The 72,089-nt window shown below is 43.5% G+C and overlaps 1 protein-coding gene across 3 annotated transcripts; it reads right to left on the minus strand.

Moving 5' to 3' along the window:
• Nucleotides 1–850: 850 nt before the first annotated feature.
• On the minus strand, nucleotides 851–42,259 carry LOC118366583 (NGFI-A-binding protein 1-like). 3 transcript variants are annotated; one of them, XM_052492993.1, is made up of 10 exons: nucleotides 42,032–42,259; nucleotides 31,933–32,756; nucleotides 31,554–31,687; nucleotides 21,853–21,904; nucleotides 19,120–19,239; nucleotides 14,096–14,423; nucleotides 8,469–8,633; nucleotides 4,352–8,315; nucleotides 4,041–4,166; nucleotides 851–3,718 (listed from the first exon to the last, which is right to left on the minus strand). In XM_052492993.1, the coding sequence occupies exons 1-8, from the start codon at nucleotides 42,054–42,056 to the stop codon at nucleotides 8,245–8,247; spliced, it is 1,719 nt and encodes a 572-aa protein (XP_052348953.1). In that variant the 5' UTR covers nucleotides 42,057–42,259; the 3' UTR covers nucleotides 851–3,718; nucleotides 4,041–4,166; nucleotides 4,352–8,244. The 3 variants fall into 3 exon arrangements, with proteins under 3 accessions (XP_052348953.1, XP_052348952.1, XP_052348954.1); XM_052492992.1 differs by having other exon boundaries at nucleotides 4,290–8,315; XM_052492994.1 differs by lacking the exon at nucleotides 4,041–4,166 and having other exon boundaries at nucleotides 4,290–8,315.
• Nucleotides 42,260–72,089: the final 29,830 nt, after the last annotated feature.

The following is a 72,089-nucleotide window of genomic DNA, read 5'->3' on the forward strand; positions in this document are numbered from 1 at the left end:
GCTTATTTAAGATGGTGAGGAAGGCATTTAAAAAAAATAACCAGGCGTCCTCTACTGACGGGATGAGGTCAATGTCCTTCCAGGATACACCCGGCCAGGTCGATTAGAAAGGCCTGATCGCTGAGTGTTTCAAGGAGCGTTTGACAGTGATGTGTGGAGGTCGTTTGACTGCTGACCCATTACGGATGCAGGCAATGGGGCAGTGATCGCACTGATCTTGGTTGAATGACAAATAGACACAGACCTCCACCCCTTGTCTTACCGGAGGCAGCTTTTCTGTCTTGCCGATACACGGAAAACCCAGCCAACTGTATAGTATTCATGTCATCATTCAGTCACGACTTAGTGAAACATAAGATATTACAGTTGTTAATGTCCCGTTGGTAGGATAGTCTAGAACGGAGCTCATCCAGTTTATTCTCCAATGATTGCACCTTGGCCAATAGGATGGTTAGTAGAGGCGGGTTACCCACTCATTCACCGGGGAATTCTCACAAGGCACCCAGATCAGCGTTTCCTGTATCGGCGGCGTCTCTTCATGCGAATGACGGGGATTTGGGCCTGGTCTTGCAGCAGTAAATCCTTTGCGTCATTAAATAAAAAATTGTCCAGTTCGAGGTGAGTAATCTCTGTTCTGATATTCAGAAGTTATTTTAGGTCATAAGAGACAGAGGCAGAAACATTATGTACAAAATAAGTTACAAACAACACGAAAAACCGCCCACAAAATAGCACAATTGGTTAGGAGCCCATAAAACGGCAGCCATCTCCTCCGGCACCATTGTATTGATAGTGTGATTTGGTGTAAGGGTTTTCTTCTGGTGAAAGAGAGGCAGACCAAAATGCAGCGTGGTGGTTATTCATGTTTTTAATAAAGACGACTGTACATGAACAGACTATACAAAACAAGAAAAGTGAAAACCTAAACAGTCCTATCTGGTGCAAAAACAGAGACAGAAACAATCACCCACAAAACCCAACACAAAACAGGCTACCGAAATATGATTCCCAAACAGAGACAATGACTAACACCTGCCTCTGATTGAGAACCATATCAGGCCAAACATAGAAATAGACAAACCAGACACACAACATAGAATGCCCACCCAGCTCACGTCCTGACCAACACTAAAACAAGGAAAACGCATACGAACGATGGACAGAACGTGACATTAGGATTATTGTCTTGCTGCATGGCGCAGCTGCGCTTCAGGCTCAGCTCACAGACAGATGGCCTGACATTCTCCTGTAGAAATCTGATACAGAGCAGAGATCATGGTTCCTTCTACCTGGAAGATCTTCAAGACTCTTGGAAGAATGTTCTATGGACAGATGAATCAAAAGTATAACTTCATGGATGACATGGGTCCCATTATGCCAGGCAAAAACCCAACACTGCATTCTGATAACATTTAGTATCAGAAATATGCAAAAATAGAAAAAAAAAATCAGAAAGGGGTCTGAGACATTTTCACAGCACTGTATGTGTTGTACAATACCTTTTGTTTCCCAGAATATAGCAGAGTGTCGTGAAACTTTCCTCTTCTCTCAAGTTTTTCAAAAATGTTCAAAGGGTAACTGAGTTGAGATGGATACACATGAATAAGGACACTGAGATGTTTTTGAGAGTCGAAGGTTTGAGGAGTATGAACTGGAATATGCTGTCTGAATAACACGGTTCAGAAGCACTGCATGGGCAGAATGTCATTTTTAGGTAGTTATTTTTTTGCAAGGAGATGAAAAATAACTGTGTAGAGGCTGAATTGTCTTTTCACTACTACATTTTTACTGTTGTGTTGGAAGAACAAGACTTTGTTCTGTATCAACGATACAAGTTTATCCGCTATCACTCGAACATGCCCATTTTCCTGAGCTCGCATAACAACGTTTTGTCAAAGTACGGTGACCCTTCAGGATCACAATACGCTGAGTCATAAGACAACTCTATGGAGTTTTCTGAAAGCGAAACTAGAACAGTATTTCTGATGAACACAAAATGTTCACTAGAACTTATCTAGTCAGGTTGTTATCTTGATTCCGAGAGAGCATCTGCAGCCCTGTCACAGAGGACATTTACCTTTACCTAAACATAAATTCTCAGAAGTTGTTTTGGCTTGTCTAGCTAACCTTCTTACTATGTGCTATCCACCATTTAAAAAAAAAAAATTGAGTTCAACTAAAAAAATATATAAATAAAAAAGCACAAATTATTTTTGGGGAAACAGGACAGCCCCACGAAAGGTAATCCACCATCAGATAAAACCAAAAAAGAGTTTATTGTTCATGTGCTGTATAACACATTAAATGTAAGTGTTTACAAAACAATAGGGTGCATGACATCATCTAATGATGTTTTTACCAACAACAACTCTGACAAGAACAAATTCTACAGACAAACACAAACAGGTTCATCCCAAAGTTAGTAATGTATCATTCTACTGTATAGTATACAAAGCTGTTACGAGTCACAACACGGGGTCAGGTCAAAGGTCGCTGCTGCAGAGGAAACTTACAAGGAACTAAGGTAGTTCAGAAATCATCCTTCTTGTGAAGCTGGTTGTTGGTAGCCTGGGAACCAGTCTGTTTCTTACTGTATTTGGAGGTAGCTTTTTTTAAATACTGAAACAGTCAGGAAGTCAAGCTACATTTAGCTTTTAGGTATAGGTAGAATTCAGGTGAAGATTACTGAATCAATCATCCTGCCAACATTTTTCCATGACTTAAGGGGAAACAATTTAGACGTTCTAATAATTTTACAATACAGTTTTCATGATGAGGGTGGATGTAGATGCTCATTAGGCCATTACTTAATGAATCTCACTTATGAAAATGGTCAAAGATCTGCATGCAATAAATGATGTGTTCTGAACAAAAATACCTCCAATAAATTATACAAATGTATATTTTACACTCACATTTAGGTTAGTTCACTAAATATACAAATGCACACTATTTTCTCCTACTAGGGTAAGTCAACGCACAATACTACAGTTGTTAAGTGCTTATCCTGGCTACTGTGTATGTGTCAATATCCTCTGGCTAGCTTCTCCTGACTAAATCATCATTGAATACTGTGTTTTAACCCTTTACACTTGTGGGTGTTGGGCTAAATTGAAATGTTTCTTAATGAAGAAATATGAAATACATATGCATAAGCATGGTACAGTACAATTGTAAGGGAACAGTTGGGAGGTTATGTGGAAATTATCTGACCAAAAGGTAAGGACACAACAGTTCACCGGACACAATACTGAATGCAAACATCACACTGTTGATATTATGTGCCTTTGACATTTACTGTACTTTTCACAGCAATCTGAAAATATTCTGGATACATTCAGCAATATTATAAGAATATTTGTGGAAAATGTGGGGTAGGTGCAACACAAGACAAACAATGACAGGGGTTTGAGTGACAGAACTAACTCCAAAGTGTGCCCAGTTCCAAAGTAATTTCAATGAACTTTAAAAGAAGTCTAACTATAAGGTGCTTTTTTGAGCTCTCCTTATGTAGCTGTGCTGTTGAGGAACTTGTCGTTGTTTTGTTTGCCATCACACAATTACCGTTGTTCTTTATGCAATCCAGAAACGGTCCATTATAAATCACAATCTGTGTCAGCTTTTTATATTGCCAAGATGACTAACTTATACAATAACGACTGTACATCAAACAGACTCATTCTGTTCAGAACAACCCAGGGTATGACGGCCATGTCACCTTGTAGCTGAACATCAGACTCATTCTGTTCAGAACAACCCAGGGTATGACGGCCATGTCGCCTTGCAGCTGTACATCACAGACTCATTCTGTTCAGAACAACCCAGGGTATGACGGCCATCACCTTGTAGCTGTACATCAAACAGACTCATTCTGTTCAGAACAACCCAGGGTATGACGGCCATGTCACCTTGTAGCTGTACATCAAACAGACTCATTCTGTTCAGAACAACCCAGGGTATGACGGCCATGTCACCTTGTAGCTGAACATCAAACAGACTCATTCTGTTCAGAACAACCCAGGGTATGACGGCCATGTCACCTTGTAGCTGAACATCAGACTCATTCTGTTCAGAACAACCCAGGGTATGACGGCCATGTCACCTTGTAGCTGAACATCACAGACTCATTCTGTTCAGAACAACCCAGGGTATGACGGCCATGTCACCTTGTAGCTGAACATCACAGACTCATTCTGTTCAGAACAACCCAGGGTATGTGTCACCTTGTAGCTGAACATCAAACAGACTCATTCTGTTCAGAACAACCCAGGGTATGACGGCCATGTCACCTTGTAGCTGAACATCAGACTCATTCTGTTCAGAACAACCCAGGGTATGACGGCCATGTCACCTTGTAGCTGAACATCAGACTCATTCTGTTCAGAACAACCCAGGGTATGACGGCCATGTCGCCTTGCAGCTGTACATCAAACATAGAGATCATAAACATTGACACTGTATATGACATGAGTTGTGAAATGGAAATGTGAAGTGCACATTTGGACTCAAAGGTGTTTGACTTGCTTTTCTGACATCAAATAGATATTTATTAGAATCCTCGAAGTCTCATCTTTCATAGTACATCCAGTCATCTTAATTTACAGCACTTCCCTTAGACAACATAACATTTGCAAAAGTTTCCCACTGGCGGGAGGGATGGGGGCAACTTCTTGTTGCATGTGGTGCTCAAGTTCAGATCAGCTGAACCCATACAGAGCTGTGAAGCACAGAGCCTGAGCTCTGTCATTTATAGCATGTTACTTACTATACAGGCACTGAGCTCTGATGTCATTTATAGCATGTTACTGTACAGGCACTGAGCTCTGATGTCATTTATAGCATGTTACTGTACAGGCACTGAGCTCTGATGTCATTTATAGCATGTTACTGTACAGGCACTCCAATTTAGGCGAAGTGGAAAATAATTTAAACGTTTATTTTTTTGTGCACTGTCACTAACTATTGCATGAAAATGGATAACAGAATGTATGAATGTAACTGAAAGAAGAGGTAATCTTTCTAAACATCAATACAGTTAGTGAGACAGCTTAACTAGGTACAATACCGAATTATGAATTTGAGACAGAAACTTTTTTTGTTAAACTTCTTGATCTAAAAGTGACATTAAGATAGTATCCCAGGGACTCATGTAATTGAATACATTACTGAAGCGTTCTATAAAGTAACATGTACATCATAGTCATTCATGGGAGAATATGATAATAAAATAAATAAAAGTATAAAATAAATACTTTGGATGGAGAATCTAAAAACATGACGATGCATTTTTGTATCAAGCAGTACTACATACAGTTGAAGTGGGACGTTTACATACACCGTAGCCAACTACATTTCACAATTCCTGACATTTAATCCCAGTAAAAATTCCCTGTTTTAGGTCAGTCAGGATCCTCACTTTCTTTTAAGAATGTGAAATGTCAGAATAATAGTAGAGATAATGATTTATTTCAGCTTTTATTTCTTTCATCACAGAAGTTTACATACACTGAATTAAGATTTGGTAGCATTGCCTTTAAAATTGTTTAACTTTGGTCAAACGTTTCGGGTAGCCACCCACAAGCTTCCCACAATAAGTTGGGTGAATTTTGGCCCATTCTTCCTGACAGAGCTGGTGGAACTGAGTCAGGTTTGTAGGCCACCTTGCACTCACGTGCTTTTTCATTCCTGTCCACACATTTTCTGTTGAGGTCAGGGCATTGTGATGGCCACTCCAAGACCTTGACTTTGTTGTCCTTAAGCAATTTTGCCACAACTGTGGAAGTATGCTTGGGGTCAACGTCCATTTGGAAGACCCATTTGCGACCAAGCTTTAACTTCCTGACTGATGTCTTGAGATGTTGCTTCAATATATCTACATCCCTTCCTCATAATGCCATCTATTTTGTGAAGTGCACCAGTCCCTCCTGCAGAAAAGCACCTCCACAACATGATGCTGCCACCCCCGTGCTTCACGGTTGGAATGGTGTTCCTCAGCTTGCAAGTCTCCCCCTTTTTCCCCCAAACATAACAATGGTCATTATGGCCAAACAGTTCTATTTTTGTTCCATCAGCCCAACCAGAGGACATTTCTCCAAAAAGTATGATCTTTGTCCCCATGTGCAGTTGCAAATCGTAGTCTGGCTTTTTTATGCCGGTCTTGGAGCAGTTGCTTCTTCCTTGCTGAGCACCCTTTCAGGTTATGTCGATATAGGACTCGTTTTACTGTGGATATAGATACTTTTGTACCGGTTTTCTCCAGCATCTTCACAAGGTCCTTTGCTGTTGTTCTGGGATTGATTTGCACTTTTCGCACAAAAAGAACGTTCATCTCTAGGAGTCTCCTTCCTGAGCGGTATGACGGCTGCGTGGTTCCATGGTGTTTATACTTGCATACCGTTGTTTGTACAGATGAACGTGGTACCTTCAGGCATTTGGAAATTGCTCACAAGGATGAACCTGATGAGTGGAGGTCAACTATTTTTGGTTGGTTTGGCTGATTTCTTTTGATTTTCCCATGATGTCAAGCAAAGAGGCACTGAGTTTGAAGGTAGTCCTTGAAATATATCCACAGGTACACCTCCAATTGACTCAAATTAGCCTATCAGAAGCTTCTAAAGCCATCACATCATTTTCTGGAATTTTCCAAGCTGTTTAAAGGTACAGTCAACTTAGTGCATGTAAACTTCTGACCCACTGGAATTCTGATACAGTGAATTATAAGTGAAATAATCTGTCTGTAAACAATTGTTGGAAAAATTACTTGTGTCATGCACAAAGTAGAAGTCCTAACCGACTTGCCAAAACTATAGTTTGTTAACAAGAAATTTGTGGAGTGGTTGATAAACACGTTTTAATGACTCCAACCTAAGTGTATGTAAACTTCTGACTTCAACTGTATCTGTTCGAGGTCATCTTGAGGGGAACTAAGACTATGGCTAACGCTAGTCAACAGGAAATAGAACTACTGCACAGTGACCACGATCCCCACAACTGGGAAAACGAGACATTGACACTGGGTTTCTCAACAACACATTGTCGGTGTTGCTCTACTTATACACACTTGGTTTTGTACTAGTTAAAGTGAGAAGGTGGGATATAAAACCCTGTTATTACTGTTTTGTAGTTCAGACTCTACTACTTCTAGGATTTCCCTTCCGTTTAGTAAGACAGAGTACGTCAACGTCTCCATTTATATGGCCTCTGAGGCCCTTGTCATGAAAATCCCTACTTGTGCTTATTCTTGATGGCTATCATACACACCCGATGTTATCACAGAAAACTGTCTTGCAATAATATACAAATATGGTACTTTGTTGTCCCATAGGTTGTCATCCCATATGTTGTCGTCCAAATATTTTGCCATCCCATATGTTGTCCCCCCATATGTTGTTGTCGTCTCATATGTTGGGGTGGCAGGGTATCCTAGTGGTTAGAGCGTTGGACTAGTAACCGAAAAGTTGCAAGATCAAAACCCCGAGCTGACAAGGTAAAAATTTGTCGTTCTGCCCCTGAACAAGGCAGTTAACCCACTGTTCCTAGGCCATCATTGAACGTAAGAATTTGTTCTTAACTGACTTGCCAAGTTAAATAAAGGTAAAAATGTAAATGTTGTTGTCGTCCCATATGTAAATTCCAAATGAAGGCTCTCACTGAATTGTAATAAATATTTAAGTTGGTGTCATAAATGAAAGCCTCTAAGTTTTTTTTTAATCACCATTAGAACCTTGGATGAGTCAACTCATGGTAACACCATGGTAACACCATGGTAACCCGGCACTTTGTCAACATAAATAAGACTTTTCTGAGCCAAATCCTGGTTGACTCAAAGTCGGTGGAACTTCTAGTGTTGTCCTGGTAACTGACGTCCTAATTTTACACAGCACATATTTAAATGACATCAACGACAAATAAACACTTTTCAGTGTCAGAATTCTGTATGTACAAATACATCTACAGACCCCTCGCCGTCAGTCTTGAAAGCAAGAAAGGAGAACGGTAGAGTAGGGAAGGGAGGGGGAATCAACACAGTCAGTGAAAATACAAAACATGGGAGAAATAAAGGCTCTCTAGGTGCTTTGGCAAAAAATAAACTACATGTAAAATCCCTTATCTTGAGGCAACATTGGTTGTTAAGGCTCTAATGCAGCTGTGCTTGTTTAGTATTGCCCAACGACGACTGTGTTGTGAAAGAGGGATGCGCAAGGAGGAAGAGGAGGAGGAGAGGTGCTATCTGGAATCCTCCGGCTATGATTTGATGGTCTTCTTGTCAGAAAGGCTGAGAGCCCCTTGGGAGAAGTCAGCCCCGTTCCCATTTTCTGGAATGAGAGAGAAAATAAATAAATAGGAGTTGGATATCTCATGATTCAGCATGAGAGAACTATGACAAAGAATAAACAAACTAATTCAGTATCTCAGTAACAAATGATGAATTGTGAATGAACAATAAGAGAGCATCTCTAGGGGCAGACCTATGGTCAGAGTTTTGCACTTGACATTGCTATGGTGACTCGTGGTCGGGGTCTTTCCCTCCCTTTTGCCGTGATGCCTCTTCAGCTCATTGGCTAGTTGTTTCCCCAGGGGTGTGTCTCCATTCGACTTTTGACCATCCACCTGCAGGTTCAGTGGCCTCTCCCCTGCAGGAACACACAGCTAGGTAAGGATGAAGTTAGGATACAGACAGCTAGGTCAAATCAAATTTTATTTGTCACAAGCGCCGAATACAACAAGTGTAGACCTTACAGTGAAATGTTTACTAACAAGCCTTTAACCAACAATGCAGTTAAAAAAAACAAAAAAAAAAAAGAAATAAACTAACAAATAATTAAAGAGCAGCAGTAAAATAACAATAGCGAGGCTATATGGTGGGGGGGCAAAGCAAGTAGTCTGGGTTGCCATTTTGATTAGCTGTTCAGGAATCTTATGGCTTGGGGGTAGAAGCTGTTTAGAAGCCTCTTGGACCAAGACGTGGCGCTCCGGTACCCCTTGCCTTGTGGTAGCAGAAAGAACAGTCTACGACTGGGTTGTCTTTGACAATTTTCTTTGTCTTTCTCTAACACCGCCTGGTATAGAGGTCCTGGATGGCAGGAAGCTTGGCCCCAGTGATGTACTGGGACGTGCGCACTACCCTCTGTAGTGCCTTACGGTCGGAGGCCGAGCAGTTGCCATATACCAGGCACTGATGCAAGCAGTCTGGATACTCTTGTTGGTGCAGCTGTAGAAACTTTTGAGGATCTGAGGACCCATGCCAAATCTTTTCAGTCTCCGGAGGGGGAATAGGTTTTGTCGTGCCCTTTTCACGACTGTCTTGGTGTGCATGGACCATGTTCGTTTGTTCGTGATTTGGACACCAAGGAACTTGAAGCTCTCAACCTGCACCTCCACTAAAGCCCCATTGATGAGAATGGGGGCGTGCTCGGTCCTCCTCTTCCTGTAGTCCACAATCATCTCCTTAGTCTTGATCACGTTGAGGGAGAGGTTGTTGTCCTGGCACCACACAGCCAGGTCTCTGACTCCTCCCTATAGGCTGTCTCGTCGTTGTTGGAGATTAGGACTACCACTGTTGTGTCATCGGCAAACTTAATGATGGCGTTGGGAGACGTGCTTGGTCTTGCAGTCATGAGTGAACATGGAGTACAGGAGGGGAATGAATACACACCCTTGAGGGGCCCCCGTGTTGAGGATCAGCGTGGTGAATATGTTCCGATGGGGGAGGCCCATCGGAAGTCCAGGATCCAGATCCAGAGGGAGGTATTTAGTTTTGTAATGAGCTTTGAAGGTACTATGGTGTTGAATGCTGAGCTGTAGTCGTAGTCAATGAATAGCATTCTTACATAGGTGTTCCTTTTGTACAGGTGTGAAAGGGCAGTGTGGAGTTCAAAAGAGATTGCATAATTTGTGGATCTGTTGGGGCGGTATGCAAATTGGAGTGGGTCTAGGGTTTCTGGGATAATTTGTTGATGTGAGCCATGATCAGGCTTTCAAAGCACTTCATGGCTACAGACTTGAGTGCTACGGGTCGGTAGTAATTTAGTCAGATTACCTTAGTTTTCTTGGCCACAGGGACTATGGTGCTCTGCTTGAAACATGTTGGTATTACAGACTCAGTCAGGGACATGTTGAAAATGTCAGTGAAGACACTTGCCAGTTGGTCAGCGCATGCTCGGAGTACACGTCCTGGTAATCTGTCTGGCCATGCGGCCTTGTGAATGTTGACATGTTTAAAAGGTCTTACTCACATCAGTTGCGGAGAGCGTGATCACACAGTCGTCCGGAACAGCTGGTGCTTTCATGCATGTTTCAGTGTTAGTTGCCTCGAAAAGAGCATAGATGTAATTTAGCTCTTCTGGTAGGCTAGTGTCACTGGGCAGCTCTTGGCTGTGCTTCCCTTTGTAGTCTTTCATGTTTTGCAAGCCCTGCCACATCCGACGAGCGTCAGAGCCGTGTGTAGTATGATTCGAACTTTGTCCTGTATTGATGCTTTGCCTGTTTGATAGTTCGTCAGCGGGCATTGTGGGATTTCTTATAAGCTTCTGGGTTAGTGTCCCGCTCCTTGAAAGAGACACCTCTACCCTTTAGCTCAGTGCAGATGTTGCCTGACTGTACTGAGGCAGAGAGCTGTAATTTAACCTGTACTGAGGCAGAGAGCTGTAATTGAACCTGTACTGAGGCAGAGAGCTGTAATTTAACCTGTACTGAGGCAGAGAGCAGAGAGCTGTAATTGAACCTGTACTTAGGCAGAGAGCTGTAATTTAACCTGTACTGAGGCAGAGAGCTGTAATTGAACCTGTACTGAGGCAGAGAGCTGTAATTGAACCTGTACTGAGGCAGAGAGCTGTAATTTAACCTGTACTGAGGCAGAGAGCAGAGAGCTGTAATTGAACCTGTACTTAGGCAGAGAGCAGAGAGATGTAATTTAACCTGTACTGAGGCAGAGAGCAGAGAGATGTAATTTAACCTGTACTGAGGCAGAGAGCTGTAATTGAACCTGTACTGAGGCAGAGAGCATTAATTGAACCTGTACTGAGGCAGAGAGCTGTAATTGAACCTGTACTGAGGCAGAGAGCAGTAATTGAACCTGTACTGAGGCAGAGAGCTGTAATTGAACCTGTACTGAGGCAGAGAGCTGTAATTGAACCTGTACTGAGGCAGAGAGCTGTAATTCAACCTGTACTGAGGCAGAAAGCTGTAATTGAACCTGTACTGAGGCAGAGAGCTGTAATTGAACCTGTACTGAGGCAGAGAGCTGTAATTGCACCTGTACTGAGGCAGAGAGCTGTAATTGCACCTGTACTGAGGCAGAGAGCTGTAATTGAACCTGTACTGAGGCAGAGAGCTGTAATTGAACCTGTACTGAGGCAGAGAGCTGTAATTGAACCTGTACTGAGGCAGAGAGCTGTAATTGAAACTGTACTGAGGCAGAGAGCTGTAATTGAACCTGTACTGAGGCAGAGAGCTGTAATTGAACCTGTACTGAGGCAGAGAGCTGTAATTGAACCTGTACTGAGGCAGAGAGCTGTAATTGAACCTGTACTGAGGCAGAGAGCTGTAATTGAAACTGTACTGAGGCAGAGAGCTGTAATTGAACCTGTACTGAGGCAGAGAGCAGAGAGCTGTAATTGAAACTGTACTGAGGCAGAGAGCTGTAATTTAACCTGTACTGAGGCAGAGAGCTGTAATTTAATCTGTACTGAGGCAGAGAGCTGTAATTGAACCTGTACTGAGGCAGAGAGCTGTAATTTAACCTGTACTGAGGCAGAGAGCTGTAATTGAACCTGTACTGAGGCAGAGAGCTGTAATTTAACCTGTAATGGACAGACTGCTCTTTAATTACTTCTTACTTTAATTTCCTATTCTTATTCATATTTTTATTTTTTTAACTGCATAGTTGGTTAGGGGCTCGTAAGTAAGCATTTCACTGTAAGGTGAAATGTAAGGTCACTGTAAGGTGAATACACCTGTTGTATTCGGCGCATGTGACAAACAATTTGATTTGATTACGCTACTGCTACTCTCTGTTTATCATATATGCATCGTCACTTTAACCATATCTACATGTACATACTACCTCAATCAGCCTGACTAACTGTCTGTATGTAGCCTTGCTACTGTATATAGCCTCGCTACTGTTATTTTTCACTGTTGTTTATTATTTCATTACTAATCTATTGTTCACCTAATACATTTTAAGTTAAAAAAAAAGTTAAGCATGTCACTGTAAGGTGAGCATGACAGCGTAACACACAAGGGGTGGAACAGTGGCAAAGGTACCCACAGGACCAACAGAATAATATTATTCTGAGGAGAGATTAAATACTATTAATACAACCAGTTGTAATCAGCGTACATGACAAATAAACTTTGATTTAATTGAATTGTGCAGGAAGTCTCTCTTCTCAACAGAAGACACATTTCTGATATAACATAATGATAATAAAAGTACTGTAGTATTGTGCTGTGTATGAAAAGTGTTAGTCACGCCACATTGCTGTCAATGCTGTTTATGAAGACCCAGAGGTAGAGCACAAAGGAAGACAATTCAGTCTGTGTACATGTGTGTGTGTGTTTTATTGTGTTTAAGTGTGTGTGGTTACGCGCCGTGCGAGCATAAAAGGAAACAGAGGAAGCAGGTGAACGTGTTAACGTTGCGGTGTCATGCTGTTGACTGTGTGAGGTTGAGTTTGTGAAAGTAGAGAGGTCGTGTCATCCTTCATCCTCAGTGCTCACCACACACTCATCGTTGTCTCAAATGACGCACGTTTTCCGGTCGAAACCGTTTCCCGAAGAGTTTGTGCATATATTATGATGATGTTTTGTGGCGTTGTTTGTTTGTTTTGGACAACATTGAGGGTTTTTTCCGGCTGTTCGGGCGCACAAAATGTTTCCTGGATCCAAGCCGATGTTCAGAGCCGAAGTCTACGCCCCTTTGTGGGTGATTGATCAACAGTAGGGATTATTCAATAAAGTCTTTGTTGTCTTTCAATGAGAGACAATTTGTTTTCATGCGCGTTTTAATTGACAAATACTGCACTAAACATCTCAGTTAGATGTAAAATTGTACGAATAAGATCTCCTTGGCAAAAATGTCAAAATTCATGAAAGATTTCTTGAGATATCTTAAGATTTAATTTGGACGATTTGGACAAACTCAAAATGGACAAACAGTACTATTGCCACTCTGTTTTTCAAGCGAAGGTCGTTTCAAGCAAAGGTCTTTTAAGGGAGTATGCGAGCACACTTGTTTGTACTAGCTAGAGTTCGACTAGGCGCCAGCCAAACCGCAGCATTTTTATTGTCTCATGTGCGAAAAATGCTAATATCAGTCCCATGACTTGAATGGGATTTGTGCTACAAATGTTAAAACGTTTAGTATGTGCAAACAGTTTCAGGGAAACTACACCAAAGCATGGATTGCTGTCATACCTTGTCCACAGACTGCTTACAGGGTCAAGAAATCAATGTTTAATTTTGTAATTTGGTTGAATTATCCATTTAAGAGGGCTTCAGGGTAAATCAATAGCTGCCTCAAAGCAAACTTAAAAACAACTCAGAGCATTTATAACCTTTATATATACACACACACGTCTGCTTTCTGAGGACCTAGATAGTTGGTGTGTATATATTGATATGCTACATGTGCCATTTGTGTGGACCCCAGGAAGAGTAGCTGCTACGTCACAACAGCTAATGGGGATGTAATAAAACACACACACACACACACACACACACACACACACACACACACACACACACACACACACACACACACACACACACACACACACACACACACACACACACACACACACGCACGCACCTGGACCCATCCTGAAAGTCCCCAAAACCTCCCCCCAAAAACAAATGACAGAGAAATGAAAGTGTGACTAGGAAATGAAACAAAGGCAGTGTATATTTAACCAGCAGAAATAGAAGGGTGGCGAACAGTGGCACCACTGACCCAATGTTAACGTTTTATCCTCCTTACTCCAACCTTAACCCTGGTTCCTACACTTAACCTCAACACCTAATTCATTCAACTTTACGTTTTCGTTCTGCCGGTCCAATATACACTTCCTAACATGAATGTGGAATGACTGACCTGGCGGTAGACTGGTGCTATCAGTGGAGACTCTGTTGACATGGTGACGGTGTTCTGGGTTAGTGTTGTGATTCAACCTGAAGGCCCCCAGAGGGACCTTCCACTCCAGAGCCTGCAGTCTGTCCTGGGCCTGCAGTCTGTCCTGGGCCTGCAGTCTGTCCTGGGCCTGCAGTCTGTCCTGGGCCTGCAGTCTGTCCTGGGCCTGCAGTCTGTCCTGGGCCTGCAGTCTGTCCTGGGCCTGCAGTCTGTCCTGGGCCTGCAGTCTGTCCTGGGCCTGCGCTTCGTGATGGATCTCCATCTGTCTGGTCAGCAGACGCTCCAGCTGCAGCTAACACACCCGCATGAACAGACCACACACACACACACAGATGGACAGACGCAGACACACGGACAGACGAGACACACGGACAGACACAGATGGACAGATGCGGACAGACACACACAGATAGAGGCATGCAGAGTTAGAGATAAACAAAAATAAACAAAATATGTTCTCCTGTCTAGATACTGGTTGTTTACGCACCTATCTGTTCTCCTGTCTAGATACTGGTTGTTTACGCACCTATCTGTTCTCCTGTCTAGATACTGGTTGTTTACGCACGTATCTGTTCTCCTGTCTAGATACTGGTTGTTTACGCACCTATCTGTTCTCCTGTCTAGATACTGGTTGTTTACGCACCTATCTGTTCTCCTGTCTAGATACTGGTTGTTTACGCACGTATCTGTTCTCCTGTCTAGATACTGGTTGTTTACGCACGTATCTGTTCTCCTGTCTAGATACTGGTTGTTTACGCACGTATCTGTTCTCCTGTCTAGATACTGGTTGTTTACGCACGTATCTGTTCTCCTGTCTAGATACTGGTTGTTTACGCACCTATCTGTTCTCCTGTCTAGATACTGGTTGTTTTGCGTTCTCCTGCGCCGACAGAGATGTTCTCCTGCTAGATACTGGTTGTTTACCTATCTGTTCTCCTGTCTAGATACGTTCCTAGGAAACTATGCAGTTTTTTTTTTGTTCTCCTGTCGTGTTATTTCTCCTGTCTAGATACTGGTTGTTTACGCACGTTAGTACCCCAGTTCATCTCATCGTTCTCCCTGTCTATACTGGTTGTTTACGCACCTATATGTTTCATTACATACAGTTCTCCTGTCTAGAACTGAACTACTGAATATAAGATCAGTCTAGATACTGGTTGTTTAACTCACCATCTGTTCTCCTGTCTAGATACTGGTTGTTTACGCACCTATCTGTTCTCCTGTCTAGAATATGTTTTGTCTAGATACTGGTTGTTTACGCACGATCTGTTCTCCTGTGTTCTGCCTTTCAAACTCCTGTCTAGGACGCACGTATCTGTTCTCCTGAATGGTTGTTTATCTGTTCTCCTGTCTAGATACTGCAGCAGATACTGGTTGTTTACGCACGTATCTGTTCTCCTGTCTAGATACAAAAAGATACTGGTTGTTTACGACTCTGTTCTCCTGTCAAAACTGGTTGTTTACGCACGTAAGATACTGGTTGTTTACGCGGTCTTCTGGTCAGTTCTCCTGTCTAGATACTGGCCGCACCTATCTGTTCTCCTGTCTAGATACTGGTTGTTTACGGTTCTCCTGTCTAGATACTGGCTGTTTACGCACGTGTTCTCCTGTCTAGATACTGGTTGTTTACACTCTGTTCTCCTAGATACATTCTTCTTTCTCCTGCCAATGTTCTCAGTCTGGTTGTTTACTTGACACGCACAAGGTTGATGAAAGATACTGGTTGTTTACGCACGAGTTCTCCTGTCTAGAGGGTTGTTTTGCGCGCCGAGCATTCCAGAGGGACATCAGATCTGGACGAATGTTCTTTGCTTCACGGAAACATGGCTCACTGGAGAGACGCTATCTGAGGCGGTGCAGCCTTCTTGCCAACCAGTCTCTTGGTTTCTCCACGCATCTGTTCTCCTGTCTGGAGAAACAAACATCTTTCTGGTAAGAAGAGTGGCGGGGGCGTATGCCTTATGGCTAACGAGACATGGTGTGATGAAAGAAACATACAGGAACTCAAATCCTTCTGTTCACCTGATTTAGAATTCCTCACAATCAAATGTAGACCGCATTATCGACCAAGAGAATTCTCTTCGATTATAATCACAGCCGTATATATCCCCCCCAAGCAGACACATCGATGGCTCTGAACGAACTTTATTTAACTCTTTGCAAACTGGAAACCATTTATCCGGAGGCTGCATTCATTGTTGCTGAGGATTTTAACAAGGCTAATCTGAAAACAAGACTCCCTAAATTTTATCAGCATATCGATTGCGCAAACAGGGGTGGAAAAACCTTGGATCATTGTTACTCTAACTTCCGCGACGCATATAAGGCCCTGCCCCACCCCCCTTTCGGAAAAGCTGACCACGACTCCATTTTGTTGATCCCTGCCTACAGACAGAAACTAAAACAAGAGGCTCCCACGCTGAGGTCTGTCCAACGCTGGTCCGACCAAGCTGACTCCACACTCCAAGACTGCTTCCATCACGTGGACTGGGATATGTTTCCATCACGTATTGTTTCGTATTGCGTCAGATAACAATATTGCCGAATACGCTGATTCGGTGTGCGAGTTCATTAGAACGTGCGTTGAAGATGTCGTTCCCATAGCAACGATTAAAACATTCCCTAACCAGAAACCGTGGATTGATGGCAGCATTCGCGTGAAACTGGAAGCGCGAACCACTGCTTTTAATCAGGGCAAGGTGTCTGGTAACATGACCGAATACAAACAGTGCAGCTATTCCCTCCGCAAGGCTATCAAACAAGCTAAGCGTCAGTACAGAGACAAAATAGAATCTCAATTCAACGGCTCAGACACAAGAGGCATGTGGCAGGGTCTACAGTCAATCACGGACTACAAGAAGAAATCCAGCCCAGTCACGGACCAGGATGTCTTGCTCCCAGGCAGACTAAATACATTTTTTGCCCGCTTCGAGGACAATACAGTGCCACTGACACGGCCTGCAACGAAAACATGCGGTCTCTCCTTCACTGCAGCCGAGGAAGACATTTAAACGTGTTAACCCTCGCAAGGCTGCAGGCCGAGACGGCATCCCCAGCCGCGCCCTCAGAGCATGCGCAGACCAGCTGGCCGGTGTGTTTACAGACATATTCAATCAATCCCTATACCAGTCTGCTGTTCCCACATGCTTCAAGAGGGCCACCATTGTTCCTGTTCCCAAGAAAGCTAAGGTAACTGAGCTAAACGACTACCGCCCCGTAGCACTCACTTCCGTCATCATGAAGTGCTTTGAGAGACTAGTCAAGGACCATATCACCTCCACCCTACCTGACACCCTAGACCCACTCCAATTTGCTTATCGCCCAAATAGGTCCACAGACGATGCAATCTCAACCACACTGCAAACTGCCCTAACCCATCTGGACAAGAGGAATACCTATGTGAGAATGCTGTTCATCGACTACAGCTCGGCATTCAACACCATAGTACCCTCCAAGCTCGTCATCAAGCTCGAGACCCTGGGTCTCGACCCCGCCCTGTGCAACTGGGTACTGGACTTCCTGACGGGCCGCCCCCAGGTGGTGAGGGTAGGCAACAACATCTCCTCCCCACTGATCCGTAACACTGGGGCCCCACAAGGGTGCGTTCTGAGCCCTCTCCTGTACTCCCTGTTCACCAACGACTGCGTGGCCACGCACGCCTCCAACTCAATCATCAAGTTTGCGGACGACACAACAGTGGTAGGCTTGATTACCAACAACGACGAGACGGCCCACAGGGAGGAGGTGAGGGCCCTCGGAGTGTGGTGTCAGGAAAATAACCTCACACTCAACGTCAACAAAACTCAGGAGATGATTGTGGACTTCAGGAAACAGCAGAGGGAACACCCCCCTATCCACATCGATGGAACAGTAGTGGAGAGGGTAGCAAGTTTTAAGTTCCTCGGCATACACATCACAGACAAACTGAATTGGTCCACTCACACAGACAGCTTCGTGAAGAAGGTGCAGCAGCGCCTCTTCAACCTCAGGAGGCTGAAGAAATTCGGCTTGTCACCAAAAGCACTCACAAACTTCTACAGATGCACAATCGAGAGCATCCTGACGGGCTGTATCACCGCCTGGTACGGCAACTGCTCCGCCCTCAACCGTAAGGCTCTCCAGAGGGTAGTGAGGTCTGCACAACGCATCACCGGGGCAAACTACCTGCCCTCCAGGACACCTACACCACCCGATGTTACAGGAAGGCCATAAAGATCATCAAGGACATCAACCACCCGAGCCACTGCCTGTTCACCCCGCTATCATCCAGAAGACGAGGTCAGTACAGGTGCATCAAAGCTGGGACTGAGAGACTGAAAAACAGCTTCTATCTCAAGGCCATCAGACTGTTAAACAGCCACCACTAACATTGAGTAGCTGCTGCCAACACACTGACACTGACACTGACTGAGCCAGTCAGTCAGTGAGCCAGCCAGCCATCCATCCAGTCATCCAGTTCATCAGCCAGCCATCCATCCAGTTATCCAGCTCATCAGCCAGCCATCCATCCAGTTTTCCAGTCAGTCAGTCACACAGTCAGTCAGCGAGCCAGCCAATTCATCCATCAGTCCGTCAGACAGCCAGTCAGTCAGTCCATCCATCCAGTTATCCAGTCAGTCAGTCACACAGTCAGTCAGCAAGCCAGTTAGCCAAACAGTCATCCGGCAAGCCAGTCCGTCAAACACTCAGTCAGCAAGCCAGCCAGCCAGTCAGTTCATCCATCAGTCCGTCAGACAGCCAGCCAGTCAGTTCATCCATCAGTCCGTCAGACAGCCAGTCAGACAGCCAGTCAGTCCATCCATCAGTCCGTCAGACAGCCAGCCAGTCAGTTCATCCATCAGTCCGTCAGACAGCCAGTCAGACAGCCAGTCAGTCCATCCATCAGACAGCCAGCCAGTCAGTCAGTCCATCCATCAGACAGCCAGCCAGTCAGTCCATCCATCAGACAGCCAGCCAGTCAGTCAGCCCGTCAGTGGTAGTATCGTCACCTGGATGCAGCGCCCCATAGTCTCCTCTCCTTTAGACTTGGCTGTGGCCAGCTGCTCTCTCAGGGCCACCCTTCTCATGTGGATTGACTGCAGGGCTTCCTGGAGGTCGAAGAAGCCCTCCTGACACAATAAAGAGACAATGAGGAACATTGAGACCACAGTCCTGATGAGCCCCTCTTTTCTACTATAGGGGAGAGTGGGATAAATTGAGACACCCTTGTTTCTAGGAAACCATACGCAACATTTATCATTTGACCAAATTTGACCAATTCACAGAGTCTGTGAGGGAAGAAAACAACATGCAAAGTGGTAAGAAAGTTAGACAATACATTCATTCAACTTGGACCTAAGATTTACTGATGCTTGTATCTAAACCAAAGTTGATCACTTTAAGATTGTTCTATACATCAGTTGGGGTCTCTACTAGCTTCAATATGAGGTCCTAACAGAACGAGACAATCATTTGTGCCAGGTGTGATATTCCTCCTAAGCAGCTCGGGCTAATGTTCCTATAGACCCAGTTAGGCCAGCAGAATAATGTTCCTATAGACCCAGTAAGGCCAGCAGGCTAATGTTCCTATCGACTCAGTAAGGCCAGCAGGCTAATGTTCCTATCGACTCAGTAAGGCCAGCAGGCTAATGTTCCTATAGACCCAGTAAGGCCAGCAGGCTAATGTTCCTATTGACTCAGTAAGGCCAGCAGGCTAATGTTCCTATCGACTCAGTAAGGCCAGCAGGCTAAATGTTCCTATCGACTCAGTTAGGCCAGCAGGCTAATGTTCCTATCGACTCAGTAAAGCCAGCAGGCTAATGTTCCTATCGACTCAGTAAAGCCAGCAGGCTGGTATGTAACTTATGACACTTGTATTGTCAATGTAGTGTTGTATTCAAACGACACTTTAAACGTGTACATGACACTGCAACAACATTTCCCCATGGGGACAATAAAGTCAGTAAGTAAACCTACCACCTGAGGTGGATCCTTCCTGCTGTACTGGGGTGAGTGAAGGTTGGACGAGGAAGGTTAACGCATGTCTGCTGGTCGATCAACCCTGAGCTAACCCTACCCTATGATGTGTCACTCCTTTACAGAACCCACAGAAGATGTCCAGTCAGACTGTGTGTGTGTGTGTATATATATATATATATATATGTGGGAGAGACAGAAGGAGAATTAAAGACCATATGACGGTGTGAGTATGTGTGCAGACAACTCAACTGTGCAAGTGTATGGGTGTGGGTGATTCAGAGAGCGCCCACATGGTGATGTCATCAGGCATATGGGTAGGCGCGACTGCACTCATTTGGGCATTTGTGTTGTTATAGAGTCCACATGGGCGTGTGCCTGGCCCTTAATGGGAGGGTGGCAGCAGTGTGTATGTGTGGTGTGGAGAGGACTAAAACAGCAGCAGGAAGGCAGGTGAGTGGGGATTCATTTTAGAACTGTGTTGGTCGTTAACTCCTTTGTTGTGGTAAATATGTAAAACTTCTCAAGAAGGACACACAGTCATGTACAGTCAAAAGAAAACCACCAGGTCGTGAGAACAATTGTCCCTTTAGCAAGAGAAAAGTGGCTCAAAATGAAAACAACTCCAAAAGTTGTTTTAAGGAAAAATGTGTTTTAATGTATGTAACAAACTGGGTCTTCAGTAGACTCGAATAAGTTACAGAAAACATATTTTCTATGAAAAGAATCCACTCCAAAACATTCATTCATTCATTCATTCTGTTCCCCGTGCGGTGTTGGGTTACATGCAGGAAGACACATTTCAGTTAATTGCATTTAGTTGTACAACTGATTAGGTATTCCCCCTTTCCCTTCAAACAAATAACTCTGTATGTGTGTTCTACAAAGTTCTGCAATGTGACTGCCCCCAAAGGATTGAGAAACAGGAGGAAGGAGATGGGGGAGTGTGTCTGCTACCTCGCTGGTCCCACCCTGGCCCACCCCTGTACTGTGGAGGCGTGGAGTATGATCACTCACAGAGGTTTGGACCGTCATCAAACGAACCACTGGAGAGAGATGAATGAACAGCTGCCACAATCTCTACACAGCTCACTACACAAAGCCACTCTTTACTCAACAGCTCAGAACAATTCAGAGGAGTTTCTGGGGAAACTCTTTACTCAACAGCTGCACTACACTGTGAGGAATGGAAATAGAGGCATTGACACACTGACAGACAAGGCCCTACTACGCAGCGTCTGACGCACTTCTAAAGACAATGAGGGGATGCAAGGAGGTGTGTCAGTCGCTCAATGTGGATTCTTAGGGCGTGACTTAAGGTGCGGAGGAGGTGACCTGATTCGACAGAGAAAGTTTTTATTGCAGTGAACTTTGAGTGCTCACTTACATTATGACACCCAGTAGTCTTGAGGGACACACCCCCTCTCATTCGAGCCACGCCCACACAGCCAAGCTGGCTGACAGGCAGCTAAGTAAACATTAAGGCGCTGAACACACCCAGCCAGAACCATGCACTGTCTGTCTGCCTGCCTGCCTGCCTGCCTGCCTGCCTGCCTGTCTGTCTGCCTGCCTGTCTGTCTGTCTGTCTGTCTGCCTGTCTGCCTGCCTGTCTGTCTGCATCAGATTGTTAATGGATTAACCCTTTTTAATATACTAACACACAAGTTGTTAGGAAACTGAAGATATAGGAATGAGCTTTAACTTATATATAGACAAACGTGGTGCTCATCAGAACATGCGGTGTGAGAGGAAAGAGATGAGCTCACCTCTGTTTTGATCATCTTGTGAGAAGGATCATCTCTGTCACAACATCGAGACCTACAGGAGATTGAGAGAGAGAGAGACCAGAGAGTGTTTTAGTGGGAGACCAGAAAGAAAGAGAGAGAGAGGGAGAGTCCAGAGAGAGGGAGAGACCAGAAAGACAGAAACCAGAAATAAAGAAAGAAAGACCAGAGAGAGAGGGAGAGACCAGAGCGAGACCAGAGAGAGAGGGAGAGACCAGAGAGAGAGAGAGGGAGAGACCAGAGAGAGAGAGAGGGAGAGACCAGAGAGAGAGAGAGGGAGAGACCAGAGAGAGAGAGAGGGAGACCAGAGAGAGAGAGAGGGAGAGACCAGAGAGCGAGAGACCAGAGAGCGAGAGAGGGAGAGAGAGACAGAGACCAGAGAGAGAGAGAGGGAGAGACCAGAGAGAGAGAGAGGGAGAGACCAGGGAGAGAGAGGGAGAGACCAGAGAGAGCGAGAGACCAGAGAGAGCGAGAGGGAGAGACCAGAGAGAGAGAGAGGGAGAGAGGGAGAAACCAGAAAGAAAGAAAGAAAGAAAGAAAGAAAGACCAGAGAGAGAGAGAGGGAGAGACCAGAGAGAGAGAGGGAGAGACCAGAGAGAGAGAGACAGAAACCAGAAAGAAAGAAAGAAAGAAAGAAAGAAAGAAAGAAAGAAAGAAAGACCAGAGAGAGAGAGAGGGAGAGACCAGAGAGAGTGACCAGATAGAGAGAGACGGAGAGACCAGAGAGAGAGAGGGAGAGACCAGAGAGAGAGAGGGGGAGAAACCAGAGAGAGGGAGAGACCAGAGAGCGAGAGAGGGAGAGACCAGAGAGCGAGAGACCAGAGAGCGAGAGAGAGACAGAGACCAGAGAGAGACAGAGACCAGAGAGAGACAGAGACCAGAGAGAGACAGAGACCAGAGAGAGAGAGAGGGAGAGACCAGAGAGAGAGAGAGGGAGAGACCAGAGAGAGCGAGAGGGAGAGACCAGAGAGAGCGAGAGGGAGAGACCAGAGAGAGAGAGAGGGAGAGACCAGAGAGAGGGAGAGACCAGAGAGAGGGAGAGACCAGAGAGAGGGAGAGACCAGAGAGAGGGAGAGACCAGAGAGAGGGAGAGACCAGAGAGAGGGAGAGACCAGAGAGAGAGAGAGGGAGAGACCAGAGAGAGACCAGAGAGAGAGAGAGGGAGAGACCAGAGAGAGACCAGAGAGAGAGAGAGAGAGAGAGAGAGAGAGAGAGAGAGAGAGAGAGAGAGAGAGAGGAACATTTTAAATAGCGTAAACCTTCAAATAGTGAACAGGATAACATTATATTGATCTGTTAATCCCTAAAGGATCTATAATGCCTAAAGGATCTATAATGCCTAAAGGATCTATAATGCCTAAAGGATCTATAATGCCTAAAGGATCTATAATGCCTAAAGGATCTATAATGCCTAAATGATCTGTAATCCCTAAAGGATATATAATGCCTAAAGGATCTGTAATCCCCAAAGGATCTATAATCCCTAAAGGATCTATAATCCCTAAAGGATCTATAATCCCTAAAGGATCACATTATATTGATCTATAATGCCTAAAGGATCTATAATCCCTAAAGGATCTATAATCCCTAAAGGATCACATTATATTGATCTATAATGCCTAAAGGATCTATAATCCCTAAAGGATCACATTATATTGATCTATAATGCCCAAAGGATCTATAATCCCTAAAGGATCTATAATCCCTAAAGGATCACATTATATTGATCTATAATGCCTAAAGGATCTATAATCCCTAAAGGATCTATAATCCCCAAAGGATCTATAATGCCTAAAGGATCTATAATCCCCAAAGGATCTATAATCCCTAAAGGATCTATAATGCCTAAAGGATCTATAATCCCCAAAGGATCTATAATGCCTAAAGGATCTATAATGCCTAAAGGATCTATAATCCCCAAAGGATCTATAATGCCTAAAGGATCTATAATGCCTAAAGGATCTATAATGCCTAAAGGATCTGTAATCCCTAAAGGATCTATAATGCCTAAAGGATCTATAATGCCTAAAGGATCTATAATCCCCAAAGGATCTATAATGCCTAAAGGATCTATAATGCCTAAAGGATCTATAATCCCTAAAGGAAAAAAGGTACATATGAAAACTCCTGTAAAATATTGTCAAATGCTGATTTATTTATTTTTAATTTATGGTGCAACACCAATGACGCAATACCGGCAAGGTGGAAAAATGTGCCGTTCCGCCCTTGAGCAAGGCAGTTAACCCCCAACAACAACTGCTCCCCAGACGCCCATGACGTAGACATCAATTAAGGCAGCACCCCGCACCTCTCTGATTCAGAGGGGTTGGGTTAAATGCACGAAGACACATTTCAGTTGAATGCATTCAGTTGAACAACCGACTAGGTATCCCCCTTGCCCTTTCTTGCCATAAAGCCCACTTCAAAAACAAATGTACAGATTTCACTATACAAACATGCCCATTTAATCCGATTAACCGAAATGTCAGTTATTTTTTGTTTAACAATGAATTGACCAATGTTGGTTAAATTATTAGAATTCCATTTTATTTGAACAATTTTGCAAGCTCAATGCACATAATGCTCAGCTTTTCTAGAGATAAATCAGACCAAGCCCGAACTGTGCAATGTAGTAGGGAGTTGTAGTTTCCAACAGGTCAATATTCTATATACATACTGTAGTTTAGTGCATGACTAGTGATGCACCGATATGACATTTCTGGCCAATACCGATATCCGATATTTTCCTTGCCCCCCCAAAAAAACAATACTGATAACCGATATTCCAAATTTTAGCTGCCTTTTAAGCTTTCTAGTACAGATAAATAGTTAACACACACACATGGACACAGCGGTCTAAGGCACTGCACCTCAGTGCAAGAGGCATCACTACAGTCCCTGGTTCGAATCCTGGCTCTATCACATCCGGCAGTGATTGGGAGTCCCTTAGGGCAGTGCACAATTGGCCCAGCTTCGTCTGGGTTTGGCCGTTATTGTAAATAAAAATTTGTTCTTAACTGACTTGCCTAGTTAAATAAAAGGTTACACACACCAAAAAGTTATTTTGATGGCATTCACATATGTCCCCATTACCAGTAAAACATAATCAAAACCTATTTATTTCACTTACTTGCTGTGCTGTTTCGTTGTTCATTTCTTCAGTCATTTCATTCTCAACCAGGATTTCTACGGAACGCCGTTTGGGTCTCTGCTACGGAACGCCGTTTGGGTCTCTGCTACGGAACGCCGTTTGGGTCTCTGCTACGGAACGCCGTTTGGGTCTCTGCTACGGAACGCCGTTTGGGTCTCTGCTACGGACCGCCGTTTGGGTCTCTGCTACGGAACGCCGTTTGGGTCTCTGCTACGGAACGCCGTTTGGGTCTCTGCTACGGAACGCCGTTTGGGTCTCTGCTACGGAACGCTCTGCTTGGGTCTCTGCTACGGAACGCCGTTTGGGTCTCTGCTACGGAACGCCGTTTGGGTCTCTGCTACGGAACGCCGTTTGGGTCTCTGCTACGGAACGCCGTTTGGGTCTCTGCTACGGAACGCCGTTTGGGTCTCTGCTACGGAACGCCGTTTGGGTCTCTGCTACGGAACGCCGTTTGGGTCTCTGCTACGGAACGCCGTTTGGGTCTCTGCTACGGAACGCCGTTTGGGTCTCTGCTACGGAACGCCGTTTGGGTCTCTGCTACGGAACGCGGGGTCTCTGCTACGGAACGCCGTTTGGGTCTCTGCTACGGAACGCCGTTTGGCTACGGAACGCCGTTTGGGTCTCTGCTACGGAACGCCGTTTGGGTCTCTGCTACGGAACGCCGTTTGGGTCTCTGCTACGGGAACGCCGTTTGGGTCTCTGCTACGGAACGCCGTTTGGGTCTCTGCTACGGAACGCCGTTTGGGTCTCTGCTACGGAACGCCGTTTGGGTCTCTGCTACGGAACGCCGTTTGGGTCTCTGCTACGGAACGCCGTTTGGGTCTCTGCTACGGAACGCCGTTTGGGTCTCTGCTACGGAACGCCGTTTGGGTCTCTGCTACGGAACGCCGTTTGGGTCTCTGCTACGGAACGCCGTTTGGGTCTCTGCTACGGAACGCCGTTTGGGTCTCTGCTACGGAACTCTGCTACGGAACGCCGTTTGGGTCTCTGCTACGGAACGCCGTTCTCTGCTACGGAACGTCTCTCTGCTACGCCGGAACTGCTACGGAACGCCGTTTGGGTCTCTGCTACGGAACGCCGTTTGGGTCTCTGGGTCTCTGCTACGGAACGCCGTTTGGGTCTCTGCTACGGACGTTTGAACGCCGTTTGGGTCTCTGCTACGGAACGCCGTTTGGGTCTCTGCTACGGAACGCCGTTTGGGTCTCTGCTACGGAACGCCGTTTGGGTCTCTGCTACGGAACGCCGTTTGGGTCTCTGCTACGGAACGCCGTTTGGGTCTCTGCTACGGAACGCCGTTTGGGTCTCTGCTACGGAACGCCGTTTGGGTCTCTGCTACGGAACGCCGTTTGGGTCTCTGCTACGGAACGCCGTTTGGGTCTCTGCTACGGAACGCCGTTTGGGTCTCTGCTACGGAACGCCGTTTGGGTCTCTGCTACGGAAAGCTGTTGTGGTTTTGCGTGTCAAAAAAGATACATGTCAAATAACACTAAGAAGTGAGTGGAATTTTCCGTCGTCGTGGTTGCCACTCAATCAGGACCTGAATATGACTGCACGTCACACAATTTAACGCGTTTGTACAGTTTTTACACTATCACTAGTATTTCATATATGTTACAACAACTCATCAATACATATGCTATGATGCAGGTTAAGTTGTCTCGCGCACCTACAGTGCTGGTCATTAAAAAAAAGCTAGCTAGCTCATGGACACAAACAATGTTCTTCCCCTAAAATATAGCATAACAACATAATCTGTTTCAGTAGCTATAGTTAGCTATATAGTTAGCTAGCTAGGTGTTATCTAAAATAACCCTAATTTATAAGACAGTTCTTATTTGATTAATGGTGGTCGGACCCATCTATGTGAAGTTAGCCACAATAAGGATTAGTCACAATAGTGGACTTTGCAGTTAGCCTTCAAAATAAAAGTATGACATAATTATACTATTTGTATTCATTTGTGTCCCCTTTCAATGACATCATTTTATTTTGAAGGCAAACCAGAAATTCCACTATTGTGCCTAATTCTTATTGTGGCTAGCTTCACAACACATAACCCAGTCCGGTTGAGCCTCACTAGCCAGATGACCTTAGCTTTGGGCAACAGGGTTAAGTAGTTGGCTAGCTATTTACTTTCATGAACTGAAGTTCAATTTCAATAGGCGAACAACAAGTAGCAACCTAGTTAATACTTACTCACAAGGATTCCTAAATCATTGCTAAGAATAATGAAAATGACAGCAGTTTCTACTGGTCATTGTTTTCAGGCTGGTTGTATTGGTGCTAGCTAGGTACCAAGCTAAAGCTAGCTACCCCAGAAGTTGCGGTTGAACAAATGATGCTTTATTACCAACGGGGTATTGTAAACACATCGTTCGTGGCCGGTGTTTGCAGACTTTTTTTCTTCAGCTTTGACAGTGCTACTTTTTTTTGACACACAAAGACCCAAACAGCATTCCATAGTATGTATTTCGTGAAGCTAATAGCAGTGACGCTATTACCATTCAACTCAGGTAGGGCAACATTTGAATAATAGCGCACTTGGTAGTGTGTACGGGTGCTCGACCAGTCGGCGAAAGACAACATCACCCACGACAGAGAACGGTTCATTGTCAAGGGGAATGAATTCCATTATCTTGCCGTTAATGGATTTCGCCTTTGAGTTGTCTCTCTGAAAGGTTCTTACTCTTTCAAATGACTGCTCGACTTGTTGACTGCTCGATCCACACAGCAGACATTGTGGGCTAGGTGAGGAATGCTGTGTTGCAGGTGTAGCTCAAAATTTTACAAGGCGTCATGTAACTACATTATAGGCACGGCAGCTTTGACATCGGTTTATAACATCGGAGTTAAACTAGACGTCGGGCCAATACCGATGTTGGCATTTTTAGCTAATATCGTCCGATTCCGATATGTTCACCGATATATTGTGCATCCCTAACAATGACCATAATCCATTGCGCGCCTACTTGTCCAGTCTGTGTTTCTTTTCCACCTGCTACATTAAGTTAGTGTGGGGAAGATAGAGAGAGAGGGAGAATAATGTGCCATCGAGAGGCATAGAGAGCAGTTGCTTTGCGAGGTATCTCTAACTGAACATACATGATCTAATTGATTGACAGTTGGTATTCAGCAGTCATAATAGTATGCCTTATTTACTTTGAAGAACCACATAGTGATTTTTTCAGACAGCATAGACAACAGCTCTATGGAGATGAGATGTTGACTTGGAATGAAATAATAAAGTCATCAAATGTAATATACACAACTGAAATATTTGATTAAAGTAATTGTGAAAAGCCCTGTACATAGCCTCACTGTTGTTATTTTACTGTGTAACTTTATTTTATGATTATATTTTTTACATTTTAAACTTGAGTTTACTTAGTAAATATTTTCTTAACTCTTATTTTTCTTAAAACTGCATTGTTGGTTAAGGGCTTCACAGTAAGGTCCACACCTGTTGTATTCGGCGCATGTGACAAACAACATTTTATTTGGATAAATGATGGTTAATAAGTGATAAGCACTAATGGACAGTCACTACAATCATGGGACTTCTATTAATCGATTTATTCTGTTTTACCACAGCATTTAACCCACATTAATGCATAGTGCATTGTTATGAAAAACAAATTTAAAATCAGTGATTATTTTTTAATAATTGAAATAATAATAATAATTTTAATAATTGAAACATTCAGGTTACATCAACTAAGCCAAAAGGATGGTGGAAGCGGGGACAATGTCCGTCCCATAAAAATAATTATTTATGAATCAGCAACAACGTCACGACGCGAAGAAGTGAGAAAGACACAGGCGTCGGGTGGAATTTTCCGTCGTCGTGGTTGCCAGCCAGGAAGCACCTGCATGTCTGATTAAAACCTCTGTCATCAAGAAGGAGTAAAGAAGGAGTGGCTGGCACAAGCAGGCTGGCAACTTCCAAGATGGAACATGAGATTTTATACTCAAATAACTCATGTGGTATTTTCTATTTCAACTTTATTCTCAAGGACCAGTCATGAGAAGGCAATGCTGTCAAATAAAAGTATTTGATCAAGGATTGATCAGCTATGAAATTAGAATATAGAATTAGAGTATCAAATAACATTACTCACATAATTTCTAATCCTCTTTTCTATATAGAAAATATATATACACTGCTCAAAAAAATTAAGGGAACACTAAAATAACACATCCAAGATCTGAATGAATGAATTATTCTTATTAAATACTTTTTACAGTTGAAGTCGGAAGTTTACATACACCTAAGCCAAATACATTTAAACTCTGTTTAGCAGAATTCCTGACATTTAATCCCAGTAAGAATTCCCTGTTTTAGGTCAGTCAGAATCACCACTTTCTTTTAAGAATGTGAAATGTCAGAATAATAGTAGAGAGAATGATTTATTTCAGCTTTTATGTCTTTCATCACATTACCAGTGGGTCAGAAATGTACATACACTCAATGAGTATTTGGTAGCATTGCCTTTAAATTGTTCAGTTGGGTGAATTTTGGCCCATTCAGCCTGACAGAGCTGGTGTAACCGGGTCAGGTTTGTAGGCCTCCTTGCTCGTGCACACTTTTTCAGTACTGCCCACAAATTTTATATAGGATTGAGGTCAGGGCTTTGTGATGGCCACTCTAATACCTTGACTTTGTTGTCCTTAAGCCATTTTGCCACAACTTTGGAAGTATGTTTGGGCTCATTGTTCATTTGGAGGACCCATTTGCGACCAAGCTTTAACTTCCTGACTGATGTCTTGAGATGTTGCCTCAATATATCTACATCCCTTCCTCATGATGCCATCTATTTTGTGAAGTGCACCAGTCCCTCCTGCAGCAAAGCACCCCCACAACATGATGATGCCACCCCCGTGCTTCACAGCTGGGATGGTGTTCTTGGGCTTGCAAGCCTCCCCCTTTCCCCTCCAAACATAACGATGGTCATTATGGCCATACAGCTCTATTTTTGTTTCATCAGACCAGAGGACATTTCTCCAAAAACGATGGTCTTTGTCCCCATGTGCAGTTGCAAACTGTAGTCTGGCTTTTTTATGGCAGTTTTGGAGCAGTGGCTTCTTCCTTGCTGAGTGGCCTTTCAGTTTATGTCGATATAGGATTTGTTTTACTGTGGATATAGATACTTTTGTACCTGTTTCCTCCAGCATCTTCACAAGGCCCTTTGCTGTTGTTCTGGGATTGAGTTGCACGTTTCGCACCAAAGTACGTTCATCTCTAGGAGACAGAACGCGTCTCCTTCCTGAGCGGTATGACGGCTGCGTGGTGCCATGGTGTTTATACTTGCGTACTATTGTTTGTACAGATGAACGTGGTACCTTCATGCATTTGGACATTTCTCCCAAGGATGAACCAGATTTGTGGAGGTCTACTATTTTTTTCTGAGGTCTTGGCTGATTTCTTTTGATTTTCCCATGATGTCAAGCAAAGAGGCACTAAGTTCGAAGGTAGGCCTTGAAATACATCCACAGGTACACCTCCAAATGACTCAAATTAGCCTATCAGAAGCTTCTAAAGCCATCACATAATTTTCTGGAATTTTCCAAGCTGTATAAAGGCACAGTCAACATAATGTTTGTAAACTTCTGACCCACTGGAATTGTGATACAGTGAATTATAAGTGAAATAATCGGTCTGTAAACAATTGTTGGAAAAATGACTTGTGTCATGCACAAAGTAGATGTCCTAACCGACTTGCCAAAACTATAGTTTGTTGTCAAGAAATTTGTGGAGTGGCTGATAAACATTACATTACATTTAAGTCATTTAGCAGACGCTCTTATCCAGAGCGACTTACAAATTGGTGCATACACCTTATGACATCCAGTGGAACAGCCACTTGCATCTAAATCTTTTTTTTGGGGGGGGGTGAGAAGGATTACTTAACTTACCTAACTAACAAGTTTTAATGACTCCAACCTAAGTGTATGTAAACTTCCGACTTCAACTGTATATATATATATATATATATATATATATATATACTGTGACTGTTTGAGGTTGTGGACAGGTGTCTTTTATACTGATAAGTTCAAACAGGTGCCATTAATACAGGTAACGAGTGGAGGACAGAGGAGCCTCTTAAAGAAGAAGTTACAGGTCTGTGAGAGCCAGAAATCTTGCTTGTTTGTAGGTGACCAAATGCTTATTTTCCACCATAATTTGCAAATAAATTAATTAAAAATCCTACAATGTGATTTTCTGGAATTTTTTTCTCATTTTATCTGTCATAGTTGAAGTGTACCTATGATGAAAATTACAGGCCTCTCTCATATTTTTAAGTGGGAGAACTTGCACAATTGGTGGCTGACTAAATACCTTTTTGCCCCACTGTATATATATATATATATATATATGTTTTCTTTTTATGACCCATTAGGAGGATTACGTTTATACACATTGAAAGTATTTCCATTCATCCTCCTGATGCTTGGACTGCTTACAAAATCACACTACTTTCAGTGTGTGTGTGTGTGTGGTGTGTGTGTGCGCGCACATGTGTGTTCTCACTTGCTAGTCCTGTAGGTGTACTTGTAGGTGACCTCGCGAGAGACCTGTCTAGCCAGACCAAACAACTCTTCTCTCCTGGTCAGCAGGGAGACCTCCTTCATACACAACCGAGCTGCTGCCTCATTCACTGTCAGCTAGACACAGAGAAGGGGGAGGAGGAGGAGGAGAGGAGGGGAAGAAGAGGAGTTGGAGGGTTATTGTTTTAACGAGTTCTCAATTTCGGGGAAGTTGAATAACAACAATCAAGTTCCCAAAAATCTGAAAATGTTACTTTTTTGCACACCGATGCAACACAAAGACAAACAGACACAAACAGACACAAACAGACACAAACAGACACAAACAGACACATGCACAAACACCCTCTTTCCCCATCTACCTCGTGAAGTGTGAAGTGCTTGCCATCCTTCCTCTTGGAGTCAAAGCGTCCGTAGATTGCGCTGTACTTGCGTATCTCTTCTTCCCTCCTCGGGTCCTCCTCCTCCATGTCCAGGATGTGGCAGATCACCTTGGACAGCTTCTTGTTACCCCGCAGCCCCTCCTTCACCTCGGACGGGTCGCTCCGGGGCAGCGCCTGGGCCAGCCGCTCCACACACTCTGCCAGCGACCTCAACGCCGCGGCATCCAGTACCTCCTCGCCGCGGGGGGATGGCGGCGAGGGAGAACCCAGACCCAGGGTCATCTCAGCAGGGGACATGCTTCGCTCGCTCTCCGCTCCCCCTTCCCCGCCGCGAGAGGACAAGGAGCCCCAGAAACGAGGTTCGCTGCCAATCTGCACTGGAGACCCAGAGGCCGTACATCCTCGTCCCTCGCCCCCCACCCCTGACACACCCACACATTCCGCCGCCAGTGAGAGAGTGGGCACCGTGACGTGGGCGCTAGCCTTAGAATTACCGTTAGCTTCCAGCTTGTAGACGGGGATGCTGCAGACAGGGAGAGAGGCCAGGGGCTGGTTGAACAGGGCCGGGTTGGTGACCCAGTCTCGCAGGGCCTTCTGGAGCCTCCTAACATGGAGGGGCTTGCTGGCCATGCCCACCAGGGCCATGATCTCCAGGAACTCCTCCTCGGCCGCCTCACACAGCTGCTGCACGTCGTCGCCACCCTGCTGGATGAAGGCCCCGTAGTAAGACAGCAGGTTGGCCCTCTGGAGGATCCTGTAGAGCTGGAGCTCCCCAAGGGTCCTGGGTAACACCGCCGCCATACCTGACAGAACACACACTATTGCCATATACTTTAACAGTCATAAAAATGATGACATAACATGCTATGTCAAGTCTGAGAAGGGGTAGTCTTAACACTGAAAACCACTATGAAATTATAAAACCAGCCACATGCACATAATACAAAGAAATTGTTCATAGTCAAACTCCAGAAATACAAAGTAGATTTCAGCCGTGAAAGACCTGAACAATAAATAAATCATAAGTAATCTATGAATATTAAAAAAACACAGCAAAAATATACCAGATATATACACTTCTAATGTCCTGTAGATTAGAGGGATAGAGAACATGAAGCAGTGGAGCATGCAGACACAGAGAGGCAGCTCTGAATCCATCCCAGCATGCAACACTCCTGGAGACCAGGGAGAGTTACACATCATACATACTCTTCAGCACACGTAGTTGCTCGCTCTCTCTTTAGATCCGCTAGGCGTTGTAGATCAAGATAATGTTATCCTGTTCACTATTGGAAGGTTTATCAAATCAAATCAAATGTATTTATATAGCCCTTCGTACATCAGCTGATAGCCCTTCGTACATCAGCTGATATCTCAAAGTGCTGTACAGAAACCCAGCCTAAAACCCCAAACAGCAAGAAATGAAGGTGTAGAAGCACCTGCTCTTTAAAACATTTTCCTCTCTCTCGCTCTCGATCTCTCACAGGGTTGTGGTAGTAACCTGTTGCACTGATGTTAAGGCCGAGGTATGTATAGTTTTTTTGTGTGCTCTAGGGCAATGGTATCTAGTTGGAATTTGTATTTGCGGTCCTGGCAACTTTTTTGGAACACCATTATTTTTGTCTTACTGAAATATACTGTCAGGGCCCAGGTCTGACAGAATCTGTGCAGAAGATCTAATTGCTACTGTAGTCCCTCCTTGGTTGGGGACAGAAGCACCAGATCATCAGCAAAGAGTAGACATTTGACTTCAGATTCTAGTAGTCTCTCTCTCAGCATGGAGTCAACCATTGTGTGTGTATTTATTGTATGTGTGAATTCCTCCCCCACTCCCAGTCCCCAGTACAGTTTATAGCTAGCTACCCAACAGAGCCAGTGAGAAGAGTGACAGGGAGTAGGGAGTGAAATGGAGCAACAAGGCAGGTTGCTGTCTATCACAGTGGCCCATTTACATTACATTGCACTGCATCTGCGCACAAAAAGTGGGTTGTGCACTGAGAATTTCACACACACACACACAAACACTTCAGCCAAACCCAATGTGCAATTATAAATCAACTCAATCCCAGTTTTCATACCCCTTGACTTATTCCACATTTTGCAGCCTGTTACAGCCTGAATTCAAAATTGATAATCACAAAGTGAAAATGTGTTTTTAGAAGGTATTACAAATTTATTGCAAATGAAATGGAGAAATATCAAATTTACATAAGTATTCACACCCCTGAGTCAATACATGTTAAAATCACCGTTAGCAGTGACTCACAGCTGTGAGTCTTTCTGGGTAAGTCTCTAAGAGCTTTGCATACATGGATTGTACAATATTTGCACTTTTTTTGAATTCTTCAAGCTCTTTCAAGTTGGTTGTTGATCATTGCTAGACAGCCATTTTCAAGTCTAGACATAGATTTCCAAGCTGATTTAAGTCAGAATTGTAACTAGGCCACTCAGGAACATTCAATGTCGTCTTGGAAAGCAACTCATGTGTATTTTTGGCCTTGTGTTTAAGGTTATTGTCCAATGGTGAATGTGTCTCCCAGTGTCTGTTGGAAAGCAGACAGAACCAGGTTTTCCTCTAGGATTTTGCCTGTGCATAGCAATATTCTGTTTAGATGTATCCCCAAAAAACTCCCTAGTCCTTGCCAATGACAAGCATACCCATAACATAATGCAGCTACCACCATGCTTGAAAATATGGTGAGTGGTACTCAATGATGTGTTGTGTTGGATTGGCCACAAACATAACACTTTGTATTCAGGACAAAAAGTTCATTTTAAAGTTAATTGCCACATTTTTAGCCGTTTTAGTTTTGTGCCTTATTGCAAACATGATGCATGTTTTGGAATAATTGTATTATGTACAGGCTTCCTTCTTTTCACTCTATCAATTAGGTTGGTATTGTGGAGTAACTACAATGTTGTCGATCCATCCTCAGTTTTCTCCTATCACAGCCATTACACACCATTGGCTTCATTGTGAAATCCCTGAGTGGTTTCCTTCCTCTCTGTCAACTGAGATAGGAAAGATGCCTGTATCTTACTGACAAATCAAAACAAATAAATCTAGCTAGCTTTCAGCTGACTGTTGTTAGCGAGAGAGGCTCGCTGCTGGACTTTGGACAAGCAACCTAACATTAGCTAACGTTAGCTAGCTAGCTGGCTACCTACAGTTGAAGTCGGAAGTTTACATACACTTAGGTTGGAGTCATTAAAACTCATTTTCAACCACTCCACAAATTTCTTGTTAACAAACTATAGTTTTGGCAAGTCAGTTAAGACATCTACTTTGTGCATGACACAAGTAATTTTTCCAACAATTGTTTACAGACAGATTATTTCACTTATAATTCACTGTATCACAATTCCAGTGGGTCAGAAGTTTACATGCACTAAGTTGACTGTGCCTTTAAACAGCTTGGAAATGTCCAGAAAATGATGTCATAGGCTAATTGACAATTTAAGTCAATTGGAGATGTACCTGTGGATGTGTTTCAAGGCCTACCTTCAAACTCAGTGCCTCTTTGCTTGACATCATGGGGGAAAAAATAAATCATACCTCAGAAGAAAACAAATTGTAGACCTCCACCAGTATGGTTCATTCATGGGAACAATTTATAAATGCCTGAAGGTACCACATTCATCTGTACAAACAATAGTACAAAAGTATAAACACCATGGGACCACGGAGCAGTCATACCACTCAGGAAGGAGACGCGTTCTCTCTCCTAGAGATTAACGTACTTTAGTGCGAAAAGTGCAAATCAATCCCAGAACAGCAAAGAGTCTTGTGAAGATGCTGGAGGAAACAGGTACAAAAGTATTTACATCCACAGTAAAACGAGTCCTATATCGACATAACCTGAAAGGCCGCTCAGAAAGGAAGAAGACACTGCTCCAAAACTCCAAAGAGCTCCAAAGCTCCATAAAAAAAAGCCAGACTACGGTTTCCAACTGCACATGGGGACAAAGTTCGTACTTTTTGGAGAAATGTCCTCTGGTCTGATGAAACAAAAATAGAACTGTTTGGCCAATATGACCATTGTTATGTATGGAGGAAAAAGGGGGAGGCTTGCAAGCCGAAGAATACCATCCCGACCGTGATGCACGGGGGTGGCAGCATCATGTTGCGGGGGTGCTTTGCCTTAGGAGGGACTGGTGCCCTTCACAAAATTGATGGAACATGAAGGAAAATGATGTGGATAATATTTAAGCAACATCACAAAACATCAGTCAGGAAATTAAAGCTTGGTCGCAAACGGGTCCTCCAAATTGACAATGACCCCAAATCTTCTTCCAAAGTTGTGGCAAAATGGCGTAAGGACAACAAAGTCAAGGTATTGGAGTGACCATCACAAAGCCCTGACCTCAATCCTATAGAAAATTTGTGGGCAGAACTGAAAAAACGTGTGCGAGCAAAGAGGCCTACAAACCTGACTCAGTTCCACCAGCTCTGTCAGGAGGAATGGGCCACAATTCACCTTACTTATTGTGGGAAGCTTGTGGAAGGCTACCTGAAACGTTTGACCCAAGTTAAACGATTTAAAGGCAATGCTACCAAATACTAATTGAGTGTATGTTTATGTTTTTTTTTAAATGTTTGCTACTTTATACACAGTACCAATGAAGAGTTTGGACACACCTACTCATACAGTGTAGAATAATAGTAAAGACATCAGAACTATGAAATAACACATATGGAATCATGTAGTAACCAAAAAAGTGTTAATTGAAATGCATGAAGCTGGTTGAGAGAATGCCAAGATTGTGCAAAGCTGTCATCAGGGCAAAGGGTGGTTACTTTGAAGTAAAATGGACTAAATGAAAAAAATGCACAATAAGGCTGCGACATAACAAAATGTGGGAAAAGTAACCAACAGTACCTGCAGAAAGTTCTCACACTCCTTAAAATTGATCACATTGATATTTCGTGTCACTGATCTACATACCCCATAATTTCAAAGTGGAACTTTGTTTGTAGAATATTTTTTAATTAATAAAGCATTAAAAGCTGAAATGTATTGAGTCAGTAAGTATTCAACCCTTTGTTATGGCCTCAATAAGTTCAGGAGTAGAAATATGCGTAACAAGTCGCATGGACTCATTCCATGTTCAATAAAAGTTGTTAACATGATTTTTGAATGAGTACCCAATCTCAGACATATAAGGTCCCTCAATCGAGTAGTGAATTTCAAGCACAAATTCAACAACAAAGACCAGAGAGGTTTTTCAATGCCTCGCAAAGGGCACTGATTGGTAGATGGGTAAAAGAAAAAAAAAAGCAGATGCTGATTATCCCTAGTTATTAATTACACTCTGGATGGTGTATCAATACACCCAGTCACTACAAAGATACAGACGTCTTTCCTAACTCAGTTGCCGGAGAGGAAGGAAACTGCTCAGAGATTTCACCATTGGCCTCATAGTGATTTTAAAAGAGTTGCAGAGTTTAATAGTTGAGATATGAGAAAACTGAAAATGTAGTTACTCCACAACACTAACCTAAATGACAGAGTGAAAAGAAGGACGTCTGTACAGTTCAACGAGGCACTTAAAGCTGCAATATGTCACTTTTTGGGCGACCTGACCAAATTCACATAGAAATACAAGTTATAGAACTCAAATTCGCATTGAAAGCAAGTCTAAGAAGTGGTAGATATGTTCTATTTCTATGCTTTCCGTTTTTAAAATTTCATTTTTGCGTCTTTTACTTTCAGTTTTCTACTCCAAACAACTGAAGGAAAAAAATTGGGGTATGAAAACTATATATTTCACAGTTTAAATGGTACAATGATTTCTTTGTCACAAAATTAAGCAAACTATTATAATTTCAGGAAGCAAGAAATGGTGGAGTGATTTCCGCATGGTGCATCTTTAAGTAATATGGCAAAAAATGTGGCAAAGAAATGTACTTTTTCTATTAGATATTTCTGTATTTCATATTTCTGTTTTCACTTGGTCATTATTGGGTACTGTGTTTAGATGGGTGAGATGAAAAAAGTGTTTTATCCATTTAGAATGCATGCTGTAACACAAAAAAATGTGGAATAAGGGGTATGAATACTTTCTGAAGGCACTGTAGCTAGCTATTAACAGTATCCTAGGTTAGTTCACATAGGCTTCTTATGACTGTCAGTCTGGTGCAAGCAACTGTGTTGTTGCCGAGCAACCGACCCAGTGTTAGAACTCTGCGCTTCGGCTAAAATAGACGTTAGCATAGTCAGAAATGCTAAAAGAAAAATGTAGCATATCGTTGGTTCTTAATTGACAGAAATGAGCACGTGAGAGCGACATATTCTACATTTAATCAAAACTGTTGCCCCATAAACGTTTTCAGTCCGACAAGGTGGCAAGTTTAATGATCACTTTATAGATGCTGTAGTCTCGTTCTTATCCAATGCCTAGATATTGAGCTCGGTCGGCCCAAGACCTTGTCTTTTTTTCCTAATGCCGGACGGCTCATGACAAGAGGCAGGGAGTGTGTTGGGTACCTCCAATCAAGTAGATTTTTGAAGTTTCATCGACATTGGTGTCATATTGGATTAGATATCATGGTAGGGAGATCTGAATGATATCATGGTAGGGAGCTCTGAATGATATCATGGTAGGGAGCTCTGAATGATATCATGGTAGGGAGCTCTGAATGATATCATGGTAGGGAGATTTGAATGATATCATGGTAGGGAGCTCTGAATGATATCATGGTAGGGAGCTCTGAATGATATCATGGTAGGGAGATTTGAATGATATCATGGTAGGGAGATTTGAATGTAGCATTGAGATTCAAACATCCGTACTATACAGTCGTGACGAACTGCTCTGTGGCTGAGTCCCACTGCTCTGTGGCTGAGTCCCACTGCTCTGTGGCTGAGTCCCACTGCTCTGCCCACTGCTCTGTGGCTGAGTCCCACTGCTCTGCCCACTGCTCTGTGGCTGAGTCCCACTGCTCTGCCCACTGCTCTGTGGCTGAGTCCCACTGCTCTGCGGACTTCTCTGTTGTGGAGTCCCACTGCTCTGTGGCTGAGTCCCACTGCTCTGTGGCTGAGTCCCACTGCTCTGTGGCTGAGTCCCACTGCTCTGTGGCTGAGTCCCACTGCTCTGCCCACTGCTCTGTGGCTGAGGCCCACTGCTCTGTGGCTGAGGCCCACTGCTCTGTGGCTGAGTCCCACTGCTCTGCCCACTGCTCTGTGGCTGAGGCCCACTGCTCTGTGGCTGAGGCCCACTGCTCTGTGGCTGAGGCCCAGTACTCCTAAGTGGAGTCAGTTGACATCTCAATTAAAGATCAATTACAATTGGACAGGGCAAGAAGGCTAGAGGAGGATGACTGCAGCTAGCATGGTGGTAATGTCAGTATCTCTCTGTTACCTTCTTTCTCTCAGTCACTTACTATTCCACATATCCTCTCCCTCTCTCCTCACACTCCTCTCCCCCACCTCCCTCTCTCCCCTCCTTCTCGCCCCTGCCTCTCTCTCTCCTTCTCGCCCCTGCCTCTCTCTCTCCTTCTCGCCCCTGCCTCTCCCTCCTTCTCGCCCCTGCCTCTCCCTCCTTCTCGCCCCTGCCTCTCCCTCCTTCTCGCCCCTGCCTCTCCCTCCTTCTCGCCCCTGCCTCTCCCTCCTTCTCGCCCCTGCCTCTCCCTCCTTCCCCTTCTCTCCCTCCTTCCCCTTCTCTCCCTCCTTCCCCTTCTCTCCCTCCTTCCCCTTCTCTCCCTGTCTGTGAGTCACCCTGATCTAGACAGACAGGTGCTGCATGGGCTTCCTTTTTCCCAGTCCAAAGTCAGACACCGTGGAACAAGCTTTACACCTTGCTTAACTACACACAGCCTAACCCAGCACACTAGAGTGACACACACACCTAGTCTACCTACACACACCCTTACCCAGGACACTACAGAGACAGCTGTGCACATACCCTGTGCTGGAGCGGGCAGGTAGCCTAGTGGGCCAGTAACCGCACGGTTGCTAGATCGAATCCCTGAGCTGCCAAGGTAAAAATCTGTCGTTCTGCCCTTGAACAAGGCAGTTAACCTTGTACTGTACAACTTCCTAGGCTGTCATTGTAAATAAGAATTTGTTTTTAACTGACTTTCCTAGTTAAACAAAGGTGAAATAAAAATAATAAACACCTGGTCTAAATGAATTGTTTACAAGATTACCATGAATTGTTTATGAGGTTTAACATTTGATTTGAACAAATTATGGCAATCATCCTCTATTATTGGCAGTAAGAAACTGCTAGCCATTGGCTGGTAACAGCTGAGAACCGCTAGGTAACCGGCAAGCACAAAAACAATCAACCATTTCGAGAGAACAGAGCCCTAGGAATCATCAGATCACCTTCTAGTGGCGTAAGTAAGAACTGACAAAAATGCACAGTCAAAAGAGGAGAATAATTAATTATTCTGTCAAGGAAAATGATTTTTTACAGAGGCATACGAAGACAAAAGAAACATGACATTGTGTGAACACATTATTGCAGGAAATTAAGAAATTGATTAAAATTCTGGAATTAAACAATTAACTATGCAAATTAGCAAAAGCTGTATGCATTAAGGAAATCGACGCCTGTCTCTAATTAGCGGCTGTTGTGTCCAGTGATTAAAGCAAATAAACGCCTATGAATTTAAGTTTTATAGTAAATGTCCTCTAACTTTCTCAAAATGGTGGGGGGGTAGTTTAGCTATTCGATATTGGAATTTTAGGACCCCTGTTGGTATCTGAAAAAATATGAAACAATTATTTGATAAAAAATATTGCATGCGGGTCAGGCATTATTTTTTAAATGTATTTGACCTTTATTTAACTATGCAAACAGTTAAGAACAAATTCTTATTTTCAATGACGGCCTAGGAACAGTGGGTTAACTGCCTGTTCAGGGGCAGAACGACAGATTTGTACCTTGTCAGCTCGGGGATATGAACTTGCAACCTTCCGGTTACTAGTCCAATGCCACTAGGCTACCCTGCTGCCCCTATAGCCCATAGAAATGAAGAACAGACAAAGACAGTCAGAAACCTCATCGTAAGGAATAACAGGTTTGTCCTGTATCTATGAGATATATATATATTTTTTATTTTTTATATTTTACTTTCAATGATCGTGTCTTAGTGTTAAACAAGGATTTATGCATTTAATCTCTGGACTTTTTTTATCCAGTAAAGTAGTAATTATAATCACTAAAGATGACAACAAAAAACTTAAGTCAAAATAATTGTATTTTCAAGTATAGTTTACTAACCACCTGAATCTATTTTTTTTACAGTACATAGTGGGGTCATATTAGTTTGTAACCCAAATGGTTCAGTCACTCCAGATGTTTTCCTGGTAAGACTGATTTCCTGGATATCTCCTAGTCTGTCAAACAGTGCTGTAGCTCTGCCACTTTCCATTGCAGATGCTGAAGGCCGACAAGGCGGATGTGGCGGATTGAGATGCAGCCCATGCAACAACAACAACAACAACAAAACGGATCTCTCGTTTAAACTGGCGGATTTTGATGGGGATTTTTTAAAATGTTAATTAGGTTGACGCACAGGTGCCTCAATAGACTTCAGCTGTGTGTGTGTGTTTTAGTAATGACAACAAAAATCACTTTAATTAACTGTACTCAGATATATTAAGTGCAACAGGTTTCTTCATATTCCTTAAATGTTTTGAGTAGTGACAACACATTGGGGTAGTGTAGACGCCCACCGGTTGTGTCCCTGCGCCCGGGAATAATGGGTTTGAGTTTCCCACTCATAGACTAGCCTAAAAACTCCGTCCCGCTTCCACTGTCATTGTTGCCCAAATGCACAGCAGTTCACAACTCTACTCTCCGAATACAAAAGTCATACAAAACGTATCAATTAGTTTATGTGCCAACAGATTGAATGGCGCTTACAGGACGTGCACTTCATCAACAATAGGTACGCTTATCAACAATTAGTCTTATCACTCCCAGTCCCTTCTTTGTGATATTGGTCAAGCCATTTCATGTTTACAACATTATTTAGCCTATTAAAGTCCAACCAAGATCGTCTATGGATGCGTCTCAAGTTTGCGCCCTGCTAGAAAAGGAAAGAAAACATCTATAGCCTGCCTACCTGCAGAACTCTTCACGCCGCTCATCCAACGTCTCGTTCCGTTCTTCACTTCTCCGTTCTCTCACGGCGAGAAAACAAATTATGAGTACGTGAAATAGAGGTTTAGAATAAAGGACCTGCTAACTATACGTTCCACCCAACTCCCCTACTGTTGGGCTGCTCCTCCCTCGCTACATCTCTCACTCCCACGCGACTGCGTGACGCAGATCCCCACGTGTGTGTCTGGGGGCGTGGGAGCCGCTGTGTGGAACACCAAGCATCCTATCACACCAGGCAGCGACCGCGGTCAGAGGGATGGCAGAGGTTGGACTTCATTTTTGAAAAGCCAATTGTAGCATACTGAAAATAGGTCTACGCCCAAATGTCAATTAACACTGTCAACCAAATAAGGAGCGGTTCCCCAAGCGTTATGTAGCCTATTTTACTGTCTTTGGGACAACCTCTCCACTATGTTTTTGTTGCGATTCAAGTGTGTTCCATTGCCACCTTCTTTTCACTTATTTTTTTTCAGTCCCACGGTAAGAGAACAGTAAAAACAACAGCATTATGCTAACAACTCCTGTGCTTGGTTACATAAAGTGCGATGAAGATGCTGTAAAAAAAAATAGACAGGGGACATTTACATTACACTGAACCATTCTGATAATAGACGGTGTCCAATGATAAAGCAAGAAATATCTGAGAAAGATGGAAGGAGAGAGGAGAAAGAGAGAAAGAGAAAGAGAGAGAGAAAGATCAAGAGAGGAGTACATTTAGGTCAAGGAGGGGGAGAGGTGGAGGAAGAGAGACAGAGAGATGAGAGAGAGAGAGAGAGAGATGAAGGGAGAGAGAGAGGAGTAGAGAGGTTAAGAGAGAGGTGGAGGGAGAGAATCAGAGAGGTGGAGAGAGATAAAGGGAGAGAGGTGGAGGGAGATAATCAGAGAGAGGTGGAGAGAGATAAAGGGAGAGAGGTGGAGGGATAGAATCAGAGATAGGTGGAGAGAGGTGGATGGAGAGAGAGAGAGGTTTAGAGAGGTGGAGGGAGGGAAAGGGCAGGGGAAAGGGACTGGTGCTGGCAGACTGAGAGGAGGAAGAGAGATGAACTACAGGAGATGGAGAAAGAGTGACAGAGCAGGAGAGGACAGGATGAGGTCCCACATGCAGCAGGCACTACAGGATATTTACACTCCCACACTGAGTGATTCAGCTAGCAGCCAAGCAGCCTCTCCAAACACACACACACACACAGTCTTGTACAGCTAACCTTCTGGGAACACACAATTCACTCCCATTCAAAATTATATTTTCTCTAACCCCTAACCCTAACCATAACCCTAGCTCCTAACCATAACCCTAGCTCCTAACCATAACCCTAGCTCCTAACCATAACCCTAGCTCCTAACCATAACCCTAGCTCCTAACTCTGACCCTGAACGTAATTCTAATCCTAAAACTAAGTCTAACCTTAACCCTAAACCCCCTAGAAATAGCATTTGACCTTGTGGGGACTAACAAAATATCCCCATTTGGTCCAATTTTTGTTCTTCTACTATTCTTGTGGTCCTCACAAGCAGAGTTAAACGCGTTCACTCACACGCGCACAAACACACTCGCGCACGCACACACACACACACAGTCACGTAGAGTAGGCCAGAAGGCTAAACTGGATAACCTAACCTCTATCAAAATAAAAAGATGGCGGAACCGCAAAAGTTCTTCTGTGCAAAGGTGTTTATTTACAAGTGATTCCGGAACAAAAAAAACAACAGTACTGCCATCAACGTCTATCTTATGGGACAGCTTAAAAAACAATGCTGCCCCATCCACAGCTCAATCCAAAATGCCTTCTATGACTGAAAGAGAGGCTCCTTTTGTAGGGCTAGCCCCTCCCCTCAGAACAATTAACCCTAATTAATTAATCAATTAATAATACAAACCTACATTTTCCATGAACTAAACATACTAAAGGATATACATTGCAACACGGTTTTAAACAATATCACAACATAACATTTACAACATTACATCACTACTGACAATATCTTTCAATATGCCCATATGCATTAATGAGCCATTTGGGACAGGCACTATAAAGCCAACCCAATTCCCTTAGCTCGGGTCCTTTTCCAGCTTACCCGGAAGCTACAGAGATGGAGAGAGAGGAACAGAACAAACAAACAATGCGCTCATCCACAACATTGATAAGTATCATAATTATTGTATCTCTCAAATATGAACATTGACAAGTGTGAAATGCATGCACCAAGACAGAAGTTAATTTGTGTGTCGACCCACATTGTTAACTTATCTTATAATGGCGCAGGGAGGAGTGATGAATATGTGTGTGCGTTAAAGAACCAAATGCTGCCCGCGGCCAGTGACGGACTTCTACGTCACATTACCTTCCTCCTCTCCTGAAGCGACCATGTACGGGAGCCTTGATAGGTAGTCCGCAGTAACGTTCTCTTTTCCTGCCTTGTGACGGACACAGAACCTGAAGGGCTGGAGCTCCAGATACCACCTGGTCACACGAGAATTCCGGTCCTTCATGGTCTGGATCCAGGTCAGTGCTCTGTGGTCCGTGTGCAGGTCAAATTCCCTCCCAAGAAGGTAGTAACGGAGGCTATCTAGGGCCCACTTTATAGCCAGGCACTCCTTTTCGATTGTAGAATACCTGGTTTCCCTGGGCAACAGCTTCCGACTCAGGTACAGCACAGGAAGCTCTTCTCTTGGCTCCCCTTGGGCCAGTACAGCTCAATTCCTACAGCCGAAGCGTCCACCTGCACGAGAAATCTCTTCTGAAAATCAGGGGTCTGGAGAACAGGGAATGAGCACAGTCGTTTTTTTCAGTGTCATGAAGGCTTCCTCACACTCCTCAGTCCACAGGGTTGCTGGCCCCCTTTACGTGCATTAAGATACTGCAGTGCAAGCTTGGCCGCCATAAGCCCATCCTTGGGCTCGTGCTCTCGGACCCAGGTTCAAATGTCGTGTGGTAGAACTTGTAGAAGTTGCTCGAGGATGATGACCTCCCGATTTCGTCCTGTGTCTTCTCCCCGGTCGAACCCATCGTCGGTAGAGACCCTTGAGGCGGTGGTACGTCTCTGTCGGCGACTCACCCGATGGCGTTGATGCAGCTCTGAAGCGTTGACGGTAGGTTTCCGGTGAGATGTCAAACTTCACTAGCAGCGCTTCCTTCAAGCCCTTGTAGACATTGGACAGCCCCTCATCCATTGCTGTGTAAGCCTCTAAGGCCTTGCCCGTGAGCAATGGGACAAGCCTGCAGGCCCACTCTACCTCAGGCCACTGCCACATCTTAGCCATGCGCTCAAACCTCAGCAGGTAGTTTTCAATGTCCTCCCCTTGCTGGTATGAGGGCATCTTTGGCTCCTTCCTCAGGAATGCTGGAAGATGGACGTTAACACTGCTGGACTGGTCTCCTGGTGCTGGCCTCATTACTGCTTGGGGTGCCTGCTGTGGAGTTGAAGTCCCTGCTGCATCGAGCCTTTGTCGTCCTGGTGTTGGAAGACCCAATCTTGGGCTCTCACTGACGAGTTCCGCCTGGTGGGGAGCTGTGAGGATAGATTGGCGTAGGCCACGTAACTCCTGCTTGAGGTCTTCGTCCCTCCTCTCAAGGCAGGTGAAAAGTTGCTGAAAAAGGGTTACCATGGTTGGGTGTGGTTCTGGTCCCCCAACTGCTCCTTCAGTCAGCAGCTCACCCAGTTCTGGTTGTCTTTGGCCCCGCGGTCGGGCTCCTAGTTTCTCATACTTGACCTCTTCTTCACCAGACGATTCCATGGTATTCCACCCCGGTTTAACTTCAGGTACCTTTTCTGACAGTTGATGCTGTTGCTGAGAACGCAATCCTGTACGCATTCCTTTACCTCTCTTGTTGGAATTCACTGATTTGCGGTACGCCATCCCACCACTGCCACCATATGTCACGTAGAGTAGGCCAGAAGGCTAAACTGGATAACCTAACCTCTATCAAAATAAAAGATGGCGGAACCGCAAAAGTTCTTCTGTGCAAAGGTGTTTATTTACAAGTGATTCCGGAACAAAAAAAACAACAGTACTGCCATCAACGTCTATCTTATGGGACAGCTTAAAAAACAATGCTGCCCCATCCACAGCTCAATCCAAAATGCCTTCTATGACTGAAAGAGAGGCTCCTTTTGTAGGGCTAGCCCCTCCCCTCAGAACAATTAACCCTAATTAATTAATCAATTAATAATACAAACCTACATTTTCCATGAACTAAACATACTAAAGGATATACATTGCAACACGGTTTTAAACAATATCACAACATAACATTTACAACATTACATCACTACTGACAATATCTTTCAATATGCCCATATGCATTAATGAGCCATTTGGGACAGGCACTATAAAGCCAACCCAATTCCCTTAGCTCGGGTTCTTTTCCAGCTTACCCGGAAGCTACAGTGATGGAGAGAGAGGAACAGAACAAACAAACAATGCGCTCATCCACAACATTGATAAGTATCATAATTATTGTATCTCTCAAATATGAACATTTACAAGTGTGAAATGCATGCACCAAGACAGAAGTTAATTTGTGTGTCGACCCACATTGTTAACTTATCTTATAATGGCGCAGGGAGGAGTGATGAATATGTGTGTGCGTTAAAGAACCAAATGCTGCCCGCGGCCAGTGACGGACTTCTACGTCACACACACACACACACACACACACACACACACACACACACACACACACACACACACACACACACACACACACACACACACACACACACACACACACACACACACACACACACACACACACACACACACACACACTACTTCGCTAGCAGACACCAGGGATGGGCTCTCCCTCATCCTCTCTCTTTACCTTTCATATATCTTCTTCTCCTATTCCTCTCCCTACCTCTCAATTCAATATAAGGACATTATTGACATGGGAAACATATGTTAACATGGCCAAAGCAAGTGAAGTAGATAATAAACAACAGTTAAATAAACAATACAAATTAACAGTAAACATTGCACTCACGGAAGTTCGAAAAGAATGAATGTCTATATTATATATATATATTATATTACTGTGTTGTAATGATGTGCAAATAGTTAAAGTACAAAAGGGAAAATAAATAAACATAAATATGGGTTGTATTTACAATGGTGTTTGTTATTCACTGGTTGCCCTTTTCTAGTGGCAACAGGTCACAAATCTTGCTGCTGTGATGGAACACTGTGGTATTTCCCCCAGTAGATATGGGAGTTTATCAAAACGGTGTTTGTTTCCGAATTCTTTGTGGGTCTGTGCAATCTGAAGGAAATATGTGTCTCTAATATGGTCATACATTTGGCAGGAGGTTAGGAAGTACAGCTCAGTTTCCATCTCATTCTGTGGGCAGTGTGAACATAGCTTGTCTCCTCTTGAGAGCCAGCCTTTCTCACGAGCAAGAGTCTGTAGTAAAAGCTTTCCTTAAGTTTGGGTCAGTCACAGTGGTCAGGTATTCACTGTGTACTCTCTGTTTAGGGACAAAAAGCATTCTAGTTTTCTCTGGGTTGAATTTTTTTTATTTCCAATGTGTCAAGTAATTATCTTTTTGTTTTCTCTTGATTTGGTTGGGTCTAATTGTGTTGCTGTCCTGGGGCTCTGTTTGTGAACAGAGCCCCATGACGCGCTTGTGTAACAGTATAACTTTAGACCGACCCTTGCCCATACCCGGGCGCGAACCAGGTACCCTCTGCACACATCAACAACAGTCACCCACGAAGCAAGAGAGCAAGGGGAACTACTACTTCAAGGTCTCAGAGCAAGTGACGTCACCGATTGAAACGCTATTTAGCGCACACCGCTAACTAAGCTAGCCGTTTCACATCCGTTACACTTGCTAAGGTGGCTCTTCTACAGGTTCATTTCTCTTTAGGTGATGGCTTTTTATGGAAGGTTTGGGGATTGCTTCCTTTTAGGTGGTTGTAGAATTTAGCGTCTCTTTTCTGGACTTTGATAATTAGCAGGTATCGGCCTAATTCTGCTCTGCATGCATTATTTGGTGTTTTAAGTTGCACACGGGGGATATTTTTGTAGAATTCTGCATGCAGTCTCAATTTGGTTTTTGTCCCATTTTGTGAATTCTTGGTTGGTGAGTGGACCCAAAATCTCACAACCATAAAGGGCAATGGGTTCTGTAACTAATTTTTTAGACAGATTCTAATTGGTATGTCAAATTTTACGTTCCTCTTGGTGGTATAGAAGGTCCTTCTTGGCTCGTCTCTCACATCGTTCACAGGTTTGTGGAAGTTACCTGTGGCGCTGATGTTTAGGCCGAGGTATGTATAGTTTTTCTATGCTCTAACCCTTGTGTGGTCTTAACCCTTCTGTTGTGCTCGTTTCATGTTCATTAATTCTGTGTTCCCGGTCCAAAATGACAGCCCCATTATAGCTGATTATAAATCCATAATAATACATATATTATCACCTAATGTTGTGTTACATCTTTTTATCATCTTAAGTTCTTGTGAACATTACAGGTTTTGAACTTCTATTTGCTATTTATGGCCTGTAGGCCTCATTGACCTGAGCTCATACAACTCATTTTTGAGAAAAAAGCATAATGTATGGATTATTTTGACTATAACAAATACTCAGATGAAACATATTGTGCTATTTATCACATACTACTTTGTGTCAACGTTTAACAGACTTTTCAGGGAAGTTAGGAATCAGTGTACACAGGCAGTTAGGAAAGCAAAGGCTAGCTTTTTCAAACAGAAATTCCCATCCTGTAGCACAAACTCCAAAAAGTTCTGGGACACTGTAAAGTCCATGGAGAATGAGAGCACCTCCTCCCAGCTACTCACTGCACTGAGGCTAGGAAACACTGTTACCACCGATAAGTCTATGATAATCGAGAATATCAATAAGAATTTTTCTAAGGCTGGCCATGCTGTCCACCTGGCTATGCCAACCCCGGCCAACAGCTCTGCACCCCCCACAGCAACTTGCCCAAGCCTCCCTCACTTCTCCTTCACCCAAATCTAGATAGCTTATGTTCTGAAAGAGCTGTAAAATCTGGACCCCTACAAATCAGCTAGGCTAGACAATCTGGACCCTCTCTTTCTAAAACCTCCAGAAGAGCTTCAATGCCATACAACACTCCTTCCATGGTCTCCAACTGCTCTTAAATGAGAGTAAAACTAAATGCATGCTCTTCAACCGATCGCTGCCGCACCCGCCCGCCCGTCTAGCATCACTACTCTGGATGGTTCTGACTTAGAATATGTGGACAACTACAAATACCTAGGTGTTTGGTTAGACTGTAAACTCTCCTTGCAAACTCCAAACATTAAGCATTTCCAATCTAAAATGATATCTACAACCTGCTTCCTATTTCGCAAACAAAGCCTCCTTCACTTATGCAGCTAAACATTCCCTCGTAAAACTGACCATCCTACCAATCCTTGACTTTGGCTTGTCATTTACAAAATAGCCTCCAACACTCTACTCAGAAAATTGGATGTAGTCTATCACAGTGCCATCAATTTTGTCACCAAAGCCCCATATACGACCCACCACTGCGACCTGTATGCTCTTGTTCACGGGCCCTTGCTTCATATCTGTCGCCAAACCCACTGGCTCCAGGTCATCTATAAGTCTTTGCAAGGTAACAGACTGACTAACAGACTAACAGATACATTTATCAAACTAACAATTGTGGAGCTATTGTGGAGCTAGCCCCGCCTTATCTCAGCTCACTCGTCACCATAGCAACACCCACCCATAGCACATTCTCCAGCAGGTATATTTTACTGGTCATCCCCAAAGTCAACTCCCCCTTTGGCTGCCTTTCCTTCCAGTTCTCTGCTGCCAATGACTGGAGAATTGCAAAAATCACTGAGGCTGGAGACTTATATCTCCCTCACTAACTTTAAGCATCAGCTGTCAGAGCAGCTTACCGATCATTGCACCTGTACACAGCCCATTTGTTAAAACCTCTTTGGGCTAGGTGGGACGCTAGCGCCCCACCTCAACTACATCCGGTGAAATTGCAGAGAGCGAAATTCAAAATACAAAAAACACACACACACACACACACACACACACACACACACACACACACACACACACACACACACACACACACACACACACACACACACACACACACACACACACACACACAATGAGAAATTGAGATTATGCGTGCAACTGATTGATCTCAGACAGAACTAAAACCTCATTGTGCATGTGCAGCATCTCCCCTCCATGACCCCCCCCACACACACACATGACACAATAAAATAAAAATCGGACAAAATAAAAACAATTCAGACAAACTAAAAATTTCTTGAAAGCATTGTTTACTAATGGGGAATGCAGTCAGAGGCTATAAAGATCCTGCAGATGACACTCCCCCCAGTTCTCTCTTTGCTGAAGCCCTGAGTGCAGGTCTGATTTATTCAAATGTCCAGGAAGAACAAGAGAACAATGATTTAGAAGAGAAGGAAGTATCTGAAGAAGAAGATGGGGAAAAATACAACCCAGAGCATGAAGCATCATCTTCAGATGAAGAAGAAATCCCCCAAGCTGAAAGAGAGACATTTTTGTCACCATATGACAACCAGGTCATAAGGATGACCCCAGGGCCCACAAGACATGCAGTTGACCATGCCCAGGACATCGCCTCAAATATTCTACATGTCCATCACACCAGCCATCGAAAAAATCATCCTGGAGATGACAAATTTGGAGAGTTTGAGTAAATATGAGACAACTGGAAAAGGATGGATGAGATTGACCTGCGTGCCTACATAGGGCTGCTAATCTTAGCAGGTGTGTATAGGTCGCGAGGCGAGGCTACATGTAGTCTCTGGGATACAGAGAGTGGAAGGACGATTTTCCGTGCCACAATGCTGCTGAAAGTCACACTTTCTCAAGAATGCTACGATTTGATAACCGTGAGTCAAGAACTGCAAGTCAAGACTTGCAACCGTGAGTCAAGACCCCCAACCACCACTCAAGTTTCTGATGTCCCATAGAGGAACAAGAATGTGGTCCTCTTGAACACACTGCACAAAATGGCTGAGATTAGTTATTATGAGGACAGGAAGCCAGCCATCATCCTGGACTACAACTATAACAAAGGAAGCATGGACAACCTGGACAAGGTGATTGGAACTTACAGCTGCAGGAGGATGACTGCCCGCTGGCCCCTGGTCATCTTCCATAACATCATTGATATGTCCTCATACAATGCCTTCGTGATATGGAACAAGATCAACCCTACCTGTGGTCCTTCTGTAGCACAGTTGGTAGAGCATGGCGCTTGTAACGCCGTGGTAGTGGGTTCGATTCCCGGGACCACCCATACGTAGAATGTATGCACACATGACTGTAAGTCGCTTTGGATAAAAGCGTCTGCTAAATGGCATATTTATGCCTGATAAGCAGAACAAGAGGAGGGTGTTCCTGGGGCAGCTGGGAAAGACACTTGTAACCCCAAACATTCAGGGAAGAGAGCACGTCCCCGCTCTGCAGCGCTTGTGAAAGCTGTTCAGGTGGCTGAATCTTGTCCTGATCCACCTGAGGCTGCAGCTGGGGCAGGCAAGAGGAGGAGATGCCAATTCTGCCCCCCAACGAAGGACTGGAAATTAAATACTATATGCTGCACATATGAGAAATACATCTGCAAAGTCCATGCACACACACTTGCATACTGTCCTACATGTGCTAATTAGAGTTGATTGATTTATGTTCTTCACGTTTTTGTTTTCTATTCATTATCTTATTTGATTATTTATTATTTTATATTTTTTTTGTACACCTTGTGGTTGGGGCAAAGGTTAAAAAAATGGGAGAAGACTAGTATTTTGTAGTTTAATTTCTCAACTGACTGGGGAAGCGGGTTAGGAAACATCTCTCATCCACTCACCACTATCTCCGTGTTGGCGTCGTGTTTGCTGAAGCGGAAGAGGATGACGTGGGCAGAGATGCCCACCACACAGAAGAGGCAGCTCTGCGGGCACCAGCTGACCTTCTGAATGGTGTAAGGGTCCTCCTCTACCAGCTCGACCTTCACCCGCATTGGGGTACAGTATATAAGAATATACCACTATGTTTCCAACAAAGTTCAAGATGACTGTTATTGTTTCCCTTCAATAAAATGCATTCAAAACTACTTTCTGCACATTTCTGCTACTTTCCCAGGCTATACAAGTGCTATCTCTTGCTAAGAAAATTATTTTTACACCTATGCAGTACCTTTGGCAATAATAATAATAACCTTTAGTAAAGAAAACAATAATGACAGGTGTGTTGTAATAAAAACGAGTGGTGTCCACTTATTAAATGCAGTCTTTCTGCATTGTGAAGAGGGAATCCCCAGAAAGTTTTTAATGAATGACATGTTGTTTCTTCATGTAAAATAGATTTGGGGTTTAAAATTCAGTTAAGCTGATTATTTTATGGGTTTAGTTAGTAAAGGCGGGTCATTTTTTACTTTTTACCGTTAGGTCAAAGTAGACAGAATGTTAAGCCTACACAAGGGCTAGGGTAACAGTGTCCAGATGGAATTTGTATTTTTTTTCCCGGCGACTGGACCTTTTTTGGAACACCATTGTTTTTGTCTTACTGAGATTTAATGTCAGGGCCCAGGTCTGACAGAATCTGTGTAGAAGATCTATGTGCTGCTGCTGTAGGCACTCCTTGGTTGGTGACAGAAGCACCAGATCATCAGTAAACAGTAGACATTTAATTTAAATTCTGGTAGGGTGAGGCCGGGTGCTGCAGTTCTCTTCCTCTCCTTACCCCTCTCTCCCTTCAGTTATCTTTCTCTCCCTACCCCTCTCTCCCTTCAGTTCCCTCCCTCCCTCTCTCTCCCTTCAGTTCCCTCCCTCCCTCCCTCTCTCTCCCTTCAGTAATTTTCCTCTTCCTACCTCTCTTCTTCTCTCCTTTAATACATCCCTCCCTCCACTATCTCTCTCCTTCTCTCTCCCCTTCTCCCCATGTACATGAGGCATTATTTCCCACAACCACTGATAGACAGAAGGACTCAATGTTGATTGATAATCAGATCCTGTCATAAGAAACAGCATACATAACCTGTTGCGTCAGAGTCACCTGTCAGTCATTGGATATGTTTCCAAAACCAGTTGCATCACAGTCCACTGATATTAGAGTCACATGTCAGTCATTGGGATATGTGTCCATAAATTCTTTGTCTCTCCCAAATGTATCATCATCAAGCAGAGATTCTCCGACTGCTAGCTCAGCTGCAGAAAAAACAAGATGTACTTTCTAAGTGCTTTGATGCATCTCAGGCACACAGAATTTCAGTTCTTAATGCCTCCTACAGACAAGGGGTCGATGAGGTGGGCGGTACAGACCTGCTCCAATCCACTGGACAGATGGTGGCTCAACTCCACAGCCAGTGGGAGACTGGACGCTGGCAAGGCGTAGGAGGTAGGGTGGGAAGCAGTCTGGTCGGCCTCCATATATCATAGAAGATCAGATTCAGCTATTAAAACCTGTTTGGGATAAGGGGCAGCATTTTCACGTTCGGATGAAAAGCGTGCCCAGAGTAAACTGCCTGCTACTCAGACCAAGAAGCTAATATATGGATAGAAAACACTCTGAAGTTTCTGAAACGGTTTGAATGATGTCTGTGAGTAAAACAGAACTCATGGCAGGGAAATCTAAAGTTTTGAAGTTTTTCAACTCATTGCCTTTCCAAGATACAGTGTAAATGGGGTCATATTGCACTTCCTAAGGCTTCCACTAGATGTCAACAGTCCTTAGATCCTTGTTTGACTAATGGGTCTGGCAGAAGGCCATGAACTAAATCCTATGCGCGGCCGTGAGAGCGAGCTGCGTTCCTTTTAATTTCTAAAGACAAAGGAATTGTCCGGTTGGAATATCATTGAAGATGTATGATAAAAACATCCTGAAGATTGATTCTATACATCGTTTGACATGTTTCTACGAACTGTAATATAACTTCTTGGACTTTTCGTCTGAACCTTCGCCTGGACTTGTCTGCGCCTGGTGAATTTCGATTGGCGAACTAAACGCGCTAACAAAAAGGAGGCATTTGGATATAAATGATGGACTTTATCGAACAAAACAAACATTTATTGTGGAACTGGGATTCCTGGGAGTGCATTCTGATGAAGATCATCAAAGGTAAGTGAATATTTATAACGCTATTTCTGACTTTTACTGACTCCATAACATGGCTTGTTTTTGTGTCTGAGCGCTGTACTCAGATTATTGCATGGTGTGCTTTTTCCATAAAGCTTTTTTGAAATCCAACACAGCGGTTGCATTAACTTCTTGGTGACAGGGGGCAGTATTTTCACGTCCGGATGAAATGCATGCCCAAATACAACTGCCTGCTACTCATCCCCAGAAGATAAGATGTGCATATCATGTGTGATTTCATGAAAGTTAGATTTTCGTAGTAATTTATTTGAATTTGGCACTCTGCATATTCACTGGCTTTTGGCCAGAGAGGTTAACATCAGAAAACATTCATATTCTGAAAAACCTTCATATCTCTGAAACACACTTAGATCATTCCTTTGATAATTCAATGCAGGAGCTATATATGGTTATAGAATATACAGGAAAGATAGAAATGCGAATGTGGGAGGTGGGAGGTGTTGTCATGCATGTCCAGAGTAGGGCTGTTGCGGTGACCGTATTACAGCCACACCGGCGGTCACGAGTCATGAAGGCAGTCAAAATGTGAGCTCTCCATGTGAGCTCTGATGCTGTTGCTGGTCATTAGTAGCATACCAAATTTTCTAACTACCTGCGCCCTATTGTCCCTCTAATCACTCTGACATCATTGCAAATGAAAAATCTAACCAAACATTCCATGAGCTCATGTTGCACAACATATCTATAGGCTATACAATTGCGGTAGAAAACAGAGTGATGGCCTCTACTAAAAATAGGAGGATCCCATCAGCTTTCTATGGGCTAGGCCTACTATATTTATTTCTCAACTTTCCTAATATTAACACATTGATTATATAAACCACGGGGAAAAGCCTCCTCCATTCACTATTTAAGTGCATAGATGACATGTATTTGTTCCGCTGCCCCTGTTTTGATACAGGTGCATGATAATGGTCCATTCTAAATCAAAACAGATTTCCCACATATATTATTTAGTAAATGTACAGATACGATTAAATCAAGAAAGGTCTGATGGGTGACAGTATTAGCCAATCACTTGTGAATTATATATTATCACTTGTGAATGACACCCAGCATAAGAAACAATGTCTTTTTTTGCAATTTTTTCGAATCATAGTCCCACATCTCATGTAGCCTAGCCCATAGGCCTAGATGTTTTGATAAGGTTTGTATCTAAAGTTGCCAAATAACTTAAATTAACTTAAAAGGGTGTAGAGCCTAACTGGCATACTGTATATACAGTGGAGAGAACAAGTATTTGATACACTGCCGATTTTACAGGTTTTCCTACTTACAAAGCATGTAGAGGTCTGTAATTTTTATCATAGGTACACTTCAACTGTGAGAGACGGAATCTAAAACAAAAATCCAGAAAATCACATTGTATGATTTTTATGTAATTAATTTGCATTTTGTCATGCATATTATTAATATTAGCTCTCAAGTAGTGATACTCCACTTTCAGCCAGGAGAGATTGTCATGCATATTATTAATATTAGCTCTCAAGTAGTGATACTCCACTTTCAGCCAGGAGAGATTGGCATGCATATTATTAATATTAGCTCTCAAGTAGTGATACAAGTAGTGATACTCCACTTTCAGCCAGGAGAGATTGGCATGCATATTATTAATATTAGCTCTCAAGTAGTGATACAAGTAGTGATACTCCACTTTCAGCCAGGAGAGATTGGCATGCATATTATTAATATTAGCTCTCTGTGTACATCCAAGTGCCAGCCGTGCTGCTCTGTTCTGAGCCAATTGCAAGTCCTTTTTTGTGGCTGCAATCTTATACGTTTTCAGTCAACCTACCAGGGTATTTGTAAACAGATCAGGAACTAGAACGCGTCTATTGATGACATGTTTACCAATGTTGCAGAAATCGGATCTAAAGCAGTATTCCCACCCATCAGATGTAGTGATCATAATATAATAGCCATGTCTAGAAAAACCAAAGTTGCAAAGACTGAACCTATAATTGTGTATTAATTAACAATCATACAAGAGGTTTTCCAATGATTCCTATGTCGAAGATATTTGTTCCTCTGATGTGTGTTATGAGGAACATATTGATGCTGTACTTGAAGAATTTATGAAACTGCTTCTTCCGGTTGCTGATAGGCCTGCGCCCATCAAGAAACTGACTGTTAGAACTGCCAAATCCCTATGGATAGATGATGAATTGAAAAAACGTATAGCTGAGAGGGATGAGGCTAAGAGAATAGCAAATAAGTCTGACAACACAGCAGACTGGCAAACATACAGTAAATTGAAAAATCGCGACTAAACTAAACAAAAAGATGAATTAACTATACTATGGGGAACAAAGATAAATGATATAAAGAATGCTAGTAAAAAAGCCCTGGAGTATGTTAAATTAAATTCTAGGCTAGAAAAGCTAACTCTGCTCCATCCTTCATTGAGGCTTGTTCATAACAAAACCCTTTGATATTGCCAACCACTTTAACAAACAAACTTAGGCCTGACATGCAAACAGCAAATGCTGAGCCTTCATATTCATGCGTAATGGACCAAATAATGGAAGACATACAATGTAGTTTTGAGTTCCACAAAGTGGGAGTGGAAGAGGTGAAAAGATTTGTTGCTGTCTATAAATAAGGACAAACCACCTGGTACTGACAACCTGGATGGTAAATTGCTGAGGTTGGTAGCGGAATACATTGTGACTTCTGTTTGCCACATCTTCAATTTAAGCCTAAAAGACGGTGTGCCCTCAGACTTGGAGGGAGTTAAAGGTCATTCCACTAGCCAAGAATAGCAGAGTACCCTTTAATGGTTCAAACTGCCAAACAATCAACCTGTTGAAAGTGCTTAGCAAACTTTTGGAAAAAATGGTGTTTGATCAAATAAAGTTATTTAGTGATGAAGTCAATCTCTCGTCCACTTTCCGCCAGGAGAGATTGACATGCATATTATTAATATTAGCTCTCTGTGTAGATCCAAGGGCCTGCAATGCTGCCCGGTTCTGAGCCAATTGCAAGTATTTTTTTGTGGCACATGACCACACGACTGAACAGTATTCAAGGTGCGACAAAACTAGGGCCTGTAGGACCTACGGCATCATGCTGTGGGGGGATGTTTTCAGCAGGGACTGGGAGTAAAGTACAGAGATGAAAACCTGCTCTAGAGCACTCGGGACCTGAGCCTGGGGTGAAGGTTCATCTTCCAACAGGACAACAAGCCTAAGCACACAGCCAAGACAACGCAAGGTGGTCACTTCGGGACAAGTCTCTGAATGTCCTTGAGTGGCCCAGCCAGACCACAGATTTGAACATCTCTGTGAGACCTGAAAATAGCTGTGCAGCGACGCTCCCCATCCAACCTGACAGAGCTTGAGAGGATCCGAGAAGGATGGGAGAAACTCCCCAAATACAGGTGTGCCAAGCTTGTAGCGCCATATCCAAGAGTACTCGAGGCTGTAATTTCTAAAAACCTGTTTTTGCTTTGTCATTATGGGGTATTGTGATGTAATTATGGGTTATTGTGTGTCGATTGCTGAGGAAAACATATTTAGTCAATTTTTACAACAAGGCTGTAACATAAGAAAATGTGGAAAAAGTAATGGGGTCTGAATACTTACCAAATGCACTGTAAGTGGCCATTGGCAAGGAGTCACAAATTTATCAAAACATATTCAGAGAGAGAGAGAGAGATTGAGATTACAGTCAAGTATTCCAGAACAGAGAGTAGGGTCTCATTTTAGAAATCATCATCCTTCCCTATCCAGGTTCTCTCTTATTAAAAGGTTCATCCTCCCCTATCCAGGTTATCTCTTATTTAAAGGTTCATCCTTCCCTATCCAGGTTATCTCTTATTAAAAGGTTCATCCTTCCCTATCCAGGTTATCTCTTCTTTAAAGGTTCATCCTTCCCTATCCAGGTTATCTCTTATTTAAAGATTCATCCTTCCCTATCCAGGTTATCTCTTATTTAAAGGTTCATCCTTCCCTATCCAGGTTATCTCTTATTTAAAGGTTCATCCTTCCCTATCCAGGTTATCTCTTATTTAAAGGTTCATCCTTCCCTATCCAGGTTATCTCTTATTTAAAGGTTCATCCTTCCCTATCCAGGTTATCTCTTATTTAAAGGTTCATCCTTCCCTATCCAGGTTATCTCTTATTTAAAGGTTCATCCTTCCCTATCCAGGTTCTCTCTTATTAAAAGGTTCATCCTTCCCTATCCAGGTTCTCTCTTATTAAAAGGTTCATCCTTCCCTATCCAGGTTATCTCTTATTTAAAGGTTCATCCTTCCCTATCCAGGTTCTCTCTTATTTAAAGGTTCATCCTTCCCTATCCAGGTTATCTCTTATTTAAAGGTTCATCCTTCCTTATCCAGGTTATCTCTTATTTAAAGGTTCATCCTCCCCTATCCAGGTTATCTCTTATTAAAAGGTTCATCCTTCCCTATCCAGGTTATCTCTTATTTAAAGGTTCATCCTTCCTTATCCAGGTTATCTCTTATTTAAAGGTTCATCCTTCCCTATCCAGGTTATCTCTTCTTTAAAGGTTCATCCTTCCCTATCCAGGTTATCTCTTATTTAAAGGTTCATCCTTCTGTCACGTTCTGACCTTTATTTCCTTTGTTTTGTATTTATTTAGTATGGTCAGGGCGTGAGTTGTGTGGGCAGTCTATGTTTGATTTTCTATGATTTGGGATTTCTATGTTTCGGCCTAGTATGGTTCTCAATCAGAGGCAGGTGTCATTAGTTGTCTCTGATTGAGAATCATACTTAGGTAGCCTGGGTTGCACTGTTTGTTTGTGGGTGATTGTCTATGTTAGTGGCTTGTGTTCAGCACAGGTCTCATTTGTAGCTTCACGGTCCTCATTGGTTTATTGTTTTTGTATAGTGTTGCAGTGTTCAGTGTTTTCTTTATTAAAATTCACCATGAACACATACCACGCCGCATTTTGGTCCTCTGATCCTTCTCGCCTCTCCTCTTCAGATGAAGAGGAGGTTCATACCGTGACACCTTCCCTATCCAGGTTATCTCTTTAAAGGTTCATCCTTCCCTATCCAGGTTATTTAAAGGTTCATCCTCCCCTATCCAGGTTATTTAAAGGTTCATCCTCCCCTATCCAGGTTATCTTCTTTAAAGGTTCATCCTTCCCTATCCAGGTTATCTCTTTAAAGGTTCATCCTTCCCTATCCAGGTTATCTCTTTAAAGGTTCATCCTTCCCTATCCAGGTTATCTCTTTAAAGGTTCATCCTTCCCTATCCAGGTTATCTCTTTAAAGGTTCATCCTTCCCTATCCAGGTTATCTCTTTAAAGGTTCATCCTTCCCTATCCAGGTTATTTAAAGGTTCATCCTTCCCTATCCAGGTTATTTAAAGGTTCATCCTTCCCTATCCAGGTTATTTAAAGGTTCATCCTCCCCTATCCAGGTTATCTTCTTTAAAGGTTCATCCTTCCCTATCCAGGTTATCTCTTTAAAGGTTCATCCTTCCCTATCCAGGTTATCTCTTTAAAGGTTCATCCTTCCCTATCCAGGTTATCTCTTTAAAGGTTCATCCTTCCCTATCCAGGTTATTTAAAGGTTCATCCTTCCCTATCCAGGTTATCTCTTTAAAGGTTCATCCTTCCCTATCCAGGTTATTTAAAGGTTCATCCTTCCCTATCCAGGTTATTTAAAGGTTCATCCTTCCCTATCCAGGTTATTTAAAGGTTCATCCTTCCCTATCCAGGTTATTTAAAGGTTCATCCTTCCCTATCCAGGTTATTTAAAGGTTCATCCTCCCCTATCCAGGTTATCTTCTTTAAAGGTTCATCCTTCCCTATCCAGGTTATCTCTTCTTTAAAGGTTCATCCTTCCCTATCCAGGTTATCTCTTATTTAAAGGTTCATCCTTCCTTATCCAGGTTATCTCTTATTTAAAGGTTCATCCTCCCCTATCCAGGTTATCTCTTATTAAAAGGTTCATCCTTCCCTATCCAGGTTATCTCTTATTTAAAGGTTCATCCTTCCTTATCCAGGTTATCTCTTATTTAAAGGTTCATCCTTCCCTATCCAGGTTATCTCTTCTTTAAAGGTTCATCCTTCCCTATCCAGGTTATCTCTTATTTAAAGGTTCATCTCCCCTATCCAGGTTATCTCTTATTAAAAGGTTCATCCTTCCCTATCCAGGTTATCTCTTCTTTAAATGTCCATCCTTCCCTATCCAGGTTATCTCTTATTTAAAGGTTCATCCTTCCTTATCCAGGTTATCTCTTATTTAAAGGTTCATCCTTCCTTATCCAGGTTATCTCTTATTTAAAGGTTCATCCTCCCCTATCCAGGTTATCTCTTATTTAAAGGTTCATCCTTCCCTATCCAGGTTATCTCTTCTTTAAAGGTTCATCCTTCTGTCACGTTCTGACCTTTATTTCCTTTGTTTTGTATTTATTTAGTATGGTCAGGGCGTGAGTTGTGTGGGCAGTCTATGTTTGATTTTCTATGATTTGGGATTTCTATGTTTCGGCCTAGTATGGTTCTCAATCAGAGGCAGGTGTCATTAGTTGTCTCTGATTGAGAATCATACTTAGGTAGCCTGGGTTGCACTGTTTGTTTGTGGGTGATTGTCTATGTTAGTGGCTTGTGTTCAGCACAGGTCTCATTTGTAGCTTCACGGTCCTCATTGGTTTATTGTTTTTGTATAGTGTTGCAGTGTTCAGTGTTTTCTTTATTAAAATTCACCATGAACACATACCACGCCGCATTTTGTTCCTCTGATCCTTCTCGCCTCTCCTCTTCAGATGAAGAGGAGGAATACCGTGACACCTTCCCTATCCAGGTTATCTCTTTAAAGGTTCATCCTTCCCTATCCAGGTTATTTAAAGGTTCATCCTTCCCTATCCAGGTTATTTAAAGGTTCATCCTTCCCTATCCAGGTTATCTCTTTAAAGGTTCATCCTTCCCTATCCAGGTTATCTCTTTAAAGGTTCATCCTTCCCTATCCAGGTTATTTAAAGGTTCATCCTTCCCTATCCAGGTTATCTCTTTAAAGGTTCATCCTTCCCTATCCAGGTTATTTAAAGGTTCATCCTTCCCTATCCAGGTTATCTCTTTAAAGGTTCATCCTTCCCTATCCAGGTTATTTAAAGGTTCATCCTTCCCTATCCAGGTTATTTAAAGGTTCATCCTTCCCTATCCAGGTTATCTCTTTAAAGGTTCATCCTTCCCTATCCAGGTTATTTAAAGGTTCATCCTTCCCTATCCAGGTTATTTAAAGGTTCATCCTTCCCTATCCAGGTTATTTAAAGGTTCATCCTTCCCTATCCAGGTTATTTAAAGGTTCATCCTCCCCTATCCAGGTTATCTTCTTTAAAGGTTCATCCTTCCCTATCCAGGTTATCTCTTCTTTAAAGGTTCATCCTTCCCTATCCAGGTTATCTCTTATTTAAAGGTTCATCCTTCCTTATCCAGGTTATCTCTTTTTAAAGGTTCATCCTCCCTATCCAGGTTCTCTCTTATTAAAAGGTTCATCCTTCCCTATCCAGGTTATCTCTTATTTAAAGGTTCATCCTTCCTTATCCAGGTTATCTCTTATTTAAAGGTTCATCCTTCCCTATCCAGGTTATCTCTTCTTTAAAGGTTCATCCTTCCCTATCCAGGTTATCTCTTATTTAAAGGTTCATCTCCCCTATCCAGGTTATCTCTTATTAAAAGGTTCATCCTTCCCTATCCAGGTTATCTCTTCTTTAAATGTCCATCCTTCCCTATCCAGGTTATCTCTTATTTAAAGGTTCATCCTTCCTTATCCAGGTTATCTCTTATTTAAAGGTTCATCCTTCCTTATCCAGGTTATCTCTTATTTAAAGGTTCATCCTCCCCTATCCAGGTTATCTCTTATTTAAAGGTTCATCCTTCCCTATCCAGGTTATCTCTTCTTTAAAGGTTCATCCTTCTGTCACGTTCTGACCTTTATTTCCTTTGTTTTGTATTTATTTAGTATGGTCAGGGCGTGAGTTGTGTGGGCAGTCTATGTTTGATTTTCTATGATTTGGGATTTCTATGTTTCGGCCTAGTATGGTTCTCAATCAGAGGCAGGTGTCATTAGTTGTCTCTGATTGAGAATCATACTTAGGTAGCCTGGGTTGCACTGTTTGTTTGTGGGTGATTGTCTATGTTAGTGGCTTGTGTTCAGCACAGGTCTCATTTGTAGCTTCACGGTCCTCATTGGTTTATTGTTTTTGTATAGTGTTGCAGTGTTCAGTGTTTTCTTTATTAAAATTCACCATGAACACATACCACGCCGCATTTTGTTCCTCTGATCCTTCTCGCCTCTCCTCTTCAGATGAAGAGGAGGAATACCGTGACACCTTCCCTATCCAGGTTATCTCTTTAAAGGTTCATCCTTCCCTATCCAGGTTATTTAAAGGTTCATCCTTCCCTATCCAGGTTATCTCTTTAAAGGTTCATCCTTCCCTATCCAGGTTATCTCTTTAAAGGTTCATCCTTCCCTATCCAGGTTATCTCTTTAAAGGTTCATCCTTCCCTATCCAGGTTATCTCTTTAAAGGTTCATCCTTCCCTATCCAGGTTATCTCTTTAAAGGTTCATCCTTCCCTATCCAGGTTATCTCTTTAAAGGTTCATCCTTCCCTATCCAGGTTATCTCTTTAAAGGTTCATCCTTCCCTATCCAGGTTATTTAAAGGTTCATCCTTCCCTATCCAGGTTATTTAAAGGTTCATCCTTCCCTATCCAGGTTATCTCTTTAAAGGTTCATCCTTCCCTATCCAGGTTATCTCTTTAAAGGTTCATCCTTCCCTATCCAGGTTATTTAAAGGTTCATCCTTCCCTATCCAGGTTATTTAAAGGTTCATCCTTCCCTATCCAGGTTATCTTCTTTAAAGGTTCATCCTTCCCTATCCAGGTTATCTCTTTAAAGGTTCATCCTTCCCTATCCAGGTTATCTCTTTAAAGGTTCATCCTTCCCTATCCAGGTTATTTAAAGGTTCATCCTTCCCTATCCAGGTTATCTCTTCTTTAAAGGTTCATCCTCCCCTATCCAGGTTATCTCTTTAAAGGTTCATCCTTCCCTATCCAGGTTCTCTTCTTTAAAGGTTTATTCATATTTCTGATTCATTTTTAATCATCCTCTACCCGTTTCTGTTCCCACCAGTCGTCTCTCTACATGTAACTCTAATAATATTGTTTCTTATTAGATAGGAATTAAAGTAACTGTGGAGCTACATGTGACAGAATACATTTGAATAAATTATATATGGCAAAATACGCTGTAATGAAAAGGTCAAGACACGCCATATCTTTGATCAGTTTGACTGACATTAGGCAAAACACGCAGTCATTTCATTGGCTGCAGTCATGTCAAAGGTGTCTTGTTTTCTTTTAGAGTTTGTGTTGCGTAATCCACTGGCTGTGGGTGACTCCATAGATATAAGATGTGACCAATGCATTTACCTGCTGCATGACATTTAGCACATTTCCATGCCGTTGCACTTTGACCTTGGCAGCCATAATTTGAACGAGCAGCCCGCTAGACCAGGAAAACTACTGGGTGTGTACGCTCCAAGCTTTAAAACACATTCTTCTCCCAATGAGAGAGAGAGAGAGAGAGAGAGAGAGAGAGAGAGAGAGAGAGAGAGAGAGAGAGAGAGAGAGAGAGAGAGAGAGAGAGAGAGAGAGAGAGAGAGAGAGAGAGAGAGAGAGAGAGAGAGAGAGAGAGAGAGAGAGAGAGAGAGAGAGAGAGAGAGAGAGAGAGAGAGAGAGAGAGAGAGATGCATGCGTGTACACACACAGAGAGAGGATAATTTACAGAAAACAGAGCAAACTAGAATGCTATTTGGCCCTAAACAGAGAGTACACAGTGGCAGAATACCTGACCACTGTGACTCACCCAAAATTAAGGACATCTCAGTGTACATATCCTTACTTGTGAGAAAGGCCGTCGTAGGCAGACCTGGCTCTCAAGGTAAGACAAGCCATGTGTACACTGCCCACAAAACTGAGCTGCACTTCCCAACCTCCTGCCCAATGCATGACCATATTAGAGATACCTATTTCCCTCGGATTACACAGACCCACAAAGAATTCGAAAAACAAATCCAATTTTGATAAACTCCCATATCTATTGGATGAAATCCCACAGTGTGCCACCCCAACAGCAATATTTGTGACCTGTTGAAACAAGAAAAGGGCAACCAGTGAAACATTGTAAATATATTTCTGTAAATATATTTTCCCTTTTGTACTTTAACTATTTGCACATCATTATAACACTGTATATAGCCATATGATATTTGAAATGTATTTTATTATTTTTTTACTTTTGTAATTGTAATGTTTATTGTTAATTTTTTATTGTTTATTTCACTAAGTGTTTATTATCTATTTCACTTGCTTTGGCAATGTAAACATATGTTCCCCAATAAAGTCCTTAACTTGAATTGAAAATTAATTGAGAGAGACACACACACGGACACAGAGAGCGAGATAGAGACAGAGAGAAAGAGATGCACAGAGCAACAACAGCTGCAGGCATAGAGGAGACATCTCTGCCAGGCTGCATGGTTGGCTATTCCTCTGGGACAGGGAGACCCTGCACTCCACACTGCAGCCTGAAGCCCCGGCAGGCCCCCACACTTCTGGCTCACCTCTCCATGACCCTCTTCTACCCTGTTTCCCAGGCAGACAGACTGCTGGGCAGGCCTGCCAATTAACAACAGTATCTCGGCTTGCTCTCGATTTCTCTCTCGGTCACTTTCTCTTGATCTATCAAGATAACGCTCTCTCTCTATGTCTGTCAAGATATGATGATTAGCTTTTTAAACATTTTTTTTGCGTTGTATGAGATCTTCAGTTTCTTGGAAATTTCTCGCATGGAATAGCCTTCATTTCTCAGAACAAGAATAGACTGACGAATTTCAGAAGAAAGATCTTGGTTTCTAGCCATTTTGAGTCTATATTTGAACCCACAAATGCTGATGCTCCAGATACTCAACTAGTCTAAAGAAGGCCAGTTTTATTGCTTCTTTAATCAGGACAACAGTTTTCAGCTGTGCTAACATAATTGCAAAAGGGGTTTTCTAGTGATCAATTAGCCTTTTAAAATGATCAACTTGGATTAGTTAACACAAAGTGCCATTGGAACACAGGAGTGATGGTTGCTGATAATGGGCCTCTGTATGCCTATGTAGATATTCCATTTTTTTTTTATCAGCCGTTTCCAGCTACATTAGTCATTAACAACGTTAACAATGTCTACATTGTATTACTGATGAATTTGATGTTATTTTAATGGACAATTTCTTTGTGCTTTTCTTTCAAAAACAAGGACATTTCTAAGTGACCCCAAACTTTTGAACGGCACTGTATATAATCGGAGGTGGATCCGGAGCGGACCTGAACAGAACTGCGCTTCACATCTATGCTGCTAATGTAAATTGTGCTTATGCTCATTGAAAGCGCTCAATCACAGAGATAATTTAGTCAACTGAAAAGGAGAGCAAGGAAATCCCAGTGGTGAAATAGTTTATTAAGCAGTCCCAACTCTACTACTACTCAACTACAACATGGGACTGAAACACGGCCAAACGAGGTTGCCACACACACAGGGAAATAAAGCGCTACACACGGAGGTGAAACCTCTACTCCTAAACTCAACACCAAACGGCACAACTGCCTTGAGAAAAGAAACCCCGTGGTGCAGACACACACCGCTCAATAACGTAACCACAGAAAACAATCCCGCACAAAGACTAGCAGTCGGCGGAGGTAAATATACCCAGCGAAATCAACAAATAAGACACAGGTGTAAACAATACAGACAGACACAAACTAAAAGGAAAAATGGATCGGTGGCAGCTAGCAGGCCGGTGACGACGACCGCCGAGCACCGCCCGAACAGAGAGAGGAGCCACCTTCTAGTAGGCCGGCGACGACGACCGCCGAGCACCGCCCGAACAGGGAGAGGAGCCACCTTCTAGTAGGCCGGCGACGACGAGCACCGCCCGAACAGGGAGAGGAGCCACCTTCTAGTAGGCCGGCGACGACGACCGCCGAGCACCGCCCGAACAGGGAGAGGAGCCACCTTCTAGTAGGCCGGCGACGACGAGCACCGCCCGAACAGGGAGAGGAGCCACCTTCTAGTAGGCCGGCGACGACGAGCACCGCCCGAACAGGGAGAGGAGCCACCTTCTAGTAGGCCGGCGACGACGAGCACCGCCCGAACAGGGAGAGGAGCCACCTTCTAGTAGGCCGGCGACTACGACCCCCGAGCACCGCCCGAACGGGGAGAGGAGCCACCTTCTAGTAGGCCGGCGACGACGACCGCCGAGCACCGCCCGAACAGGGAGAGGAGCCACCTTCTAGTAGGCCGGCGAAGACGACCGCCGAGCACCGCCCGAACAGGGAGAGGAGCCACCTTCTAGTAGGCCGGCGACTACGACCGCCGAGCACCGCCCGAACAGGGAGAGGAGCCACCTTCTAGTAGGCCGGCGACGACGACCGCCGAGCACCGCCCGAACAGGGAGAGGAGCCACCTTCTAGTAGGCCGGCGACGACGAGCACCGCCCGAACAGGGAGAAGAGCCACCTTCTAGTAGGCCGGCGACGATGACCGCAGAGCACCGCCCGAACAGGGAGAGGAGCCACCTTCGGTGGAAGTCGTGACGATTATAGTTTTTTCTGGGTCTATTTAGTAAGTTATGGTCTCAGCAGTATGGTGTTGATAAGGTAAGGGCTATTCAGAGTCCTTGTCTCTTGTCTCCCAGAGGTCAGGACCTCAGCTACAATAAAACTACATTTTGGTCCATTTTAAAACGTATTGTGCTTAAAGAGATGAGGAGAATAGTATATAAATGCAGTTCAACTTTGCAAATCAGAAACTTTTGTTATTTTTATACCACAACCATTATTTTATTTTTTATAATGAAGTACAATACTTCACTCAGAAGTACGATATAGTAATTCAATGGCTTTGTTATAAATCAGGTGCTAGAAAATTGTTTTGATTTTCCTCAGCCACTGCTAATTTTTATTAAATGGCAATTAACACAGTATTATATTGGGTTTTTACAGGATAAATACAATAACAAGAATGCAATGAAAACATTTTCTGCATGTTGGTATCATCATCAAAATGTTTATGGTGTGAAAAGGAGAAGTGAAGAAAACTCATTCATTCCAACTCCAATGTGTTGTGTGGGAATAATGTTTTGCTGTCAATATACTGTAAAATATACCATCAAATCCATGTTTTTACAAAGTAACAATAGATGTTTGGCAATTACCATACAATAGCATGACCGTATGTGTCTCTCTTCCAAATCATTTTCAACATCACAATGAAATGTCTATTAAAAGCATTGAAGGGTTGAACAGTGTTGGGGGTGCAAGCACTCAAATAGTTTAAGTTTAATTGACTCTGCACTTCATTTTACCCAAATAGCACAAGCCTATAATTGAGCAATAAGGCACGAGGGGGTGTGGTATATTGCCCATATACCACGGCTACGGGTTGTTCTTATGCACAACGCATCGCAAACCACTCAGTCTACAAAACACTAAACTGAAAAGTATCCTGATGTGTCAAAGGTATTATTATTTTATTATTATTATTATTATTATTATTATTATTATTTTTTTTTTAGGTAATGACATGTTTACAAAAGAAAAGTTAGTCAGGAAATCTAAACACAAATCAATCCAGGGACTTCTCCAAGCCATGATGCAACACCCAGAAACCCCAAATCCAATTTGGAATCCCATTTCTTTTACAAGGGGCCGCTGGGTATCTGCTCAGGCAAGTTTGTGCTGCCCACTCCTTCCTGTGTGTTCAAGTGTGCCGCCCACAGAGCAGGGAAGTGTATGTGTGTGTGTGCGGTGGATATAATGACTCCTGCGCCCCCGACTGCAGCATACACCCGCTCCCGCTAATGAAGGCTAACGACAGTCCAAGGGCGGGACTTCCACCCACCCTTCATCTCCTCCTAATGTGCTCTCAGCCAGGCTATTGGACCAGGCTCCCGCCAATCATTGCATGCAAGAGCCTTGCAATGAAGTAGTTAAAACTGATCAAACTTGGTGGACTAGTGTAGAGCTAACAAAGTCGAACTAATTGAAATACACATGTAGCATGCATGTAGTAGAAATACTACCCATGTAGGGGTGTGTGTACTGTGTATTTGAAATACTGTGCTTTAACGTAACCAGCAGCATGGATCAATGGACCTTGTCTGCATTTAAATACAATTCCCTGTGTTGTATGTTTGTTCCGGTTGGAGAGCTGGAGTGCAACTATCCTGTGTCACGATGACCAAAAATAAAGTTGACAGGAAACCATGGAAGGGTCAGAATCCACAGAGTTGGTAATCTTTTGGAAGAAAGTCAAACAGTGGTACTTTGGCAAGCAAACAAGTGTCTGTGTCTCTGTGTCCTTCTGGAATCTTCCACACAAGAAAAAAAAAGCTCAAAAGAAGCATTAGATTTTTTCCCCCGGCGTCACCATATCTTTGCATGAAATCTGTGGTTTTTATGTTCACCAGAGAGCAATTAAACAGCAACTCTGCTGAGTATTGGTCCCCTCACCTGGCCTCGGATTCAGCACCATCTTGGCTTTTCTCAGTCTTCTCTTGCCAATAACCTGCCCTCTCTCTTCAGTCTCCCCTATATACCCAGCCATTTACCAGTCCCTCTCTCTTCAGTCTCCCCTATATACCCAGCCATTTACCAGTCCCTCTCTCTTCAGTCTCCCCTATATACCCAGCCATTTACCAGTCCCTCTCTCTTCAGTCTCCCCTATATACCCAGCCATTTACCAGTCCCTCTCTCTTCTATCTCCCCTATATACCCAGCCATTTACCATTCCCTCTCTCTTCTATCCCCCCTATATACCCAGCCATTTACCATTCCCTCTCTCTTCAGTCTCCCCTATATACCCAGCCATTTACCATTCCCTCTCTCTTCAGTCTCCCCTATATACCCAGCCATTTACCATTCCCTCTCTCTTCTATCTCCCCTATATACCCAGCCATTTACCAGTCCCTCTCTCTTCAGTCTCCCCTATATACCCAGCCATTTACCAGTCCCTCTCTCTTCAGTCTCCCCTATATACCCAGCCATTTTACCAGTCCCTCTCTCTTCTATCTCCCCTATATACCCAGCCATTTACCAGTCCCTCTCTCTTCTATCCCCCTATATACCCAGCCATTTACCAGTCCCTCTCTCTTCTATCTCCCCTATATACCCAGCCATTTACCATTCCCTCTCTCTTCAGTCTCCCTATATACCCAGCCATTTACCATTCCCTCTCTCTTCAGTCTCCCCTATATACCCAGCCATTTACCATTCCCTCTCTCTTCTATCTCCCCTATATACCCAGCCATTTACCATTCCCTCTCTCTTCAGTCTCCCTATATACCCAGCCATTTACCATTCCCTCTCTCTTCAGTCTCTGCTATATACCCAGCCATTTACCATTCCCTCTCTTTCAGTCTCCCTATATACCCAGCCATTTACCATTCCCTCTCTCTTCTATCTCCCCTATATACCCAGCCATTTACCATTCCCTCTCCCTTCAGTCTCCCTATATACCCAGCCATTTACCATTCCCTCTCTCTTCAGTCTCCCTATATACCCAGCCATTTACCATTCCCTCTCTCTTCAGTCTCCCTATATACCCAGCCATTTACCATTCCCTCTCTCTTCAGTCTCTGCTATATACCCAGCCATCTACCATTCCCTCTCTCTTCAGTCTCCCTATATACCCAGCCATTTACCATTCCCTCTCTCTTCTATCTCTGCTATATACCCAGCCATTTACCATTCCCTCTCTCTTCAGTCTCCCTATATCCCAGCCATTTACCATTCCCTCTCTCTTCTATCTCCCCTATATACCCAGCCATTTACCAGTCCTCTCTCTTCAGTCTCCCCTATATACCCAGCCATTTACCATTCCCTCTCTCTTCTATCTCCCCTTATACCCAGCCATTTACCATTCCCTCTCTCTTCAGTCTCCCCTATATACCCAGCCATTTACCAGTCCCTCTCTCTTCAGTCTCCCTATATACCCAGCCATTTACCAGTCCCTCTCTCTTCAGTCTCCCTATATACCCAGCCATTTACCAGTCCCTCTCTCTTCAGTCTCCCCTATATACCCAGCCATTTACCAGTCCCTCTCTCTTCTATCTCCCCTATATCCCAGCCATTTACCATTCCCTCTCTCTTCTATCCCCCTATATACCCAGCCATTTACCATTCCCTCTCTCTTCAGTCTCCCTATATACCCAGCCATTTACCATTCCCTCTCTCTTCAGTCTCCCTATATACCCAGCCATTTACCATTCCCTCTCTCTTCTATCTCCCTATATACCCAGCCATTTACCAGTCCCTCTCTCTTCAGTCTCCCCTATATACCCAGCCATTTACCAGTCCCTCTCTCTTCAGTCTCCCCTATATACCCAGCCATTTTACCAGTCCCTCTCTCTTCTATCTCCCCTATACCCAGCCATTTACCAGTCCCTCTCTCTTCTATCCCCCTATATACCCAGCCATTTACCAGTCCCTCTCTCTTCTATCTCCCCTATATACCCAGCCATTTACCATTCCCTCTCTCTTCAGTCTCCCTATATACCCAGCCATTTACCATTCCCTCTCTCTTCAGTCTCCCTATATACCCAGCCATTTACCATTCCCTCTCTCTTCTATCTCCCCTATATACCCAGCCATTTACCATTCCCTCTCTCTTCAGTCTCCCCTATATACCCAGCCATTTACCATTCCCTCTCTCTTCAGTCTCCCCTATATACCCAGCCATTTACCATTCCCTCTCTCTTCAGTCTCCCCTATATACCCAGCCATTTACCATTCCCTCTCTCTTCTATCTCCCCTATATACCCAGCCATTTACCATTCCCTCTCTCTTCAGTCTCCCCTATATACCCAGCCATTTACCATTCCCTCTCTCTTCAGTCTCCCCTATATACCCAGCCATTTACCAGTCCCTCTCTCTTCAGTCTCCCCTATATACCCAGCCATTTACCATTCCCTCTCTCTTCAGTCTCTGCTATATACCCAGCCATCTACCATTCCCTCTCTCTTCAGTCTCCCCTATATACCCAGCCATTTACCATTCCCTCTCTCTTCTATCTCTGCTATATACCCAGCCATTTACCATTCCCTCTCTCTTCAGTCTCTGCTATATACCCAGCCATCTACCATTCCCTCTCTCTTCAGTCTCCCCTATATACCCAGCCATTTACCATTCCCTCTCTCTTCTATCTCTGCTATATACCCAGCCATTTACCATTCCCTCTCTCTTCAGTCTCCCCTATATACCCAGCCATTTACCATTCCCTCTCTCTTCAGTCTCTGCTATATACCCAGCCATCTACCATTCCCTCTCTCTTCAGTCTCCCCTATATACCCAGTCATTTACCATTCCCTCTCTCTTATATCTCTGCTATATACCCAGCCATTTACCATTCCCTCTCTCTTCAGTCTCCCCTATATACCCAGCCATTTACCAGTCCCTCTCTCTTCAGTCTAGCCTATATACCCAGCCATTTACCAGTCCCTCTCTCTTCAGTCTCTGCTATATACCCAGCCATTTACCAGTCCCTCTCTCTTCAGTCTCCTGTATATACCCAGCCATTTACCATTCCCTCTCTCTTCAGTCTCTGCTATATACCCAGCCATTTACCATTCCCTCTCTCTTCAGTCTCTGCTATATACCCAGCCATTTACCAGTCCCTCTCTCTTCAGTCTCCCCTATATACCCAGCCATTTACCATTCCCTCTCGCTTCAGTCTCTGCTATATACCCAGCCATTTACCATTCCCTCTCTCTTCAGTCTCTGCTATATACCCAGCCATTTACCATTCCCTCTCTCTTCAGTCTCTGCTATATACCCAGCCATTTA

Source organism: Oncorhynchus keta, chromosome 34 (assembly GCF_023373465.1).
Source record: "Oncorhynchus keta strain PuntledgeMale-10-30-2019 chromosome 34, Oket_V2, whole genome shotgun sequence".
NCBI lineage: Eukaryota > Metazoa > Chordata > Actinopteri > Salmoniformes > Salmonidae > Oncorhynchus > Oncorhynchus keta.

What these genes read in the sequence shown, in the direction of transcription:
- LOC118366583 (XM_052492993.1), bottom strand. Translation starts at nt 42,056, where the DNA reads ATGAGCGGCGTGAAGAGTTCTGCAG. An exon ending in TACACCTACAGGACTAGCAA is followed by an intron (nt 21,905 to 31,553) that starts GTGAGAACACAC and finishes AATCTCCTGTAG; the next exon opens with GTCTCGATGTTGTGACAGAG. An exon ending in CTATGGGGCGCTGCATCCAG is followed by an intron (nt 14,424 to 19,119) that starts GTGACGATACTA and finishes CGGGTGTGTTAG; the next exon opens with CTGCAGCTGGAGCGTCTGCT.